The sequence below is a fragment of the Ovis aries genome, chromosome 18 (genome assembly GCF_016772045.2).
Source record: "Ovis aries strain OAR_USU_Benz2616 breed Rambouillet chromosome 18, ARS-UI_Ramb_v3.0, whole genome shotgun sequence".
NCBI lineage: Eukaryota > Metazoa > Chordata > Mammalia > Artiodactyla > Bovidae > Ovis > Ovis aries.
Window position 1 is genome coordinate 25,655,873 of NC_056071.1, and position 72,089 is coordinate 25,727,961.

A 72,089-nucleotide genomic window follows, 5' to 3' on the forward strand; every position below is an offset into this window, starting at 1 on the left:
AAGCAGAGACATTACTTTGCCAACAAAGGTCCATCTAGTCAAGGCTATGGTTTTTCCAGTGGTCATGTACTGATGTGAGAGTTGGACTGTGAAGAAAGCTGAGCACTGAAGAATTGATGCCTTTGAACTGTGGTGTTGGAGAAGACTCTTGAGAGTCCCATGGATGGCAAAGAGATCCAACCAGTCCATCCTAAAGATCAGTCCTGGGTTTTCATTGGAAGGACTGATGCTGAAGCTGAAACTCCAATACTTTGGCCACCTGATGAGAAGAGTTGACTCATTGGAAAAGACTCTGATGCTGGGAGGGATTGGGGGCAGGAGGAGAAGGGGATGACAGAGGATGAGATGGCTGGATGGCGTCACCAACTCAATGGACGAGAGTTTGAGTGAACTCTGAGAGTTTGTGATGGACAGGGAGGCCTGGCGTGCTGGGATTCATGGGGTCTCAAAGAGTCGGACACAACTGAGCAACTGAACTGAATCTTTAGTGATGTTGATGTCTTTTCATATGATTATTTTTAAAGGGTGTGAATTAAACTTATCTCTTGAAGCTGGGTTCTTGAAAGCCTTCGTAATTTTGAATTCTTTTTCAATGACCACTCTTAGGACATTGCTGGAGGGTAGGTGTTTTTTACTTACAGCCCCTGTATCGTGAATATTAAATACCCAGCTGCACAGCTTTTCATGGTGTTGTTACAGAAAATGGCCACAAGGTAGCAGCACTTCTCCATGCTACAATCTTCCCCCCGCCCCACTTTTTTTTTTAATTCTGTAATTCCTCCTGAGAAATCTGTATGTAGGTCAGGAAGCAACAATTAGAAATGGACATGGAACAACAGACTGGTTCCAAATAGGAAAAGGTGTACATCAAGACTGTATACTGTCACCCTGCTTATTTAACTTATATGCAGAGTACATCTTGAGAAATGCTGGGCTGGATGAAGCACAAGCTGGAATCAAGATTGCTGGGAGAAATATCAATAACCTCAGATATGCAAGTGACACAACCCTTATGGCAGAAAGTGAAAAAGAACTAAAGAGCCTCTTGATGAAACTGAAAGAGGAGAGTGAAAAAGTTGGCTTAAAGCTCAACATTCAGAAAGCGAAGATCATGGCATGTAGTCCCATCACTTCGTGACAAATAGATGGGGAAACGGTGGCTGACTTTATTTTCCTGGGCTCCAAAATCACTGCAGGTGGTGACTGCAGCCATGAAATTAAAAGACATTTACTCCTTGGAAGAAGAGTTATGACCAACCTAGACCGCATATTAAAAAGCAGAGACAGTACTTTGCCAACAAATGTCTGTCTAGTCAAGGCTATGGTTTTTCCAGTAGTCATGTATGGATGTGAGAGTTGGACCTAATAAAGAAAGCTGAGCACAGAAGAATTGATGCTTTTGAACTGTGGTGTTGGAGAAGATCTTTGAGAGTCCCTTGGACTGCAAGGAGATCCAACCACTCCATCCTAAAGGAAATCAGTCCTGAATATTCACTGGAAGGACTGATGTTGAAGCTGAAACTCCAATACTTTGGCCACCTAATGTGAAGAACTGACTTATTTGAAAAGACCCCGATGCTGGGAAAGATTGAAGGCAGGAGGAGAAGGGGACACAGAGGATGTGATGGTTGGATGGCATCACCGACCCAATGGATATGAGTTTGAGTAAACTCTGGGAGTTGGTGATGGACAGGGAAGCCTGGTGTGCTGCAGTCCATGGGGTTGCAAAGAGTCGGGCAGGACCGACTTGCTTGTAACTTTATACCACAGTTGGTTTCTGATGGTTTTGTTTCAGGTGTCCAGGAACTTGATTCAGTTATACATAGATGTTTATCTGTTTTCTTTCAGGTCTTTTTCTGCATATAGGTGATTACAATGTGTTCAATAACCTTCCTTCTGCTTCTCAGTATTTAGTTTTGGATCACCTGCTGCTGCTAAGTCACTTCAGTCGTGTCCGACTCCTGGCGACCCCATGGACTGTAGCCCACCAGGCTCCTCCGTCCATGGGATTTTTCCAGGCAAGAGTACTGGAATCGAGTGCCATTGCCTTCTCTGTTTGGATCACCTATTTGATATGTATTAATGCATATATGTTAACTCCAAACTCTTGATTTCTCCTGCTTGTATCTGGAGGTTGGGGCCTCTACAGAAGGGAAGAAATACTCCAGGTCCATTTTGGAGGTACATTGCCTGTCACAAGCTACCAGCTCCCTCAGCCCCAGCACATTCCATCCTTGGAACACAAGCCAATCTGGCTCCAGGGATGTGACACCAGCCCAGGTCACTATTGCCTGGAGGGAACAGAGGTAGTACTTTTCCCCCTATTTTTTCTGTTTTTAATCTATGATTTGAACTAGAGTATAAAGGTGAATTAAAATCTTGTTTTGTTTTGTTTTTCTTTTCAATGTGCTGCAACTAGTTCATCTCCACATAGATGTAAACATATTTTCAGGGGGTTCTTTTCCATAGAGGTGATTACATAGTGTTGTGTAAGCTTCCTTGTGTTACACACTGGGTCCTGGTGTCTTACTTTAGAAATAGTTACGTGCATATGTTAGTCTGAAGCAGCTCATTTCTCCCTGCCCCACATCTTACTTTCCTGGTGACTGGAAGTTTCCCTTCTAAGTCTTGAGGCTGTGTGTCTTTTTGAAAGGCCTTCATTTGTATCCATTTTCAGATCACACCTGAACTGACATCATGTGACACTGGCATCTCCCTGCCTCCCTCACTTCTCTTGGAGTGACCACGTCCCCTTCCTTCCCTACGGCTGGACTGTGCATCATGTCCTGCTTCCTGTGGTTGAGGCCGCTGCGTTGTGTGCGTGTACCCCACCCCCGTCTCCATTCAGGTTGCTCCTGTAATTAGCCCACTTCCCTGTTTTGGCTGTTAGCTTTGACTATGAAGACCTTTGTCGGCAAAGTGATGTCTCTGCTTTTGAAAACACTGTCTAGGTTGGTCATAGCTCTCCTCACAAGGAGCAAGTGTAGTCTGCCAGGCTCCTCTGTCCATGGAATTCTCCAGGCAAGAATACTGGAGTGGGTAGCCATTCCGTTCTCCAGGAGATCTTCCCAACCCAGAGATCAAACCCGGGTCTATATTTATATATTTCATGTATGAACATATAGGTGCTTATTTCATATATGAAAGTAGAATCTTCTGTATTTCATATATGAACATACATACGTGCATATTTCATGTATGAAAATAATTTTCTGTATCTCACATACGAAAATATAGGTGTGTATTTCAGTATGAAAACTGATTTTTCTATATTTCATATGGAAAATATAGGAGCATATGCCACATATGAAAGTGGAGTTTTCTATATTTTATGGATGAAAATATAGGTATTTGCATTTATAAAGTTAACTCATTTGCTATTGTTCTTTAAGCAAAAGAATAAAAAATTTACTATAATTTATAATGATACTAAGTCTTACGACTTGGGCTTGGTAAATTGTGAGTTTCACCTGGATTTCTAGGGCAATAGTTCTCAAACTTCAGTTTGCTTCAGTGCTTCAGAAGCACCTGGAGGGCTTATGAATTCAGATTGTCAGATGGTAGGCAATTCCAGAGCTTAATACCAGTCCAGGGACCAGAATGAAAATCATTGTGCCTTTTGCATAATCCTTTTAAAGACTTAAAATAACTCTTCTAAATCAATTATACTGCCTTACATCTTAATACATATGAAAGTCTTAATTTGAAACTAGAGGATTGCTAAGTGACTTCTATTTATATGGCATTGTGAACTGAAATCAATATGTAGGCATCAAAAATAACATTAAATAAAGTGTTTGTTAGAGAACACTGAAAAAAGAAACTATGAAAAAACCGTTTTTATTCTTTAGTTAGATTAATTGGCTCGACTTTAATTAGTTCCTTGTGAAACAAATTCTAAAAGACTAAAGCTACTTATATAATTACTTAAAATGTCATCAAAATTAACTTCTTGATGGATGGAATCTTCTATTTTTAAAAATACCTCAGTTTTATTTTCCTATTTTTAAAATTATTTTATGTGTTTGTAGCTGGCCATCAACTATATTTTTAAACTGAAGTACAGTTGATTTATATCCCTATATTTGTTTTGGGTGTACAACATAGTGATTCGATACTTTAATGGAATGTACTCTAGGTGAGGTTACTGCTGTGCTCTCCTTCCCGTCAACTCTCTCCTCCGAAGAGAGCAGAGATGCCCCTCGTCTTCCAGCCCAGCTCTCCGGTGTTTCTCAACACCTCAGCGGGACAGAGCCTGCCAGAACCGAGGTAGTGTGTTCACCTCTGGCATGAACTTTCAAACCAGCAAAACAATCACACAGAACCAAAGGGAAAAGAGGAGGACTTCTCTAAGTCAAGTGTGGGGAGAGGAGACAGACCTTACACTTCTTTCTACCATCCCGGGAGTTTACAGGAACCCACTTGTTTCCAGCTTAGGGCCCCAACCAGCAGAGACCTGGTGTCCTAACCAAGGGTCATGCAACCCTTGGTGCAGGGTCTAGGAAGGTGGTGTCAATTTGAAGAGTGTGGAAGTGTGTCCCCAGGTGCAGGCTCTGGGGATTGTGTGGCTCTCACCCCATCCTAGTGGGTCAGGATCCTGTGTACACAGAGACCACATGTCTGCTCTTTACCTGCAGTGTGTCCTGTCTCCTCAGAGATTCTCAGCATCTGAACTGAGGGTGTTGTCCTGATTAACCTGTGGTCCTTTATCTTCTCTTCACCTTGTTGCATTCACATGAGGTCAGGCACCTTTGAGTGGGTTGCTGCTCTGTGTTTCGCTGAGTGAAAACCTCTGGAGGTATCATATTAATATCATAGCATATCACATGCTAATTCATAGGGTCACAACTGTCTGGTTTCCCCCTAGACCAAGCTCAGGTAATTTAGTTTGTTATTGAATTGTTATTTTATATTGGAGTAGAGTTGATTTCCAATGTTTATTTTTAGGTGTACATGAACTCGATTCAGTTATACATGGCTGTACATACATTCTTTTTCTGTTTTTTTTTCTCACATAGGCTATTACAGTTTGTTCAGGAGAGTTCCCTGTTCTAGTCAGTGGGTCCTTTTTCATTATCAACTTGATATATATATTCATGTGTATATTTTCACCCTAATTCTTAATTTATCCTTCCTTTCTAACTTTCTTTGGATAATCAGAATTTGGTTTTCTCAGGCTGTTTCTGTTTTGTGCATTAGTTCACTGGTATGGATTTATAGATCCCACCTGTATGTGATATCTCTTAAGATATTAGTCTTTTTGTCTTTGACTTACCTCACATAGAATTATAATTTCTTGGTTCATCCATGCTGCTGCCAGTATGATTATTTCGTTCTGTTTTGTGGCTGAGTAGTATTTTAGTGTACAAATGTATGATGTCTTCATATGTGTCAGTGGTAATTTCGGTGGGTTTTATGTTTGGGCTATTGTAAATAGTGCTGCCCTGAATATCAAGGTGCATGTGTCATTTTGAAGGATTCTTCTTTGGATCAAAGCCCAGGAATGGGATTGCAGGGTCATATGATACCTCTATGTTTAATGTTTCAAGGAACCTCCATGCTGTTTTCTATCATGGCTTCAGCAGTTACAGCCCCACCAAGACTGGAGGAAGATTCCATTTTCTGTACATTCTCTATAGTATTTATTCTTTGCAGGTATTTTTGATGATGGCCACTGGGACTAGTGTAAGGTGATAGCTTACACTGAAGTTTTGATTGGCATTGATTTAATAATTATTGATGTGGAGTATCTTCCCATGTGCTTTTATTATTTTACACCTTGTGAATACAATTTACCTCTTGAAAGTGGCTTCTTGAAACTTGGCCCTGTTTGGAATTCTTTTGGAATGATTTCCCCCGGACATTTCTTGAAGGCAGATGTCATTTAAAGCCCTGTTGGACTTGTGACTATTAAGGGCCCTTCAGCACCTGTGTTACGGCTTCCCTGCTGGCTCAGTCCACCTGCAATGCAGGAGACTTGCAGGAGACACGGGTTTGATCCCTGGGTAAGGAAGATCCCCTGGTGCAGGAAATGGCAACCCACTGCAATATTCTTGCCTGGGAAATCCCATGGACAGAGGAGCCTCTCGGGCTACAGTCCCTGGGGTCACACAGAGTCAGACACGACTGAGTGACTAAACAACAGTAGCACCTGTTTTAATGTGTATATATTGATCTGAACCAGCTAATTACTTCCTGCCCCTCCACCTTTCTTTTTTGGTAACCATAAGTTTCTTTTCTAAGTCTGAATCTGTTTCTCTTTTGTAAAGAAGTTCATTTGCATCCTTTTTTTTTTTGGTCCTTTTTTTATTGTGAGAAAATATACAGAAGATGAAATTTAATGTTTTAAAATATACAGTTCAGTAGTATTACAGATATTCACCTTGTGTACCACCATCACCACCATTCATGTCCAGAACTCTGCCTTCTCAAACCGAAACTCTCAACCCATTAGACAATAGCGTCCCATTCCCTCCTTCCTCATCCTTGGCAGTAACCATTCTACTTTCTGTCTCTGTGACTCTGACTACTCTTGATATCTCATTTACATGGAATCCTACAGCATTTGTCCTGTGCCCCAGGATTATTTCATGTAGCTTAGTGTCTTCAAGATTCACTTATGTTGTAGCATGTTTCAGAATCTTTTTTAAAGGCTGAATAATGTTCCATTGTACATATAGATCTAGAGCTTTGTAGTTTTCCCTCACAGAGATCTTGTACTTATTTTGTTACATTTATACCTAAATATTTGTTTCTTCTTCTTTCTTGGTGCTAATGTAAATGGTATTGGGGTTTTAATGTTATTTTTTTTCTTCTTTTTGTTTCTGGGTTTTAAATTCTAACTGTTGATTACTGATCTATAAGAAAGCTATTAGCCAGCCATTGCACCCTTAATTTGATGCTGCACTTCCCCTCCCTAACCATCCTTGACTCAAGGCAGCACCAACTCCCATAACCAGGAGCATCACTGCCTCCCCAAGAAGCCCCAGGCTCCCACACACCTGCAGGGGAGTAGATGGCACTCTGGGTCTGAAGCATTCTATCTTGTGCCAGGTCCATGCTGGAATGTGCAGAAACAGGTGAACTCCCACCCAGTAATGAGAGAGGGAAGTTTAGGGGTCCTCACCTAACATGCTCAGGTACTCAGTTGTGTCCGATTCTTTGCGACCCCATGGACTGTAGCCCACAGACTCCTCTGTCTATGGGATTTTCCAGGCAAGAATACTGGAGTGGGTTGCCATTTCCTTCTGCATCCATTTTTAAATTACACCTAGGAGTGATATCATATGATACTTGTCTGTACCTGTCTTCCTTCCTTCACTTGGAATGACCACCTTGACTTTCTTTTCTGTGGCTGGACTTGGAATTGTTTCCTATTTCTTTATGGCTGAGAAATATTGCATTGCGTATATGTACCCCATGATGTATCCATTGATCTGTAATTTAATCAGTTAGCTTGCTACCCAGATGTGGCTATTGTACCTTGTGGAGCTGAGATTCCTAGGGTTCCCGTATCTTTTTTTTTTTTTTTAGTTTTTTAAATTTTAAAATCTTTAATTCTTACATGCGTTCCCAAACATGAACCCTCCTCCCACCTCCCTCCTGTATCTTTTAAATGTTTTATTTTCTCCAGATTTATGCCCAGATGTGGGATTGCTGGGTCCTGAAGTACTTCTATGTTATTTTTAAAATAAAACTCCATGTGTTCTCCCTACTGGATGAACCTATGTGCATTGCAACGGTGCAGGAGGGTTCCCTTGTCTCTGCATCCTCTCTAGGATTTATTCTTTTTAAAATGATTTCATTTATTCATGTATCTTTGTTGCACTGAGTCTTGGCTGCTGAGCGTAGGCTTTCTCTTTCTGCAGCAGGTGGGGTCTACTCTCTAGTTTCACTGTGCAGCTTCTCCTTATGGTAGCTTCTGGTTGCAGAATGTGGGCTGTAGAGTGCCAGGCTTCGGCAGTTGCATCACGAGGGATCAATAGTTGTGGTTCAAAGGCTCTAGAGCACAGGCTCAACAGTTTTGGCCCATTGGCTTGTTTCACGTGTGTGGAATCTTCCCAGACCAGGAATCGAGCCCGCATCTCCTGCATTTGCAGGCTGATTTTTAACCACTATGCTGCTAAGTCACTTCAGTCATGTCCGACTCTGTGTGACCCCATAGACGGCAGCCCACCAGGCTCCCTTGTCCCTGGGATTCTCCAGGCAAGAACACTGGAGTGGGTTGCCATTTCCTTCTCCAATGCATGAAAGTGAAAAGTGAAAGTGGTTTCTCAGTCATGTCTGACTCTTAGTGACCCCATGGACTGCAGCCCACCAGGATCCTCTGGCCATGGGATTCTTCAGGCAAGAGTACTGAAGTGGGTTGCCAGTGCCTTCTCCTCCTATAGCTGAAACCCACACAAACATCAAAGACCTCACACATGAAAATGTCTGCCAAATAGCTCAAAGATTTCATGTGATAAGATTTAGACCATTAAGAGTTATGAGTTCCCACATCTTTGACCACTATACCACCAGGGAAATCCTAGCATTTATTCTTTAAGATGTTTTGAAATGGCCATTCTGACCAATGTGAGTGCTTAGCTCATTGGACTTTTGATTTGCATCTTTCTGATACTTAGTGATGCTGAGCATCTTTTCATGTGCCTGACTGCAATCTGTAGGCCTTCCTTGGAGAAGTATCCATTTCAGTCTTGGTTCACTTTGTTCTTGGGTTGTATTTATTTTTTTATATTGAGTTGCATGAGCTGCCTGTATATTTTGGAGATGAATTCCCTGTGGGTATCTTCTCTGCAAATCCTTCTCCCTCTTCTGAAGTTTGTGCTTGTCTCACGGTTAGGGTTTCCTTTGGTAGACAAATGGTTTTCAGGTTAATGAGGTGCTATTTTCTGATTTGTGGTTAATTTTTCATTATTCTGAGAGGTAGATCCACAGCAAACTTGGCTGCATTTTATGTCAAATCATGTCCTGTTTATGTTTTTCTCAAGAATTTCATAGTATCCATCATTACTTTTAGATATATAATACTATTTGGAGTTTATTTTGTGTATGGGGTTAGGAAGTTTTCTAATTTCATTCTCATTTTCATGTCTGAAGGAACCCTCACTGTGTCCTCCATAGTGGCTGTTACCAATTTCCATCCCAAGCTTCAGTGGAGAAGGGTTCCCTTGTCTGCACATCCTCTCCAGCACTTACTGTTTGTAGAATGCTTGGTAATGGCCATTCTGACCAGTGTGATGTGATGCCTTGCTGTAGTTTAGATTTGCATTTCTCTAATGTTTAGTGATGTTGACATCATTTCATGTGTGTGTTTTTTTTTTTAAGGGTGTAAGTTAAGCTTACATCTTGAAATTGGCTTCTTTAATGCCTGCTTTGCTTTGAGTTCTTTGTTCATGATTACCCCTAGGACACTTCTTGAGAGCATGTGTTTTATTTATTTATTTTTTTTACAGCCCCTACCTAGATCCTTGTGAATATGAAATGTCCAGTAGCATATGCAGGTCAGGAAGCAACAGTTAGAACTGGACATGGAACAACAGACTGGTTCCAAATAGGAAAAAGAGTACATCAAGGCTGTATATTGTCACCCTGCTTATTTAACTTCTATGCAGAGTACATCATGAGAAATGCTGGACTGGAAGGAAGCACAAGCTGGAATCAAGATTGCAGGGAGAAATATCAATAGCCTCAGATATGCAGATGACACCACCCTTATGGCAGAAAGTGAAGAGGAACTAAAAAGCCTCTTGATGAAAGTGAAAGAGGAGAGTGAAAAAGTTGGCTTAAAGCTCAACATTCAGAAAGCGAAGATCATGGCATCTGGTTCCATCACTTCATGGGAAATAGATGGGAAACAGTGGAAACAGTGTCAGACTTTATTTTGGGGAGTTCCAAAATCACTGCAGATGATGACGGCAGCCATGAAATTAAAAGACGCTTACTCCTTGGAAGAAAAGTTATGACCAACCTAGACAGCATATTGAAAAGCAGAGAGATTACTTTGCCAACAAAGGTCCATCTAATCAAGGCTATGGTTTTTCCAGTGGTCATGTATGGATGTGAGAGTTGGACTGTGAAGAAAGCTGAGCGCCAAAGAATTGATGATTTTCCTCTTTGGGAGGAATGATGCTAAAGCTGAAACTCCAGTACTTTGGCCACCTGATGCGAAGAGTTGACTCATTGGAAAAGACTCTGATGCTGGGAGGGATTGGGGGCAGGAGGAGAAGGGGACGACAGAGGATGAGATGGCTGGATGGCATCACGGACTCGATGGACGTGAGTTTGAGTGAACTCCGGGAAATGGTGATGGACAGGGAGGCCTGGCGTGCTGCAATTCATGGGGTCGCAAACAGTCGGAGACGACTGCGCGACTGAACTGAAACTAAACTGAGCACAGCTGTTCATGGTGTTATTACCGAAGATGGCCACAAGGGGCAGCACTGTTTCATGTCCAACTCTGGTTCTTCAGGCAAACTGAGCCTTTGGGAAAGTTGGCTTCTTGGGCTGAGAATTAGAGTGGAACTCGCCTGAGCAAACACTCAATGCCTTGTGTCTCACTACTACTTCTTCCCCTTAAGGCTTAACCCCTCCCTTTCAGACTCTTCCCAACCTGGGGCACTGCTCCCTGCTGAAATGCTTAGGAGGCTGCACTATCAGAAAAGAGGCTTCAGCTAGAGACCCCAGCACCAGGGGACCTGGAGGCCAGGTGACTTTTCAAAAGTTCTCACGGTCAGAGGCTCAGGCTACCATTCTTTCAATGTACTAGGGTCTATAGTCCAAGCTAGGGAAAACTAGATAGTACAGGTTTAAGAGGGGCTCAAAATTAAGAATACCTGGCTCTACTGTCTCAAATCCTCTCCAGTCCAGTCATGGGACCCAAGCCTGCTCAGGGTCCAGGTATGGCAAATAGCGCATGTCAGGGAGATCAGAGGGAATAAAATAGGCATCACTCTTTTCTGTTCTTTAACCTCATGCTGATACAATGTAGCCCTATATTTGATTTGCAGTTTTGTTCTTATTGTCAGTATGCAGGCTCCTTATTCTGTTATGCCGGTACTTTTGCTGGGAAGGTCCCATAGATGGAGGAGCCTGGTAGGCTGCAGTCCACGGGATCGCTAGGAGTCGGACATAACTTCACTTTCACTTTCACGTGTTGGAGAAGGAAATGGCAACCCACTCCAGTGTTCTTGCCCGGAGAAGCCCAGGAACGGGAGAGCCGGGTGGGCTGCCATCTATGGGGTCGCACAGAGTCGGACACGACTGAAGCGACTTAGCAACAGCAGGCTCCTTATTCTGTTATGCCATATACATATAGCATATCAGTTCTTTTTTCAATCATTTGCCAGAGAAGTTATTAAACAAGGTCCAGTAAACTCCTTGTGCTGAACATTATGTCCTTCTGAAGTATCTATTCTGACTCTATGGGACCCCAAGGACTGAAGCTCACTGGGATCCTCTTTCCATGAATTCTCCGGGCAAGAACAGGCCTCTAGGTAGACACTCAGCTCATTGTGTCTATGAGGCCTCTAAGCAGAGGCTCAGCTCGTGTGTGACTATGAGGCCTTGAGTCAGACTTTTAGCTTCTTGTGTCTGTGACACCTCCAGGTAGACGCTCAGCTCGTGTCTCTCTAGAGGCCTTAAAGCTGATGCTCAGCTTGTGTGCATCTGAGGCCTCTAGGCAGACTCTCAGCTCATGTGTGACTAAGTGGCCTCAGAGCAAATGCTTACTTCGTGTTTGACTATAAGGCTTCTAGGCAGATGCTCAGCTCATGTCTGGCCTCAAGGCTCTCGTTCAGCTTGTGTGTGTCCACGAGGCATCTAGTCAGAAGCTCAGCTCGTTGTGTCTATGAGACCTCTAGGCAGATACTCAGCTCGTATATATCTAGAGGCCTCAAGCCTCTTGCTCAGATCGTTTGTGTGTATGAGGCCTCTAAGCAGATCCTCACCTTGAGTTGGACTATAAGGCTTGTATGAAGACACTCAGTTCGTGTCTATCTTGAGGGCTCAAGACTGATGCTCCTCTCGTGTGTGTCTATGAGGCCTCTAGGTGGACACTCAGCTCCTGTCTATCTAGAAGCCTCAAGGGTCTTGCTCAACTTGTGTGAGACTGTGGACATCTAGAAAGACTCTCAGCTCTTGTCTACATCTTGTCCTGTGGCCGTTTGGGTTCTTTTTATCTCTTTTTTTTTCTTTCCTTAAAGGGTATGAGGAAAATTCACCTCTGAAATTGGTTTCTTGAAAGTCAGTTGTTTGGAATTCATTTCTGCAATACCTGTGGTAGGACCTTTCCTGAGGGCAGCTGTCCTTCACTGCCCCACAGGCCTTTTGAATTGGAGGTGCCAGGCAGCCCCGGTGGGCAAGTTGTAGTTACAGGAAATGGCCACAAGGCAGCAGCATCTCTTCATGCCCAATTCTGGTTCCACCTGCAACCAGAGCCTTAGGGAAAGTCGGCTTCCTGGGCTGTGAATTAGGGTGGAATGGATACACCCAAGGGCTTGTATCTCAGGACTCCTTCCCCCATGAAGCTTCACCCCTCCCTCCCCTCTAGCCTCATGCCTACCTGGGGCACCACTCCCTGATGAGATGCCTAGGAGGCTGCATTCCCAGGAAGGAGTCTTGAGCTGGGGACCCCAGTACCAGGAGACCTGGGGTCTGGGTGATTTTCCATGTTCCTCCAGGTCAGCGGGTCCCTATTAAGATTTGTGGTCACTAGGGATTCTGGCCCCAGCCAGGGCAAACCAGACAGTGCAGGTTTAAGAGGGTTATCATGATGGGCACCCTGCTCAGCAGTCTTGACCCCACCCCAATCCAGCCCTAGAACTCAAGCCTACTCAGGTTCCAGGATTCGGATAGAATCCTAAGTCAAGCCAGTCAGAGGGAACAAACAAGGCATTACTTTTCTTTCCTTTAATTTCATGCCAATGCTATGTTGATATCTAATTGGTTTGCACTTTTATCCTTGTCCACAGGGTACAATGGACTGATTCAGCTATGACATATACAAATAGGCGTTAGTATTTTTTGTTGATTCTTTTGACATCGAGGTTATTGAACAAGGTCACTGTGTAAAGTTCACTGTGCTGAATATCAGATCCCTATGGGACATTTATTAGAGGTACAGTGAGTAACTGAACTGAACTTCCTTGTACATATGCAAGGAGCAAAGAAAGGCAATAATCCTTGTGGATTATCTGTTACAGCTACAGATTTCATTGTATATGTTAGAGATAAATATTTCTCTGTAGATGTGTCTGGAACAAAGGAAGGAAGTATGGAAGGCAAAAGATAATCCTTATGGATTAGTTAATAGGCATACATGTCTGTGGGTACGTTAGAGATATCAGAGAAGGAAAAGGCAACCCACTCCAGTATTCTTGCCTGGGAAATGTCATGGGCAGAGGAGCCTGGCGGGCTACAGTCCATGGGATTTGCAAAGTGTTGGACATGACTTAGAGGCCAAAAAACAATGAGAGAGATACACATTTATGTAGAAGGAAGGAGATAATCCTTGTGGATTACTATTACAGATACAGATTTCTGTGTATAGGGTAGTAACAACCTCCTGATTCATCCCTGGCACTTTGCTTTTTTTTGGAATTCGTTGTGTTTGAATCTCAGAGTTTCTTTTTATGTTGTAAGTTACTTTCTCTGTATCTCGCTCTTTTCTTTTTTCAGTTTTGCCCTCAAGGTGATAGGTTGTTGATGAGCCTTGAAAGACGGTTGGATTCTTGGCCTCTGGAGGAGAGGAATTCAATCTGGGGCCAGTGACGAGGCTTGATTACTCAGAGCTTTTGTGTAGCAGAGTCTTATTAAAGTATGAAAAGGGACAGAGAAAGGTTCTGATATAGACATCAGAAGGGGGATGGAGAGTGCCCCGATCCCTAGTCTTAGCAAGGGGATTATATACTTTTTAATTGGCTATTACAATAAATCAAAAGACTGTTTCAAGGTTGTAAAGATCTAACTAGACTCACCCCCATTATATACATTTGGCTTCCCTTGTGGCTCAGCTGGTAAAGAATTTGCCTGCAATGAGGGAGACCTGCGTTTGATCCCTAGGTTGGGATCTCCAGGGAAGATCCCCTGGAGAAGGGAAAGGCTACCTACTCCAGTATTCTGGCCTGGAGAATTCTATGGACTATATAGTCCATGGGGTTGCAAAGAGTTGGACATGACTGAGCGACTTTCACTTTCTTTAAGATAACAGGATTAGTCAGAGCAAGGAGAAATATATTCTCAAGCAGGATACGGAATGTAGGAAAAAGTTTGTCCTTTCCTCCTCCTTGAGAACCCCAGATCCCTTTCTCCTCCTCGGGGACCCTGGACTTATCAACCTGCCTGGGAATTGACTTTCTCAAAGGAACATCATCTGCTGTTTTCTTCTGTTGCTGACTTCACTTACTATACTTTCCTCCAAGGTCCATCCTGGTGGAGACCATTGGCATAATTTCATTATTTCAGTGGCAATATTTCAAGTCTGAGTAATAGCCGCTTCTATATATGTACCACATTTCTTTGAACTGTCAGTGGGCCTTTTCTTAGGTCTGTGTCTTGGCAGTTGGAGGTACCACGGCAGTGAAGGTTGGGGTTCATGTGTCATTTTGAATGACAGTTTTTTGTAATGTAGGCCCAGGTGTGTGTATTAGAATCCTAGGTTTAGCTCTCGACTTTTTTTGGTTCTGGACTGTGCAGGCTGTCCCTTCAAGGGATTGTTGCCAATGTCTGTTCCCAGGGACCATGATGTTGTGGGGGGAGCGGTGTTTCATCATTTCCCAGGACTCTCCTCCATGTACTATTTGCAGACAGTTAAGATGGCCATTCTGGCAGGATTTCATTTCTTGTTTTCTTTTTGATCAGCATCACTTTTCAGGATGCTGAGCATCTTCTCCTGTGGTGGTCTTGGTTCTTTTTATCTCTTTTTTTTCTTTCCTTAAAGGATGTGAGAAAATTGACCTTTGAAATTGGCTTCTTGAAAGTCAGTTGTGTTTGGAGTTCATTTCTGCGGTACCTGCCACAGGTCTTTTCTGAGGGTAGCTGTCATTAACTGCCCCACAGGCTTTTTGAATTTCTGACTAATCCTGTCAGTTGTTGTTACAGAAAATGTCCACAAGGCGGCAGCACCTCTTCATACCCAACTCTGTTTCTACCTGCCCCCAGAGCCTGCCTGGTCTGTGAATTGGAGTGGAATGTGAATGAGGACGGAGAAGGCAATGGCACCCCACGCCAGTACTCTTGCCTGGAAAATCCCATGGATGGAGGAGCCTGGAAGGCTGCAGTCCATGGGGTCGCTGAGGGTCAGACACGACTGAGCGACTTCACTTTCACTTTTCACTTTCATGCATTGGAGAAGGAAATGGCAACCCACTCCAGTGTTCTTGCCTGGAGAATCCCAGGGACGGTGGAGCCTGGTGGGCTGCCGTCTATGGGGTCGCACAGAGTCGGACATGACTGAAGCGACTTAGCAGCAGCAGCAGTGAATAAGGAAACACCCAAGGGCTTGTGTCTCACTACTATTTCCCCCGTGAAGCTTCACCCTTCCCTCCCTTCTAGCCTCATGCCTACCTGGGGCACTGCTCCCTGATGAGGTGCCTAGGAGGCTGCACTCTCAGGAAGGTGCCTTCAGCTGGGGACCCCAGTAACAAGAGACCTGGGGTCTGGGTGATTTTCCATGTTCCTCCAAGTCAAAGGGTCGGGCCATTAAGATTGGGGTTCACTAGGGATTCTGGCTCCAGCCAGGGAAAACCAGACAGTACAGGTTTAAGAGGGCTCCTACAAGGACACCCTGCTCTGCTGTCTCAACACCACCCCAGTCCAGCCCACCAGGTTCCAGGATATGGATAGGATCCTAAATTAAGCAGTCGACGGGAATACACTAGGCATTACTATTCTTCCCTTGAATTTCATGGCAATTCTATGTTGAAATCTAGTCAATCTGCAGTTCTGTCCTTGTCCACAGGATACAGTTGGCTGATTCAGCTGTGACATACGCATACAGGCTTTAATACTCTTTATTGATTCTTTTGCCATTGAGGTTATTGAACAAGGTCAAGTAAAGTTCTCTGCTGAACCTCAGATCCCTATGGGACATTTATTAGAGGTACAATTTCTTTGTACATGTGCAAGGAACAAGAGAAGGAGATAATCCTAGTGGATTATCTATTACAGCTACAGATTTCACTGTATATGTTCAAGACAAATATTTTTCTATATATGTGCATGGAAGGAAGGTGGAAGATACTCCTTGTGTACTAGCTAATACTGATACATATTTCGGTGTGTATGTTCAGATCCTGGAGAAGGAAATGGCAGCTCAGTCCAGTACACTTTGCTGGGAAATGTGATGGGCAGAAGAGCCTGCCAGGCTACAGTCCATGGGGTTCACAGTGTTGTACACAACTTAGCAACCAAACAACGTTAGAGATATATATTTCAGTGCATCTGGAGAAGGAAGGAAGGAGATAATCCTTGTGGATTATCTATTACAGATTTCTGTGTATAGGTAACAACCTCCTAATTCATCCCTGGCACTTTTTTTTTTTTTTAATTCTTTGTATCTCAGTCACTTTTTCTGTTGTAAATTACTTCTTCTGTATCTTTCTTTTTCAATTTCACCCTCAAGGGACATCACCTACTATTTTCTTCCTCTATTGCTTACTTCACTTAGCGTATTTTCCTCCAAGGTCCATCTTCGTTCGGACCATTGGCATAATTTCATTATTTCCATGGCGATATTTAAAGTCTGAGTAATAGCACCTTGAATATATGTACCGTATTTCTTTCAGATTTAATCTGTCAGTTGACCTTTTCTTTGTTCTGTGTCTTGGCAGTTGGAGGTACCACTGCAGTGAAAGTTGGGGTACATATTGTCATTTTGAATGATGGTTTTACATAATATAGGTGCAGGTGTGGGTATCAGAGTCCTAGTTCTCTTGATGTTTTTTTGTTATGACCTGTGCAGGCTGTCCCTTCAAGCAACTGTTGCCAATGTCTGTTTGCAGGGAACACGAGGGAGAATTCCGTCATTCCTGGCTCTCTCCTCCATGTACTGTTGGCAGACAGTTAGGATGGTTGTTCGGTTAGACGGGATTTGATTTCTTATTGTCATTTTGATCAGCATCTGTCCTGTAATAATTTGGGACACTAGCATCTTGTCCTTGGCCATTTGGGTTCTCTTTTCCTATTTTCCTTTTTTTACCTTAAAAGGTGTGAGGAAAATTGACCTTTGAAATTGGCTTCTTGAAAGTTGGTTGTGTTTGGAATTCATTTCTGTAATGTGTGTGGCAGGACCTTTCCTGAGGGCAGCTGTGACAGGATATGACCTTTAGGGGATACTTCATCTTGTATGGGTCTAGGAGGCCTCTAGGCAGATGCTCAGCTCCTGTGTGTCTTTGAGGCCTCTAACAGATGCTACGCTTGTGGATATGTAAACGCCTCTAGGCTGATGCTCAGGTCGTGTGCAACTAGGAGGCCTCTAGACAGATGCTAAGCTTGTGGATCTGTAAACGCCTCTAGGCTGATGCTCAGGTCGTGTGCAACTAGGAGGCCTCTAGACAGATGCTCAGCTCATTTGTGTCTATGAGGCCTCCAAGCAGATGCTCAGCTTCTCTGTGTCTATGGGGCTGCTAGGCAGTTGCTCAGCTCACATGTTTGAGGCCTCTAGTCAGACACTCATCTCCTGTGTGTCGGGCAGCTAGGCAGTCGCTCAGCTTGCATGTATCTATGAGGCTGCTAGGCAGTAGCTCCATGATAGCTCAGTTGGTAAAGAATCCACTTGCAATGAGGGAGACCTAGGTTGGAAAGATCCCTTGGAGAAGGGAAAGACTACCCACTCCAGTGTTCTGGCCTAGAGAAGTCCGTGGACTGTATATAGTTCATGGGGTTGCAAAGAGTTGGACACGACTGAGCGACTTACACTTTCACTTTACACTTTCAGGCAGATGCTCAGCTCCTGTGTGTCTCTGAGGCCTCTAACAGATGTTAAGCTTGTGTATATCTAAACACCTCTAGGCAGATGCTCAGCTCATGTGTGTATGTTGGGCCTCTGGAGAGATGCTCGGCTTGTGTGGAGATGAGGCCTCTAGGCAGATGCTCAGCTCGTGGGTGACTATGAAGCCAGACTGTTTAATTCTGAGCCATTCAGGGACTTTGTTCTTCTGATCTTAACATATCTAATTTTCCTACTTTTACCAGCTGTATAACGCCAAACACAGAAGACACAGATTTCAGCATTGATGCATCCAGTCCCAGACTGGGTAAATCAATTTACCCTATAAAGCAAATAAACTAACTAGGCTACCCACCCCTACAAGAGCAACCTCCCAAATGAATCCATTGCAACTAGACCAGTTCCCAAATCAGTAAATAAATTTACCCTGTGAAGTGAAAGTTGCTCCAAACTCTTCATGGAATTCTCCAGGCCAGAATACTGGAGTGGGTAGCCTTTCCCTTCTGCAGGGGATCTTTCCAACCCAGGTATCAAACCCAGGTCTCCCACATTGCAGGATGACTCTTTACCAGCTGAGCCACAAGGGAAGCCCATTTACCCTACAATTGAGCTAATTGCAACTAGGGTGGGCATGCCCCATGAGGACTAGTTCCCAATTAACTGGTTAAGAGTAGAGTCCAACAACACCTCCTCTCTGCAAATAGGTACCAACAAAATTTGCGTATCCCATTAAGGAAAAGCCCAGATTGAGGGAAAAATATATTCCCGTGTGCACACCAGAGTGACTTACCCTCCAAAATTGAGCCTATCGGCTCTTATCACAAAAGGACACACAAAACATTGTACTGGCTGAACCAGCTATCAAATTGCATATACTTACCCTACAAATGAAATTGAGTCCCTGGACTCTAGAAGTTTTTCGGTTCCTTGTCTCAACTGCCAAGTGTTGGGGTTAGCCAGTGGCACTTCAGGACAACAAATGGTCCCAGTAGCTGCTAGGGTCTTGCCCCAATATTCCCTGATCGGGTCTGGCTAGCCACAAGCAGCAAGGCTCCTGGCTGGCTAAGGCAAATTGTTCCTGAGTCCAAGCTCGTTCTGTTCACCGCATGATATAGGCCAATGAATCCCAGAGACGTGTTGAGGCAAGGAAGGGATTTTAATTGGGAAGCCAGCAGATGGAAAGGATAGCAGGCTAGTGCCTCAAATTAAATGCCGGGTTGTTTTTATAGATCAGCGAGAAAGAGCAATGAGTAAAGTCAAAAGGCAGAAGGGAAGGGAGATGCAGTGAGGAAGTGCAGTGAGAAGGCCTTCAGTCTGAAAAGGGAATGAAAAGCCTTCAGAAGGGGTGCTACTCTCTTCTACCTCCAGGAGGGCAGGGACAAAGTATCTCTCCCTGAGCGGAACAAAGACACTGGAGTTTATAGTCAAGCAGGAGGATAGGGGCCTCCAGACAAGCCACTGAGTACGATTATAATAATTAAAGAATGAAAAGCAAGTCAAGTTTTCAACATGGAGTCAGAATTGGCTTTCTCCCTGCAACAAAATGAAGGAACCCATTTTCATGTTCCCTGGGAACAGACATGGGCAACAACTCCTTGAAGGGACAGCCTCCACAGGCAAGAAGAAAAAATTTCAAGACAGCTAAACCTAGAATTCTAATACCCACACCTGGGCCTATATTACAAAAAACCATGTTTCAAAATGAAAAATGCACTCCAGCGTTCACTGCAGCGGTACCTCCAATCGCCCAAGATAAGGGCCAATGACAGATAAAATCTTAAATGTAGTACATATATAATATATATTAAAATGGAGTTGAAAAACCAACACTGAAATTATGAAATTAGGCCAATGGTCCCCACAGGGATAGACCTTGGTGGAGTGTATTCTAAGAGAAATTAGCTACAAGGGAAGAAAATAGCAGATGTCTTGGGAGGAGAAATTGAAAAAAAGACAGAGGAAGTCATTTACAACATAGACACTCTGAGATGCAAACACAAACCCAGAATTCCAAAGAGGGGGGAATAAAAAGGGAAAGAGCCAGGGGTGGATTAGGAGGTCAGTACTAATGTATCCATGGAAATCTCTGTAATAGATAACCACAAGGATTATCTCCTCCTCCCATCCTTCCTCCATTCTTCCCTCCTTTCACACAGGCACTGAAACTGTATATCCAACATATATCCAGAAATCTGCTACTGTATGAGCTAATCCACAAGGCTTATCTCTGGCCTTCCTTCCTTGCATATGTGCAAACAATCTGTATCTCTAATAGTCCACAGGGACCTGATGATCAGAATAGAGAACTTTACTGGACCTTGTTCAATAAACTCCATGGAAAAAAACAACTACACATATGCTGAATATATCTGTCATAACTGAATCAGTTCATTGTACACTGAGGACAAGCACAAAACTGCAAATCGACTAGACTTCAGCATAGCATCGGCATGAGACTAAGAAAAAGGAAAGGAAAACAAGAGTAATGCCTACTTTATTCCCTCTGAGCTCCAAGACTTGGGCTCTTATCCCATCCCTGAACCATTAGGAAACTTGAGTCCCAGGGCTGGCCTGTGGTGGGATCTAGATGGTCCAGCAGGGTGCCCTTCATAGAGATGCCTCTTAAACCTGTACTGTCTGTTTTTTTCTGGCTAGGACTAGAATCCCTAGTGTACCCAAGCAATGGTGGCCTGACCCTCTAGCCTCGAGGATACAGGGTAAAGTCACTGAGTATCCAGAGTCTGGGCATTGGGGATGCCAGCTGAAGCATCCTTCCTGAGGGTGCAGCTTCCTAGGCACCTCCCCAGGGAGTGGTGCCCCAGGTAGGCATGAGTCTTCAGGGGAGGGGTAAAGCTTTATGGGTAAGAAGTAGTGAGGCATAAGCCCTTGGGTGTTCGCTCAGTCATATTCCACTCTAACTCATGGCCCAGGAAGCCTACTCTCCTAAGGTTCTGGTTGCAGGTGGAACTGGAGTTGGGCATGAAGAAGTGCTGCCACCTGTGGACATTTCCTTTAACTACAACGTGACTCTGGTTCTATCTGCACTTTCAATTCACAAGGCCTCTGGTGCCCTTAGCAACAGCTGCCCTCAAGAAAGGTCTGTCAGCAGGTTTTGCAGAAATAAATTCCAAAAACAGCCAACTTTCAACAAGCCAGTGGCAACAGGTAAATTCTCCTCATACCCTTTAAGGAAAAAAAATCCAATCAGCCAGAAGACAAGATGCTCAGCAACTGTAATTATGACAAGAGGAATGGAAATCAAATCGCATCTGACAGAATGACCATCCTGACTGTCGGCCAGCGGTAAATGGTGGAGAGAGCAGGGAGATGATGGAAACCCCCAACAAGTGCCGTGGGAATGGACATTGGCAACAGCCTCTAGAAAAAGATAGCCTCTGCAGGCCAGAACTAAAAATTTCAAGAGAGCTAAGCCTAGGAATTTAAAATCCACACTTGGGCCTCTGTTACGAGAAACCATCACTGAGAATGATTCATGTACCCCAACGTTCACTGCAGTGGGACCTCCAGATGCCAAGAGACAGACATGAGAAGAGGTTCATCCACAGATGAAATCTTAAAGAAATGTGGTATATTAATGGGCTATTACTCAGACCTGAAAAACCGCCACTGAAATTATGAAATCATGCCAATGATCCCCACAGGATGCACTTTGGAGCATCATACACTAAGCGAAGCCAGCAATGGATGAAGAAAGTGACAGATGATGTCCCTCCAAGGCAAAATAATGACGAGGTACAGGGGAAGTAATGTACAACACAGTAAGAGAGTCTGACATTATAACACAAAGGATTCCTCCCAGCCAAAATTAAATAACAGGAAACTACCAGGGATGAATCAGGAAGTTGCTACTAACCATACACAGAAATCTGTACCTATAATAGATAAACCACAAAGATTATCTCCTTCCTTCCTTCATGTATGCACTAAAATCTGTATCTCTAGCATGCTTGTTGTTGTTTGGTCGCTAGTCATGTCTGACACTTTGTGACCCCATGGACTGTAGCCCACCAGGCTCCCCTGCCCATGGGATTTCCCAGGAAAGACTACTGGAGTGGGGTACTATTTCCTTCTCCACTATCTCTAACATACCCACAGAAATATGCATCTCTATTAGCTAATCCACAAGGATTCTCCTCTGCCTGCCTGCCTGTTTCATCTCCCTCATGCACGTATATAGTACCCAGGAAGCCGACTCCCCTAAGGTTCTGGTTGCAGGTGGAACCAGAGTTGGGCATGAAGAAGTGCTGTCCTGGAGAAAATGGAATCTTTCTATGCTGCTGGAGAGAAACCACATCCTAAAAATAAGGCTAAAATTAAAATTGGATTTAATTATGACAGTATGTGGTTACATGGAGTATGAACCAAGAGACTAAATGTGGCAGACAATATGTGAAAACAAATTTGATATCTAGGATGTGAGAGTAAGGTTTCTTGTCAGATCCGCAGCTTGTATGCACATACTTCATGTATCTTTTCAAATTATAGCTTTGTCTGGATGTATGGCTAGAAGTGGGATTGCTGCATCATATGGTAACTCTATTTTTAGTTTTTTTGAGGAACCGCCATACTGTTCTCTACAGTGACTGCACCAATTTACATTCCCACCAACAGTGTAGGAGGGTTCCCTTTTCTCCACACCCTCTGCAACACTTGTTATTTGGAGATTTTTAAATGATTGCCTTTCTGACCATTTTGAGGTGGTACCTCATTGAAGTTTTTATTTGAAGTTCTCAAATAATTAACAATGAGGAGCATTATAGGATGATTCTTTAATTTTCAGATGTAAAATAGGTTTGACATCTCAGTTTGACAGTTTTCTTACAGATAAGGATTAAATAGTTATTTCCTTTCTAGTCTAATGATAGGGACACGCATTATCATGTTACTTAAGGCGATGGGCTCAGTTTTGCGTCTCTGAACAGTTTTAAAGATGTGCACTGCTCCTTTCAAAGGGAAGGCTTAGTTTTGGTGGGGCCAAGTTCCACCATCCAATAAAAGCTGTTCCTTGAGAAAATATAGTCACTGCCAAGGGGGCACATGGTGAGACCACCATGTCTACTGACCCTTCCCACATCTCAGGCCTCAGTGTGACTATTCCATTCGAGGTTTAACAGTTTGCCCTGGTGATACAGCTTGACCTCTTTCTGTATGACTAGGTAAGTTGTTAATGACTTTTTATGATTCTACTGGGGCTTTAGTGGTAAAGAACTGCCTGCCAATGCAGGAGACATAAAGATGCTGGTTCAGTCCCTGGGTCAGGAAGATCCCTTGGAGGAGGGCATGGCAACCCTCTCCAGTATTCTTGCCTGGAGAATCCCATGGACAGAGGAGACTGGTGGGCTATGGTTCATAGGGTCACAAAGAGTTGGACATGATTGAAGCGACTTAGCACTCAGACACTCTCACCCTCAGGAAAGGTCCTGCAGTGAATACTGCAGAAATAAATTGCAAACACAACCAACTTTCAAGAAGCCAATGGCACAAGGTCAATTTTCCTCATTCCCTTAAGAATAAAAAACCCCACACTGCCACAGGACAATATGCTCTGCATCTCTAATATTACAGGAGAAATGCCAATCAAAATGACAACAAGAAATCAAATCCAACCTGTCAGAATGGCCATCCTCACAAGTCTGCAACAATACATGTGGGAGAGAGCTGGGTAGTGATGGAACCTACCCAACACAATCATTGGGAGTGGAGATTGCCAACAGCCCTAGAAAATACAGCCTCCACATGCTAGAAAAAGATCTTCAGAAAAACTAAGCCTAGAATCTGACATACCCTCATATGGGCTTATATACAAAATACCACCATTCAAAAAGACACATGCACCCCAACATTCACTGCAGCCCTACTTAAAATAGCAAAACACAGACCTAGGAAAATGTCCACTGACAGATTAAAGCTTAAAGAAGATGCAGTACATGGATAAAATGGACTATGGACTATGAAAAACTGCCACTGAAATTATGAAACTATGCCCCAGGTTGCCACAGGGATGAACCTTGAAGAATCTTACACTAACCAAGTCAGCCAGTCAAGAAAAGACAATAGTATACTGTCCCCCTTCTATGCAAAATGAAAAAAGAGATGCAAAGGAACTAATTTACAATGCAAAAAGAGACTCTGAGCACTCAAACAGAAAGTGACCCCTCCCCTCAAAAAGTGAAGGGCCAGGGATGAATTAGAAATAGGGGACAAACATATACACAGGAATATGTGTCTTTAATAGATAATCCACAAGCAGTATCTCCTACCTTCCCTCTTCCGTTCCTTCCTTCCACATATACAAAGAAATCTGTATCTCTAACATATATAGAAATCTGTATCTGTAATAGAAAATCCACAAGGATTATTTCCTTCCTTCCTCATACGCACATAAACCAGTATCTTCAATAGATAATCCATAAGGAGTATCTCCTTCCTTGTTCCTCCCTCCCACATAAACACAAAATCTGCATCTCTAACATATACACAGAAATCTATATCTGTTAATAGACAATTTGCAAGGATTATCTCCTTCTTCATTCTTTCCACATTTACACAGAAATCTGTATATCTAACATACTCCACAAACACCGGATGTTCAACACAGGGAACTTTGTTTGAAATTCTGCAATAACATCTAGGGGAAAACAATCCAAAAAAGAACAGATATGCTGTATATATTCATATGTCATAACAGAATCAGGCAGTTGTATACTGATGACAAGCAGAAAATGACAAATCAACTATATTCCCATATAGCATTGGCATTAGATTAAAGAAAAGGAAAGGAAGTCAAAGCCTAGTTAAATTCCTTCCACCTCCCTGACGGGCTGCTACCTCATCCCTGGAGTCTGAGCAGCCTTGGAACCCATGACTGCCTTGAAGTGTCAAACAGGTGGGCAGGGTGTCCTTAATTGAGTACTGTCTGGTTTGCTCTGACTGGGACCAGAGTCCCTAGTAAAACAAAAGGATGGTCGACCATGTGGCCTCAAAACCTGGAAAAGTAATCCAGATTCCAGGTCTATTGGTGCTGGGGTCCCCAATTCAAGCCTCCTTCCTGAGAGTTCAGTCTCCTAGGCACCTCCCTCAGCAGGGAGCGGTGCCCCAGGTAAGCATGAGTCTGGAGGGGAGGGGTGAAGTTTCAGGGGGAAGTAGTAGTAAGACACAGGCCCTTGGGTGTTTGCTCAGGCACATTCCACTCTTAATTTACTGTCCAGGAAGCCTTCTTTCCCTGACTCTGCTTGCACATGGAACCAGAGTTGGGCATGAAGAAGTACTGCCGCCTTGTGGACATTTTCTATAACTACAACTTGGCCACAGGTGCTTACTGGCATGTCCAATTCACAAGGTGCAAGGGGCTGTTAATGATAGCTGCCGTCAGAAAAGGCCCTACGGTAGATATTGCAGACATAAATTCCAAACACAACCGACTTTCAAGAAGCCAATTGTGACAGGTAAATTTTCCTTACACCCTTTAAGGAAAAGAAAGGAAAACACACCAAATGGTCATGGGACAAGATATTCAACATCCCTATTTATTACAGGAGGAATACCAATTAAAATGCCAAGCAATCAAATTCCATCTCAGAGAATGGTATTCTAACTGTATGCAAACAATAAATGGGGGATAGAGCTGAGAGATGATGGAATCCTATTTCACACTCCATGGGAATGAACAGATATTGGCAACAGGCTCTAGAAAGGACAGCTTCTATAGGCAACAATGAAAAATTTCAAGAGCACTAAGCCTAGGGTTTTAATACCCACACCTGTTGTCCCATGACCATTTGGTGTGTTTTCCTTTCTTTTCCTTAAAGGGTGTAAGGAAAATTTACCTGTCACAATTGGCTTCTTGAAAGTCGGTTGTGTTTGGAATTTACGTCTGCAATATCTACCGTAGGGCCTTTTCTGATGGCAGCTATCATTAACAGCCCCTTGCACCTTGTCCTGGCCTATATTATGAAAATCCATCATTCAAATGACACATGCGCCCCAACATTCACCGCAGGGCTACTTCCAACAGCCAAGACACAGACCAAAGAAATGTTCCATCAACAGATTAAATCTTGAAGAAATATTGTACGTATATACAATGGGCTATTACTCAGACTCAAAAAAAACCCCATGAAATTATGCCAATGGTTCCTGTGAGGAAGAACCTAGGAGGATCATAAACTACACAGAATCAGCAACAGAGGAAGAAAATAGCAGATGATGTCCTTCTAGGTAAAATTTTAAAAAGAGAGATCCACAGGGAGTATTTTACAATATAAAAAGAGACTCTGAGATTCAAACACAAAGAATTAAAAAAATAGGAAAGGGCCAGGGATGAATCAGGAGGTCGGTACTAACATATAGACAGAAATCTGTAGTTGTAATAGATAATCTGGAAAAATTATCTCCTTCCTTCCTTCTACATAAGCACTAAAGTCTGTATCTCTAACATACCCACAGAAATACGTATCTGTATTAGGTAATCTACAAGGTTTATGTCCAGCCTCTCTCCTTCCTACCATACACATATATGCAGGAATATATGCATATCTCTAACATATACAGAGACATCTGTAGCTATAATGGATAATCCACAAGGACTCTTTCCTTCCTTGGTTCCTTGCACATGTATAAAACAATCTGTGTCTCCAATAGATATTCCACAGGGAACTGATGTTCAGCACGGAGAACTTTACTCAACCTTGTTCAATAACCTCTATGGCAAAAGAATCTAAAAAAGGACAATTATGCTCTATGTATATGTCATAACTAAATCAGTCCATTGTACACTGAGGACAAGCACAAAAGGCAAATCAGCTATACTTCAAAATAGCATCGGCATTTTGAAGAGTAAAGAAAAGAACAAGAATGAAAAGTAAAGCCGTTTACACCCACTGACCTTCATAATTTGGGATAGTATCCGATCCCTGGAATGTGGGTAGTGTTGAGTCCCATGGCTGGAATGGGGCCAGCAGAGTGCCCTTCATGAGACACCTCTTAAACCTGTTTTGCCTGGTTTTCCCTGGCTGTGACCAGAATCCAGAGTGCACCCAAAAGATGGTGGCTTGACAATCAGGCCTGGGGACCAAGTGAAGTCATCAAGTATTCAGGTCCCCTGGAGCTGGCGTCCCCAGCTGAAGCCTCCTTCCTGAGTGTGCAGCCTCCTAGGCCCCTCCGCAGGGAGCGGTGCCCCAGGTTGGGATGAGTCTGGAGGGTAGGGGTGGAGCTTTGAAGGAAGAAATAGTGAGACTTAAACCCTTGGTTGCTCAGGCACATTCCACTCTAATTCAGAGCCCAGGAAGCCAACTTTCCCCAAGGCTCTGGTTGCAAGTCGAATCACAGTTGAGCATGAATAAGTGCTGCCTCCTTGTGGACAGTACCTGTAACTACATGTTGACCATGCTTGCTTCCTAGCACCTCCAACTCACAAGACTTGTGGGGCCTCAGGAAAAGTTCTGCGGCCAGTATTGTAGAAATAAATTCCAAACACAACCTACTGTAAGGCAGCCAATTGGAACAGATAAAAATTTTTCTCACGCCCTTCAAAAAACAAAAGTAAAATAAAAGACCCCAAATGGCCCAGGACAAGACACTCAATCATCCTATGATTAATATAGGAATCCTAATCAAAACGACAACAAGTAATCAAATATCCTCTGACAGAATAGCCACCCTGACTGTATGCAAACAGTAAATGGGGGAGAAAGCCAGGAAATAATGGAACCTCCTACATGCTCCATGGGAATGGATATTGGCAATAGCCCCTAGAAAGGTCAGCCTCCACAGACGACAATGAAAAATTTCAAGAGAGCGAAGTCTAGGGTTTTAATACCCACACTTGAGCCTATATTACAAAAAAAACCCCACCATTAAAATGACACATGTACCCCAACGTTCACTGCAATGCTACTTCCAATAGGCAAGACAGACCAAAGAAACGTTCCATTGAAAAATTAAATCTTAAAGAAATGTGGTACATATATACCTTAGGATTTTACTCAGACATGAAAACTTCCATGAAATTATGTCACTGGTCCAAACAAGGATGGATGTTAGAGGATCATATATGTAGTGCAGTCAGCAACATAGAAAAAACATAACAGATGATGGCCCTTCTCCACAAAAAGAAGACATACAGGGGAAGTAATTCACCACACAGAAAACCCTAACTTTCAAACACAAAGCTTTTGGAGAAAAAAAAAAACAACCGAAAGGAATGAGCCAGATATGGATTAGGAGGTCAGTATTAATGTATAGACAGAAATCAGTATCTGTAATACATAATTCACAAGAGTTCTCTCTTTCCTTCCTCCCTTCCACATATGCACTGAAATCTGTATCTCTAACATACCTTCAGAAATCTTTACTAGGTAATTCACAAGGATTATCTCCTGTCTTCCTCCTCCTTTCTTTTCTTTCTTCTTTCCTTCCATGCACATATACAAAGAAATCTTTATCTCTAACATACACATAGAAATCTGTAGCTGTAATAGATAATCCAAAAAGACTATCTCTTTCCTTCATTTCTTGCACATGTACAAAATATCTGTATCTCTAATAGATACTCCACAAGGATTTGATTTTCAGCACTGAGAAATTTACTCCACCTTGTTTAATAACCTCTATGGTTTTAAGTACAAAGATGCTACATGTATATGTCATAACTGAATCAGTCCATTGTACACTGAGGATGAGCACAAAACTGCAAGTCAACTATACTTCCATATACCACCAGCTTGCGATTAAAGGAAAGAAAAGTAATACCTAGTTTATTCCCTCCAACCTCCCTGGCTTGGGATGCTATCTGATCTGTGGAACCTGAGTAGGCTTGAGTCCCAGAGCTGGAGTAGGGTGGGGCTGACACAGCCAGGCAGGGTGCCCTGCATTGAGACCTCTCTTAAACCTTTACTGTTGAGTTTTCTCTGGCTGGGACCAGAATCCCTAGTGCACCCCAACGATGGTGGCCCGACCTCTGGCCTCAAGGACCAGGGTAAAGTCACCAAGTATCCAGGGCTGGCACTGGGATCCTAGCTGAGGGCTCCTTCCTGAGGGTGCAGCCTCCTAGGCACCTCAGCAGGGAGCGGTGCCCCAGGTAGACATGAGTCTGGAGGGGAAGGGTAAAGCTTTGGGGGGAAGAAGTAGTGATATTTAAGCCCTTAGGTGTTTGCTCAGGCACATTCCACTCTAATTCACAGCCCAGGAAGCCAACTATACCTAAGGCTCTGGTTGCTTCGACCAGAGTTGTGGTCATTTCCTGTAACTGCAACCTGACCACCGGTGCTTACTGGAATCTCCACTCCAATTTACAAGGCCTACTGTTGCTATGTCGCATCAGTCGTGTCCAACTCTGTGCAACCCCATAGACAGCAGCCTACCAGGCTCCCCTGTCCCCAGGATTTTCCAGGCAAGAACACTGGAGTGGGTTGCCATTTCCTTCTCCAATGCATGAAAGTGAAAAGTGAAAGTGAAGTCGCTCAGTTGTGTCCAACTCTTAGCACCCCCATGGACTGCAGCCTACCAGGCTCCTCTGTCCATGGGATTTTCCAGGCGAGAGTACTGGAGTGGGTCGCCTGGGGGGCTGTTAATGACAGCTGCCCTCAAGAAACGTCCTGCAGTGAATTTGGCAGATATAAATTCCAGAAACAGCCAACTTTCAAGAAGCCAGTTGCAACAGGTAAATTTTCCCCACACCCTTTAAGGGGAAAAAAACAAAACTTAAAAGGCCACAGGACAAGATGCTCAGCATCCCTAATTATTACAGGAGGAATGCCAGTCAAAATGACAACAAGAAATCATATTCCATCTGACAGAATGGCTATCCTGTCTGCAAACAGTTAAAGGGGGGAGAAAGCAGGGAGATGATGGAATACCCCTACAGGCTCTAAGGGAATAGACATTGGAAACATCCCCTTGAAGGGACAGCCTCCACAGGCCAGAACAAAAAACTTCAAGAGAGCTAAACCTAAGATTTTAATACCCACACCTGGCCTATATTATGCAAAAACATCATTCAAAATGACACACATATGTACCTCAACCTTCACTGCAGTGCTACTTCCAATACTCAAGATACAGATCCAAGAAGAAGTCCATTGACAGGTTAAATCTTCAAGAAATATGGTACGTATATACAATGGGGTATTACTCAGACATAAAAAACCACCCCTGAAATTATAAAATGATGCCAATTTTCCCCACAAGGATGGACCTTCAAGGATCATACACTAAGTGAAGTCAACAACAGTGAGTAGCAGATGATGTCCTTTCTATGAAAAATAGAGATACAGGGGAAGCAAATTACAGCATGAAAAGAGACTCTGAGATTCAAACACAAAGGCATATCTGATTTAGATAATCCACAAGGATTAACTCCTTCCTCCTTTCCTCTGCCTTCCTTTCATGCACATAGTCACAGAAATAGTTTTCTCCAATATACAAAGAAATCTGTAGCTGTAATAGATACTCTACAAGTTCAGCACAGAGAATTTTATTCAACCTTGTTCAATAGTATATGTCAAAAGAATAAAAAGAGTATAAATATGCCGTATGTATATTTCATAACTTAATGAGTTGGCTGTACACTGAGAAGCGCAAAACTGCAAGTTGGCTATATTTAAAAAGAGCATTGGCATGACATTAAAGAAAAGAAAGGGAAAGAAAAGTAATGGCTATTTTATTCCTTCCAGCCTCCCTGACTTGGGCTGCTCTCCCATTCCTGGAGCCTGAGCAGGCTTGGGTCTCATATCTGGACTGCACTGGGGTCCAGGCAGCCGGGTCATGACAACCAAAATTTTAATAGAGACAGGTAACCATATGAGTTTCACCTCATGCGGTACAACAACCAAGATAGGGAAGCAAGGTAATTATAGAAGCACATGAATGGAAACAGGATGGGGCACATGTACACAGTGCAATATTTCCGACCATGCTAAGTGAGAAACAATGCCAAGTCCAGCTTCAGCAAAGAAAGTAGAGAGAATCATCCCAAGTGAAGTAAGGGAGACAAGGACAGACAAGTACCTTATTGTTAGGCAGGTAGAATAGGAGACAGGAGTCCAGAATGGCGGTGGCTAAAAGACAAGGACGGGAAAAGCCCACGAAAATAGAAGGAAGGAAGGCCCGAGGACCGGAGTGAGGACCTCAGGGGGGACAAACAGCACTCCTGGCCAGCCCAGTTTACATAGGGCAGGCCCAGGGGGAGGAAAAAACATAGAAAAAGAGGAGCCAAAGGGCCAGGGCTCTCTCTTTTTGCGTTTTTGGGTCGGCATGGCCCCACGCCTCGAGGATGTATTTTCCTGTTATTTTCTAAAGAAAAGTGAGCGGTAACACAGAGCTGTAACACTGATCTGTCCAAGAGCTGTAACATGGTCTGTCTCAGAGCTGTCTCACGTTGAGGGCTTTAACATCCATTGCTTCAAATTTTTGTTGAGACAAGACAGAACTGAGGAGATTACACTCCCCTGACACTATGATATCACTTCTAGGTATAAACTAAAGTTGGATACAAATGAGCCTATTGCCCAAGATGACTTAGAAAGGAAACTTTTGGTCACCAAGATACAAAGGTGTGGGGCATGGAGTATCACACTACTGTTGATAAAATAAGTGACCAGGACCCACTGTGTAACACAAGGAAACTTACTGCATGCTCTGTAATAACCTATAAAGAAAAAACCCCAACAAATCATATATACATCTGTGTAGAAATGAAACAAGTTGTAATAGAAGGAAAAGGAAAACACAAAACACCCAGAAGACTGTAATTCACTGTATACTCCAGTTCAAATGATGGGACAAAAACAGAACAAAAAAGACATTCTGACTCTGTTCCCCTCAGGACATCCTGAGCTGGGCTGGTGTCGCATCCCTGGAGCCTGACCGGTTTGGTTCCCAAGGCTGGAGTGTCCTGGGGCTGAGGAAGCTGGGAGCATGTAGCTGGCAGTGTGCCTCCTAAAAGGACCTGGTTGGGGACTATCTGGAGAGCCCCCAACATCCAGGTACACTTGGGATAAATTAAGAGACTAGAATTAACATATACACATTAATATACATCGAGTAGTTGATAAAAAGTACCTATTGAATAGCACAGAGAAGTTTATTGAACACACTGTAATCAACCATATGCATAAAAGAACGCTAGACTGAATAGATAAATGTCTATGTATAATTGAATAGAGTTCTTGTACACGTGAAACATACACAATATCTGAAATCCACTCTATTCCAATAGGAGACAACAAGGAAATAGGGGGAAAATAAGTGTGGCATGATGTAGTGCTGCCACCGTGTGGCCATTTTCTGTAAGAACACTATGGAGAGTTCTGCTGCTGGGCATTCAGTATTCACAAGGATCCAAGAGGGTAATAAAAAACAGCTGCCCTAAGGAAAGGTCCTAGGGGTTATCATCGAAAAAGAATCCAAAACAAGGCAGGCATTAAAGAAGCCAATTTTAAGACGTAAATTTAACTCACACCCTTTTAAAAAAAATCTTAGCAAAATGATGTCAACATTGCTAAACATTAGAGAAAAGCAAATCTAAACTACACCAAGGTATCACATCACACCAGTCAGAATGACCACTGTCAAAATCTGTACAAACAATAGTGCTGGAGAGGGTGTGGAGATAAAAGGGACACTCCACCCATGCTTGGGATGGAAATTGGTAAGTCTTTATGAGGGACTCTGAGAGGCTTCCTTCAACCATGAGGAGAATAAAATCAGAAAACTCCTTCTTAACACTATACACAAAATAAACCCCAAATAGTATAAGTACCTAAATGCAAAGACAGATGCTATGAAATTATTGAGAAAAAATATAAACAGGACATGATTTAAAATACAGGCAGCAAATTCTTTGTGGATCCACCTCTTAAAATAACGGAAAATAAACCACAAAGCAGAAAATGGGACCAAATTAACTACAAAACATTTGTGTACCAAAGGAAACCCTAAACGAAGGAGAAGAACAACCCTCAAACTAGGAAGAAATATTTGCAAAGAAAGATACCCCCAAGGGACAATAATAGCTGCCCTCCGGAAACGGCCTATGGCTGGCACTAGAGAAATAAATCCCAAACACAGCTGACTTTCAGGAAGCCAATGCCCAAAGCTAAATTGCCCTCATATCCTTTAAGGAAAAAAAAGAAAAAGAAAAAACAAACTCAAACCTCCCCCACCAAACAAGATGCTCAGCATTCCTAATTGCTGCAGAAATGCCAATCGAAAAGATGATGGGAAATCAAATCCCACCACTCACAATGGCCAATGTCACACATCCGCAACAATAAATATGGGATGGAATCTGAGGGAGAAAAAATCACCCTAAACTCTCGGTGGGAATATACATTGGCAGCGGCCAGTATCATGCCAGTCTCCGAATGCCAGAAACAAAACGATCAAGTCCTGCTGAGCCGAGAATCCAACATCCCCCCACCTTGGCCTGTATCCTGAGAAAGCCATCGATCAAAAGGCACAAGCACCACAACAGACCTCCAGCATGACTTCCAGTAGCCGAGACGCACAACCACCAAAATCTCCAACAAGAAGTTAAAGCTTAAACAAGAAGTGTAGATATATACAGCAGACTATTTCTCACTCATTAAAAATCACCACTGAAATTAGGGAATTAGGACACTGGGAGCCACAGGGATAGACCTTGAAGGATCATACACTAAGGGGAATCAGGCAGAGGAAGACCATGGTATATGAGGTACATTCCAGGCAAAATAAAAATAGACATGCAAGTCAACAAATTTACAACCCAAAAAGAGACTCTGAGGATTCAAAGTCAAACATCAGTCAGTTCAGTTGCTCAGTTGTGTCCGACTCTTTGCAACCCCATGAATCACAGCACGCCAGGCCTCCCTGTCCATCACCAACTCCCGGAGTTTACCCAAACTCATGTCCATCGAGTTGGTGATGCCATCCAACCATCTCATCCTCTGTCATCCCCTTTTCCTCCTGCCCCCAATCCCTCCCAGCATTAGGGTCTTTTCCAATGAGTCAACTTTTTGCATGAAGTGGCCAAATTATTGAAGTTTCAGCTTCAACATCAGTCCTTGCAATGAACACCAGGACTGATCTCCTTTAGGATGGACTGGTTGGATCTCCTTGCAGTCCAAGGGACTCTCAAGAGTCTTCTCCAACACCACAGTTCAGAAGCATCAATTCTTCAGCACTCAGCTTTCTTCACAGTCCAACTCTCACATCCATATATGACCACTGGAAAAATCACAGCCTTGACTAGATGGACCTTTGTTGGAAAAGTAGTGTCTCTGCTTTTTAATATGCTATCTAGGTTGGTCATAACTTTCCTTCCAAGGAGTAAGCATCTTTTAATTTCATGGCTGCAGTCACCATCTGCAGTGATTTTGGAGCCCCCCAAAATAAAGTCTGACACTGTTTTCACTGTTTCTCCATCTATTTCCCATGAAGTGATGGGACCAGATGCCATGATCTTCGTTTTCTGAATGTTGAGCTTTAAGCCAGCTTTTTCACTCTCCTCCTCCACTTTCATCAAGAGGCTTTTTAGTTCCTCTTCACTTTCTGCCATAAGGATGGTATCATCTGCATATCTGAGGTTATTGATATTTTTCCCGGCAACCTTGATTCCCACTTGCGCTTCCGTCCAGCCCAGCATTTCTCATGATGTACTCTGCATATAAGTTAAATAGGCAGGGTGACAGTATACAGACTTGACCTATTCCTTTTCCTATTTGGAACCAGTCTGTTGTTCCATGTCCAGTTCTAACTGTTGCTTCTTGATCTGCATACAGGTTTCTCAAGAGACCCATCAGGTGGTCTGGTATTCCCATCTCTTTCAGAATTTTCCACAGTTTATTGTGATTCACACAGTCAAAGGCTTTGGCATAGTCAATAAAGCAGAAATAGATGTTTTTCTGGAACTCTCTTGCTTTTTCCATGATCCAGTGGATGCTGGCAATTTGATCTCTGGTTCCTCAGCCTTTTCTAAAACCAGCTTGAACATCTGGAAGTTCATGGTTCATGTATTGCTGAAGCCTGGCTTGGAGAATTTTGAGCATTATTTTACTAGCTTGTGCTGCTAGAGATGAGTGCAATTGTGCGGTAGTTTGAGCCTTCTTTTGGCATTGCCTTTCTTTGAGATTAGAAGGAAAACTGACCTTTTCCAGTCTGTGGCCACTGTGAGTTTTCCAAATCTGCTGGCATATTGAGTGCAGCACTTTCACAGCAATCATCTTTCAGGATTTGAAATAGCTCAACTGGAATTCCATCACCTCCACTAGCTTTGTTCGTAGTGATGCTTTCTATGGCCCTCTTGACTTCACATTCCAGGATATCTGGCTCTAGGTGAGTGATCACACCATTGTGATTATCTGGGTTGTGAAGATCTTTTTGTACAGTTCTTCTGTCTATTCTTGCCACCTCTTCTTAATATCTTCTGCTTCTGTTAGGTCCATACCATTTCTGTCCTTTATCGAGCCCAACTGAAGGGTTGTGAATGAAATAGGAGGTCTGTACCTACACAAACAGGAAAAGTATATCTGCAGAAGATAATCCACAAGGATGATCCTCTTCCTTCCTTCTTCCTTCCACATATAGACAGAAATATGTATTTCAAACCTATACACAGAAATCTCTTTCTTGAAGAGATATAACACAAAACTTAACTATCTTCCTTCTTTGTAGCCACAGAAAAGTGTATCTGAGATGGATAATTTCAAAGGCCCCTATGCTCAGCCCTCTGCTCATTATTCTATGGCAAAAATCCAAACAACCATAGACATACCCCATAGATATGTGACACCTGAACCCCGTGATGTCCACTGACAGTGGTCACAACGTGGCAAATCGACAATGCTGTGCTGTAGCATCGACAAGATGTTAAAGAAAGGTAAGTAAATCAGCGCCTTTTCTATGATCTCCAACCTCCCTGACACAGGATGCTATCCCATTGCTGGAGGCTGAGCAGGCTTGGGTCCCACTTTGGCTCTGGAGGTGGTCGACACAGCCTGGCCCGGTGGCCTGTGTTGAACCCTACTGAAATATCTACTATCTCCTACATTCTGGCTGGGGTCAGGGTTGTGAGTGGCATCAAGGCCTCAAGCAATTGCAGGCAGGGCTCAGCAAGCCTAGTCCTTGCATGATGCTGGGATTCCCAGCTCAAGGCTCATTCCTGACAGTGCAGCCTCCTAGCACCCAAGCACCCTCAGCAGTGTGCTGTGGACCCTGAAGGGATTAGCCTGGACCAGGTGTTTGTGTGATCCTTTAGAGGGAAAAAGTCCTGAGACTCAAGCCCTTTCATGTTTGCTCAGACACATTCCACTCTATTTCTCTTCCCAGGAAACCAACTTTCTCTAAGGCTTTGGTTACTCCAGGAACCAAAAGGAGGCCTGAATAGTGCTGTCATCTTTTGGACAATTTCAGTAAGTACTATTTTATCTCCAGAGTTCACTGGCACCTCAGTTCACAAGGACTGCTGCTGCTAAATCACTTCAGTCGTGTCTGACTCTGTGCAACCCCATAGATGTCAGCCCACCAGGCTCCGCCGTCCCTGGGATTCTCCAGGCAAGAACACTGGAGTGGGTGGCCATTTCCTTCTCCAATGCATGAAAGTGAAAAGTGAAAGTGAAGTCGCTCAGTCATGTCCAACTCTTAGCGACCCCATGGACTGCAGCCTACCAGGCTCCTCCATCCATGGGATTTTCCAGGCAAGAGTACTGGAGTGGGGTGCCATTGCCTTCTCCGTCACAAGGACTGGAGTTATGTTAATGACAGATGCCCTGAGAAAGTGTTCTGGGACAATACTGGAAAAATAGTTTCCAAACACACCCAACTTTCAGGAACCCAATTGTCAGATGCAAGTTGTCCTGACACCCATTAAGGAAAAAAAAAAACAAAACAAAACCAAACCTCCACAGCAGAACAAGGCGCTAAGGATCCCTAATTGCTGAAGGAATGTCAGTCAAAACGACAGCGGTAAATCAAGTGTCACAATCACGATCACCACAAATCTACAAGCAATAAATTTGGGAGAGAGCCTGGAGGAAAAGGAAGGCCCCTAAAGGTCTCTGTGGATAAATACGATGGCAACAGCCTGGAAAATGGACGGTCTCAAACGCCTGGAAAGAACTCTCCAGAGACGTTAAGTGTAGGATCTGACATTCCCACGCCTGGGCCTAGATCCTGAGAGAACCCCTGATCAAAAGGCACAGGCACCCCGAGGAGCGCCGCAGCGCCGCTCCCAGTAGCCGAGACACACGGCCACCAGGATCCCCAGTGAGAAGTCAGAGCTCAAGCATGATGCGGTGCGTGTATCTGGTAGGCCATTTCTCATGGAAATTGGGGAATTAGGACACTGGGAGCCACAGGGATGGACCTTGAAGGATCCTACACAAAGGAAAGTCAGGCAGGCAGAAGAAAACTATGGTACATGAGGTATGTTCCAAATATAAACGTACAAAGCAACATACTTACAATTCAAAAAGAGACTCAGAATCCAAAGTCAAAGTGTTCAAGAAGAAAATAAATAAATAAATGAAGGGCCTTGAATGAATTAGAAGTTCCGTACCTACACAGACAAGAAATGCGTGTCTGTAACAGATAATCCATGAGGATTATTTTCGTCCTTCCTTCATTCTACATATACACAGAAATCTTTATCTCTAACCTATACACAGAAATCTCTAAGATATACCTCAAAAATTAACTATCTTCCTTCTTTGTATACACAAAAAAGTGTATCTGGGATACATAATCCACGAGGACCTGATGCTCAGCACTCTGCTTGACATTCCATGGCAAAAATCAAAAAAGAATAGAGATACAACATGATGATTAAATACCTAATCGGGAGCTGTATACTGACAAAAATCACAACACTTCAAATTGACTATACTGCAAGGTAGCATCTGGAAAATGTTAAAGAAAAAGAAAGAATAAAAAAAAAAAAGAAAGAAAGAATAGCAGTTCCTACTCTATGACCCCCCAACCTCCCTGACTTGGGATGCTATCCCATCCCTGGAGGCTGAGCAGGCTTGGGTCCCACTGCTGAATCAGGGTGGGTTCGATACAGCCTGGCAGGGAATCCTTCACTGAACCCTTTTGAAAGGTCTACTGTGTGCCCTGTCTGGCTAGGACAAAAGTCCACATGGCATCTAGGTCCTGAGGAATTTCAAGGCAAAATTCAGCTAGCCTCAACTTCCCCTCGGAGAAGGCAATGGCACCCCACTCCAGTACTCTTGCCTCGAAAATCCCATGGATGGAGGAGCCTGGTAGGCTGCAGTCCATGGGGTTGCAAAGAGTCGGACACGACTGAGCGACTTCACTTTCACTTTTCACTTTCATGCATTGGAGAAGGAATTGGCCACCCACTCCAGTGTTCTTGCCTGGAGAATCCCAGGGATGGGGGAGCCTGGTGGGCTGCCGTCTATGGGGTCGCACAGAGTCGGACACAACTGAAGCGACTTAGCAGCAGCAGCAACCTCCCCTGGTGCTGGGGATCCCAGTCCAAGCCTCCTTCCTGAGAGTGCAGCCTCCTAGCACCTAAGCACCCTCAGCAGTATACTGCGGACCCTGAAGGGATTAGTCTGGACACAGTGTTTGTGAGGCTTTAGGGGGAAAAAGTAGTGAGCCTCGCCCTTTCCTGTTTGCTCAGGCACATTCCACTCCATCTCACAGCCCTGGAAGCCAACTTGCCCTAAGGCTCTGGTTGCCCCCAGGAACCAAGGTGGGTCTGAAAAAGTGCTGCCATTTTGTGAACATTTCCTGGAACTACAACTTGATCACTCTTGCTTACAGGCATCACAGTTCCCAAGGCCTGGGGTTCTGCGAATGACAGCCACCCTCAGGAAATGTCCTGCGACCGGCACCAGAGAAAGAAATTCCAAACACAGCCAACTTTCAGGAAGCTGAACCAAAGCTAAATTGTCCTCACACCCTTTAAGGAAAAAAAAAGACAATACAAACCCAAACCTCCCCGACCATACAAGATGCTCAACATTCCTAATTGCTGCAGAAATGCCAATTGAAAAGATGATGGGAAATTAAATCCTACCACTCCCAATGGCCAACAATTAATATGGGATGGAGTCTGGGGGACAAAGAATCACCCTAAGCTCTCAGTGGGAATAGACAGCAGCAGCAGCCAGTATCATGGCCAGTCTCCAAATGCCTGAAAAAAAAAAAAAATCAAGTTCTGCTAAGCTGAGGATGTGACATTCCCCCACTTTGGCCTGTATCCTGAGAAAACCATTGATCAAAAGGCACAAGCACCACAACAAACCTCCAGCACGACTTCCAGTAGCCGAGACGCAAACCACAAAATCTCCAACAAGAAGTTAAACAAGAAGTGTAGATATATACAGGAGACTATTCCTCACTCATTAAAAATCACCACTGAAATTCGGAAATTAGGACACTGGGAGCCACAGGGATGGAACTAGAAGGATCATACACTAAGGGGAGTCAGTCAGGCAGAGAAAGCCTATGGTATATGAGGTACATTCCAAGCAAAACAAATACAAACATACGAGGCAACATATTTACAATCCAAAAAGACTCTGAGAATCCAAAGTCAAAAAAAGTCTTCGAGAAAAGTAAGTAAAGGGCCTTGAATGAATTAGAAGTTCCGTACCTACACAGACAAGAAATGTTGTAATAGATAATCCGTGAGGATTATCCTCATCCTTCCTTCATTCTACATGTACACAGGAATCTGTATCTCCAACCTATACACAGAAATCTCTAAGAGACATACCTCAAAAATTAAGTGTCTTCCTTCTTTGTATACACAAAACGTGTATCTGGGATACATAATCCATGAGGACCTGATGCTCAGCATTCTGCTTGACATTCTGTGGCCAAAATAAAAAAAGAATAGAGATACCACATGATGATTAAATATCTGATCAGTGAGCTGTATACTGACAAAAATCACAACACTTCAAATTGACTATATTGCAAGATGGGAAAATGTTAAAGAAAATGAAAGAGTTTCAGTTCCTACTCTATGATCCCCAGCCTCCCTGACTTGGGATGCTGTCCCATCCCTGGAGGCTGAGCAGGCTTCTGTCCGACTCCTGGACTGGTGTGTGGCAGAGCCTGGAATGTGGAATGACAACTGCCCTGAGGAAATGTCCAGGACAGATTACTGGAGAAAAAGTTGAAACACAGCTGACTTTCAGGAAACCAACTGCCAAAGGTAAATTGTGTTCATACCCTTTAAGCCAAAACAAACAAACAAACAAACAAAAACCTCAAACAAAACAAATGCAAATCTCCACCACAGGACATGATGCTAATATTCCCTAAATGCTGGAGGAATGTCAATCAAAATGACAATGGGAAATCAAATTTCACCACTCACAATGGCCATCATCACAAGTCTACAAAAAATAAATTAGGGAGAGAGCCTGGAGGAAAAAGAATCATCCTAAGCTGTTGGTGGAAGATACAATGGCATCAGCCAGTATAATGCACAGTCTTTGAATGACTGGAAAAAAACTATCAAGGGGTACTAAGCCTAGGATTTGAGAAAAGCTTATATCCTGAGAAAACCATGTGGCTATGTTAAACACTGCACTGCAATTTGAAAACATATACTTAATGTATAGCTACAAACACAATAGAAAAGCAAGAAGAAAAAACAACATGAAGAAAAGCAAAATGAAAATAGGATATTTCTTACAACAGAAGATCTGATTGAGAAGTTTCCTTGCATGAGATTATTTTTAAAACAAAACTAGATTTACTGCTTTAATCTATATTTCAAAAAGAACTAATTAGTCAAATGAGGCCAATTAATCTACCAACAGGATAACAAATATGGACAAGAAGGCAGGTGAAAACATTTTACCAGACACATTTTATGACATTGTGATAATACCATTAAAAAATACCGAAAAATTTTAATGATTTTCTTTAAAGAATGAATCAAAAGGAGTTTATTACTCTGAAGATGTAATTTCCATATTTTATATGTGCCAATATTTTCCTGCATGAAATATGGAAAATTTCATATTTCATGCAGGAAAATTTCATACTTCGTGCAGGAAAATCTATGCCCATAATTTCCTCTGTGGAATATGGCAAACTTCATATTCCATATAGGAAAATCTCTGCCCATAATTTCCTGTATGAAATATGGAAAATTCTGATTGAAATTATACTATTTTCAGGAAAATGAATCTACATATTCTCATACTAAGGCACGGTTGCCAGAAACACACAGAAAACGGCCATTAAAAATCACACTTGTGTAGAATCTAAAATACAAGACAAATGAACCTACCTCTGAAATAGAGATGGAGAAGGAAATGGAAACCCACTCCAGTACTCTTGCCTGGAAAATACCATGGATGGAGGAGCCTGGTAGGCTACAGTCTATGGGGTCACAAAGAGTCAGACACGACTAAGCAACTAACACACATACACACATGAAACAGAGAGAGACTCACAAACCCAGGAGCTAATGGTTGCCAGACTGGGGTAGAGGTTAAGAGATAAAACCACTATCTGAAATGTAATAAAATAATAGGATATAGTATGCAGCAGAGAGAAATATAGCCATGATTTTGTAATATCATTAAATGGAGAATATTCCATTAAAATACTGAATCGCTATGTTGTATCCCATACTTCAGTGGAAAAAGAAACAGTGGATTGATAACTCTAAACACAAAACATAATCAAGAATGAAGGTTACCAAAATAAAAATGGGAAATTTTAGAAACAGAAATTCCCATCAAGAAATTAATTTGGATGAGATTACTAAAAATGTCCATTGGTTCATCCACGAGAATGAACAACATGGAGAATCTTGAAAAAATGAAACACAGTAGTGCCTTAGGAAACAGCTGTCACATGCCTGGGCATAGAGTCAGGGAGAAGCAACATTTTCAAAGACAAGGGTACCCATGCCATCCCTGCCAGACCGGTTTCCATAGCAAGGACACTGCTGCAACCTAAGTGTGGAAGGACACAGAGATGAATAAAGAAAATGGGTTATACACACACAATGGTTTATTAATTGGAAGAATGAAACAATGTCATGTTCAGGCACAGGGAAGAAGGTAGAGATGATCATAGCAAGTGAAGTGAGAGAGACAGGGAGTGACAGATATGAAACAGATGATCTCAGCAAGCATCCTAGTGGTGGTCATCGGAAAAGGACTCAAAACAGGGCCGAGTTACCAGAAGCCAACCTTGAGAGGTTAGCTGGACTCACCCTTGAAAGCAAATCACCTGAAAAGAGGCCAAAGTCACCAAATATTAGAGATACAAATTGAAACCCCATGAAGGTATCACCTCACAGAAGGCTGAATGGCATTGTCGGAAACTCAACAATCAATGCTGATGAAGGTGTGGAGAAAAGGGAATGTTCCTCCCCTGATGCCGAGAATAAAAACTGGTAACAGACACTGTGAAGGGAGAGCAACAATTAAAATGATCAATCTAGCTTCTGTGATTTTTAGTAGTCTCATTTAAATTAATTTCTTGATTGGATTTCTGTTAAGAATTTTCCACTGTCATTTTGCTACTTTTTTCTTCTTGATTTTCTTTCATGTTTGTAGCTATCCATTTCTTTATTAAAATAAAGAAAATGAGAATGAGGTTAGAATACTTTTCTAACACAACACAGGAGATTAACTTCAAATAATAGAGATCTAAAGTTCAGGAGAGATTCTGTGAGAGTCTTAAGGAAAACATAGGCAGGACATGTGATGATAAAAACTGTAAGGTCTTTTTTAATCCCTCTCACAGAGCAATGAAAAAGACACTGAAAATAGGAAAACATGACCTACTTCAATTTAAAAGCAGGTGCCAGGCAAAGGAAACCTTAAGGAAAGACAAAAGCAATCCAGAATGGGAAGAAATATGGGCAAACCCAGATACCCACAAGGAATTCATCTCTGCAACCAACAAACAGCTCATAATTTTGCAATATTTAAATAGAGTTTAGGACTTGCCAGGTGGTATTAATGGTAAAGAACCCACCTGCCAATGCAGGAGGTGTAAGAGATGTGGTTTTGATCCCTTGGTCGGGACGATCCCATGGAGGAGGGCATGGCAACCCACCCTAGTATTCTTGCCTGGAGAATCCCAGGGACAGAAGGGCCTGGTGGGCTATAGTCTGTAGCGTCACAAAGAGTCGGATAAGACTGAACGACTAAAAGACACTATATGTATACACACGTTTCCAGGCACACACACATGCACAAATGAATATTGTTCATTTGAGCAATAAAATAACTGAATATTCAAAATAATTGAATATTCAATAAAATATTGACTCATTATGTTGTATCAAAAAACAAATAGAGTTATGTTAATTGACTGTATTTCAATTTAAAAAATACTTGACGGATAGCTACAAACATGAAAGAAAATCAAGAAGAAAAACGTAGCAAAATGACAGTGGAAAAATCTTAACAGAAATCCAATCAAGAAATTAATTTAAATGAGACTACTAAAAATCACAGAAGCTAGAGTGATCATTTTAATTGTTGCTTCCGAAAGAACTAATTATTCAAAGCAATCCAATTAATTTACCAACAAGATAAAGATGGCCCAGAAGGCAAGGATAAACCCACATTTTACCAAGCCCACATTGTGATAATTAGAACCATTATAAGATATAAAATTTTTTTGACTATTTTCTTTAGAGAATGATTCAAAAGAAGTTCATTCTAAAAATGTATTTCCCATATTTTCATATGTGCCCAGATTTTCCTGTAGGAAATATGGAAAACTCCACTCATGTTTTCCTTAATGAGGCATGCAACTTTCATGTTTTCTGAGGGAAAATCTGTGACCATATTTTCTTGTATGAAATACTGGCAACTTCTATATATCCTTCAGGAAAATCTGTGTCCATATTTCCTGTATGGAATATGGAAAATTCCGATTGAAATAAAATCGCTATTTTGAGGAATATGAAACTACATATTCTAAGCCATATACTAAGCCAAGTTTCTCAGAAAGACATAGGCAACTACCATATGAAATAATATTTATGTTGAATCTAAATTATGACACAGATGCACTTATCTATGAAACAGAAAGAGACTCACAAATATAGAAACTAATGGATGCCTGTGGGGATTTGTCTGCGAGAGTTGCCAGACTGGGGTAGAGATTAAGAGAGAAAAGCGCAATAACAATGTAAGTAAACTAATAGCATATAGTATGCAGCAGAGGGAAATATAGCCATGACATTGCAATATCTTTAAATGGAGTATATTCCATTACAATACTGAATCACTATGCTGTAACCCAAAGCAAATATAGTAGTATCAATCAACTGTAGTTCAATTTGAAAAGAAATAAGGGATGGATAGCTTCAAACACAAAACATATTCAAGAAGAAACATTAGCAAAATTCAAATAGGAAAGTTTTAAAAATAAAGATCCCACCTAGAAATTAATCTGGAGATTATTAAAAATATCCATGGTTCATCCACTAGAAATAAACAACATGGAGGTTCCTCGAAACTAAAAATAGAAGTGCATTCAGAAACAGCAGTCATGTGCCTGGGCATACAGTCAGGGAGAAGCGACGTTTTCAGAGACAAGGGTACCCATGCCATCCAGGCCAGACTGGTTTCCATAGCAAAGACACTGCGGCAACCTAAGTGTGGAAGGACACAGAAATGAATAAAGAAAATGGGATATACACACACAATGCCATATGACTCAGCCAATAAAGATCAATGAAACAACGGCATCTTCAGGCACAGGGAAGAAGGTAGAGACGATCATAGCAAGTGAAGTGAGAGAGACAGGGAGTGACAGATACAACACAGATGATCTCAGCAAGCATCCTAGTGGTGGTCATCAGAAAAGGACTCAAAACAGGGCCGAGTTACCAGAAGCCAATCTTGAGAGGTGAGCTGGACTCTACCCTTGAAAGCAAATCACCTGAAAAGAGGTCAAAGTCGCTAAATATTAGAGATACAAATTGAAACCCCATGAAGGTATCACCTCACAGAAGGCTGAATGGCATTGTCGGAAACTCAACAATCAATCAATGCTGATGAAGGTGTGGAGAAAAGGGAATGTTCCTCCCCTGATGCCGGGAATATAAACTGGTAACAGACACTGTGAAGGGAGAGCGAGGCTTATTAAAATAAAGAAAATGAGAATGAGGTTAGAATACTTTTCTAACACAACACATGAGATTAACTTCAAATAAAAGAGATCTAAAGTTCAGGAGAGATTCTGTGAGAGTCTTAAGGAAAACATAGGCAGGACACGTGATGATAAAAATTGCAAGGTCTTTTTTAATCCATCTCACAGAGCAAAGAAAAAGAAGCCAAAAATAGGAAAACATGACCTACTTCAATTTAAAAGCAGGTGCCCAGCAAAAGCAATCCAGAATGGAAAGAAATATGTGCAAACCAAGATACCCACAAGGAATTCATCTCTAAAACCAGTAAACAGCTCAGAATTTTGTAATATTTACATAGAGTTTAGGGCTTCCCAGGTAGTGTTAGTGGTAAAGAACCCACCTGCCAATGCAGGAGATGTAAGAGACGTGGGTTCAATCCCTGAGTCAGGACAATCCCATGGAGGAGGGCATTGCAATCCACTCCAGTATTCTTGCCTGGAGGATCCCATGGACAGAGGAGCCTGGTGGGCTACAGACCATAGCATCACAAAGAGTCAGACATGACTGAAGACTAAACAATAGCATATGTATACACATGTTTCCAGGCACGCACACATGTGCAAATGGAGTTTATTCCATAAAAATATTGAATCATTATGTTGTAACTGCAAACAAATAGTTACGTTAATTGACTGATTTAAATTAAAAAAATACTTGATGGATAGCTACAAACACAAAAGAAAATTAAGAAGAAAAAAGCTGCAAAATGAAAGTGGGAAATTCTTAACAATAGAAGATCCAATCAAGAAATTAATTTGAATGAGATTACTAAAAATGACAGAAGCTAGATTGACCCTTTTAATTGTTGCTTCAGAAAGAACTAATTACTCAAAGCAATCTAATTAATTTACCAATGAAACAAATATGGCCAGAAGGCCAGGATAAACTCACATTTTACCAAGCCCACATTTTGATAATTAGTACCATTATAAGATATAAATTTTTTACTATTTTCTTTAGAGAATGATTGAAAAGGAGTCCATTCTAAAAATATATTTCCTATATTTTTATATGTGCCCAGATTTTCCTGTATGAAATATGGAAAACTCCAAATTCCATGCAGAAAAATGTGTGCCCAGATTTTCTTGTAGGAAATATGGAAAACTCCAAATTCCATGCAGGAATATCTCCATCCACGTTTTCCTGTATGAAACATGGCAACTTTAATATTTCCTGTAGGAAAATCTGCAACCATATTTCCCGTATGAATATGGAAAATTCTTATTGAAATAGTGCTATTTTGAGGAAAATGAAACTACGTATTCTCATACTAAGCCAAATTTCTTGGAAAGACACAGGCAACTACCATATGAAATAATATTTATGTTGAATCTAAATTATGACACAGATGCACTTATCTACGAAACAGAAAGAGACTCACAAATATAGAAACTAATGGATGCCTGTGGGAATTTGTCTATGGGAGTTGCCAGACTGGGATAGAGGTTAAAAGATAAAAACACTATAAATAATGTAAGTAAACTAATAGCATATAGTATGCAGCAGAGGAAAATATAGCCATGACATTGCAATATATTTAAATGGAGTATATTCCATTAAAATACTGAATCACTATATTGTAACCCAAAGCAAATATAGTAGTATCAATAAACTGTAGTTCAACTTGAAAAGAAATAATGGATGGATAGCTTCAAACACAAAACATATTCAAGAAGAAACATTAGCAAAATTCAAATGGGAAAGTTTTAAAAATAAAGATCTCACCTAGAAATTAATCTGGAGATTATTAAAAATGTCCATGGTTCATCCACTAGAAAAAAACAATATGGAGGTTTCTTAAAACTAAAAATAGAAGTGCATTCAGAAACAGCAGTCACGTGCCTGGGCATACAGTCAGGGAGAAGCGACATTTTCAGAGACAAGGGTACCATGCCATCCAGGCCGGACTGGTTTCCATAGCAAAGACACTGCTGCAACCTAAGTGTGGAAGGACACAGAGATGAACAAAGAAAATGGGATATACACACACAATCCTATATGACTCAGCCAATAAAGATCAATGAAACAATGGCATCTTCAGGCACAGGGAAGAAGGTAGAGACGATCATAGCAGCTGAAGAAAGACAGTGAGCAACAAATGTAATATGATATCACTTCTAGGTGGAATCTAACAATGGATACGTGTGAGCTCCTTGAGCAAAGATATACAGTTCACAGACTTAGAAAAAAGAACTTACTGTTAGCAGAGAAGAAACGTATTGGGCCCATAGAAAAGAGCTACTTGAACTAACATATGCACACTACTATTTAGAAAATAAATCACAAGGACCCACTGGGTAACAAAAGGAATGATGTTCCACTGTCTGTGATAACCTATACAGGAATAGAATCCAAAATGCAACATGTACACACCTATGCATGAGTGAATCAAGTTGCTATGAATTAAAAAAAAACACCCACTGAATTGTAATTCACCTATATGCTCAAGTTCAAATAACTGGATAAACAGAATAAATATATAAACATACGAAGATGGTGTTCCCCTCATCCCATGGTTACCTTGGCTGGTATCACATTTCTGGAGACTGGGCAGGCGTGGGGGCCCACGGCTGGATTGCTGTGGGGCTCAGGGTCCTGGGAGGATGTGGCAGCCCAGTGACCCCGCGATGTTCCTGGAGTGCCCCTTGCCCTCTGCAGGAGTTCTCAGTCTCTAGATAGAGGTGAAGTAAATTAAGAGATTTGAATTAACATAGACACACATATGTATCAAATAGATGATCGGGAAAATACCTACTGAATAGCCGATGGAAGTTTACTGAATACTGTAATCACCTAGGCTAAACCTAGGATCTCACCTTCTCACACTTGGGCCTATATGCTGAGCAAACCATCAGTCAAAAGGCACATGAACCCTGTCAAACACTGCAGGACTACTTCCAATAGCCGAGACACACAACCAGCAAAATCTCCACCGAGATTAAAGCTTAAGCAAGATGTCATACATATATATGGTAGACTATTTCTCACTCCTAAAAAACTGCCACTGAAATTAGGGAATTATGACACTGGTAGCCACAGGGATGGGCCTGGAAGGATCACGCACCAAGGGAAGTCAGTCAGGCAAAGGAAGATGATGGTATATGAGATATCTTCCAGGAAAAATAAAAAGACATAGAAGGCAACAAATTTACAACCCAAAGAGGGACTCTGAGAATTCAAAGTCAAACAAAGGGTTCCAGAAACAAAAAAAAATTGAAGGGTTTGGAATGAATTAGGAGGTAGGTACATACACAGACAAGAAATCTGTATCTATAATAGATAATCCACAAGGATTACCCTCTTTCTTCCTATTTTCCTTCCTTCCACATATACACAGGTCCATATCTCTAACCTATACAAAGAAACTGTTATCTCTAAGAGAGAATTCACAAAAATGATCTACTACTTTCCTTTTTTGTGTCACAGAAGTGTACCTGAGATAGATATTCCACAAGGACCTGATGCTCAGCACTTTGCTTGAACTTCTATGACAAAGGTAAAAAAACAAAACAAAACAGAGAGACCCCACAGATATGTAATACTGAGTCAGGCAGCTGTACACTGACAACAGTCACAACCCTGCAAATCAACTATTCTGCAACGAAGCATCGGCAAGAGGTTGAAGCACAGGAAAGAAACGGAGTGCCTGCTCTCTCATCTGCCTCCCTGACTTGGGATGCAATCCCATCCCTGGAGGCTGAGCAGGCTGGGGTCCCACTCCCAGACTGGGGTGAGGTTGACACAGCCTGGCATGGTGCCCTTTGTTGAACCATTTTTAAAGGCCCACTGTCTGCTACGTTCTGGCTGGGACCAGAGTCCTACATGGCATGAAGGCCTCTAGGAATTTGAAGGCAAGATTCAGCTAACCTCGGCCTTTCCTGGCACTGGGGTTCCCAGCTCAAGCCTCCTTCCTGAGAGGGCAGCCTTCTAGGCACCTAAGCACCCTCAGCAGTATGCTCTGGACCTGGAAGGCATTAGTCTGTACATTAGCTTGTGTGAGGCCTTCAGGGGCTGAAGTAGTGAGTCTCAAGCCCTTTCCTGCTTGCTCAGTCACATTCCACTCCATTTCACAGCCCAGGAAGCCAGCTGGCCCTAAGGATCTGGTTGCCCCAGGTACCAATGTTGGGCAGGCAAAAATGCTGCCTTCTTGTGGACATTTTCTGTAACTACAACTTGATCAGGGGCACACATAGGCACCTCAATTCACAAGGGTTGTGGTTCTGTTCATGATAGCTGCCCTCTGGAAATGCCATGGGGCAGGTATTCGAAAAATATATCCCCAAACCAGCCAACTTTCAGGAAGCCAACTGCCAAAGGTAAATTGTCCTCACACCCTCTAAATAAAAAAACAAACAAAACCAAACCTCCACTGCAAGACAAGATGCTCAGCATCCCTAATGGCTGCAGGAATGCCAATCAAAACGACAATGGGAAATCAGATCCCACCAATCACAATGGCCATTGTCAAAATTTGACAAACTATAAATACGGGAGACAGCATGGAAGGAAAAGAATCCCCTAAGCTGTAGGTGGAAATATACACTGACTACAACCAGTATATGGACAGTCTGAATGTTCACAAAAAAGCTATTAAGAGGGCTAAGGTGGCAAAAGTGATGCTATCAAGAAGGGTGTGTGTGTGATGCTTTAGGAGGAAAAAGCAGTGAGACACAAGCCCTTCAGTGGTCGTTAAGGCACATTTCTCTGTTTTTCACAGCACAGGAAGCTGACTTCCCGAAGCCTCTGCTTGCCCCAAGAACCAGAGGAGGGCATCAAAAAGTGCTGCCGCCTTGTGGACATTTCCTGTAACTACAACTGATCGCCCGTGCTTACTGGCACCTCTAATTCACAAGCGCTGGGCTGCTGCTCTTGACGGCTGCCCTCAGGAAATGTCCTGTGGCGGGTACTGTAAGATTAAGACCCAAACACAAAACAACTTTCAGGAAGCCAGCTGCCACAGGTCTATTTTCCTCACACCCTTAAAGGGTAAAAAAACCCAACAAACCCCATACCTCCACCTAGGACAGGATGCTCAGCATCCCTAATCATTACAGGAGGAAAGCCAATCAAACTGACAAAGGGAAGTCAAATCCCGCCAGTCAGAATGGCCATCCTCAAGTGTACAAACAATAAATGCAGGAGTGAGTGTGGAGTAAGGAGAAAACTACACTGTCAGTGGGAACGTACACTGGCAACAACCACAATAAAGGACAATGTTGGCATGCCTGAATAAAAGCTATCAAGAGACTAAGCCTAGGACCTGACATTATCACAGCTGCGCTTATAGAAATATAGAAAAATTCTACTTTCATATATGAAATATACAACTATTTTCAGCTATGATATATAGAAAATTCTATTTTCATAAATGAAATTTTCACCTACCTTTTCATTTATGAAATATATAAAATTTTGTTTTGCATATGAAATATGCACCTATATTTTCACCTATGATATAGGAAATTCTCTATTCACATATGAAATATGGACCTATATGTATGTCTGTGAAATATAGAAAATTCTTTTCATATACTAAATATACACATATATTTTACTATGCAAAATGTGAAAAATGCTTTCATATATGGAAAATGCATCTATATTTTCATCTGTGAAATACAAAAAATTCTATTTCTATGTATGACATACACCCATATTTTCATATGAGAAATATGGAAAATTCTATGTTCATATATGAAACATGTACCCATAGTGTCATATATGAAGTATAAAAAATCTTATTTTCATATAAAATATGCACCCAAAGCTTCATATATGAAATATCAAAAATTCTGTTTTCATATATGAAATATGTACCCATGCTTTCATACATGACATGAAGTTCTATTTCTATCCTTGAAATATGCACTGATGACTTATACATGAAATACAGAAAATTCTATTTTCATAAATGTTTTCATATATAAAATTTTGAAAATTCCATTTTCACCCTTGAAATACGCACCCATATTTTTATACATGAAAAGTCATGCATACTTTGGTATAAGAAATACAGAAAATTCTATTTTCATACATGAAATATGTACATGTTTTTCATATATGAAATATAGAAAATTGAATTTTCATTCATTAAATTTTCACCTATGTGTTCATATAGGATATATTGTTGTTTAGTTGCTTAGTCATGTCTGACCCTTTGCAACCCTATGGACTGGGTTTCCCTGTACTTCCCCATCTCTTGGAGCTTGCTCAAACTCGTGTCCATTAAGTTGGTGATGCCATCCAACCATCTCATTCTCTATATGAATAGTAGATGCCATCCAACCCCCAGTCTCACCCTCAGATATGAAATATTCGCCTGACTTGGGCTTCCATCCCATTCCCAGAGCCTCAGCAGGTTGTCTTCATGGCTGGACTGTGGTGATGTTGAATCGACCAGGCTGGTAGGTCTTCATTAAGGCCCCTCAAAAATCTGTACTTCCTGGTTTGATATGGCAGGGACCACAGCCCCTAGGGCACACAATCGATGGTGTCCTGACACTTTGGCCTCAGTGACCTTGGAGAAGTCACCTAGCTTCCACATCTTCTGGTGCTGGGGTCCCCAGGTCAAGCCTTCTTCCTGAGAGTGCAGCCTCCTAGGCATCTCATCAGGGTGCTGTGGTCAGGTTGGGATTAGTCTGCAGGAAAGGGGTGAAGCTTTAGGGGGAAGAAGTATTGAGACTAAGTTTGGATGTTTGTTCAGGCACATTCCACTCTAATTCACAGCCTAGGAAGCCAACTACTTCCAACTACTGCCGCCTTGTGGACATTTTCTGTAGCTACAACTTGACCACCTGCGCTTACCATTACCTCGGATTCACCAGACCTTGGGGGCTGTTAATGACAGCTGCTTTCAGGAAAGGTCCTGGGGTGAGTATTGCAGAAAAATTACAAACCCGACTGACTTTCAAAAAGTCAACTACAAAAATAGAAAAAAACTTACTGCCATGCCGGGGTCCAGCCCCGGTGGATCCAGGGAATTCGAAGGGTGGATGGCGTTGGCGTGGAAAGACTTGTTTATTGATTGATATAAGATTAGATTAAGAAACTATAGTGTAGTAGGAAGATTAAGTGGAGGAAGAGGGCTGAATAGCTTGGTTTACGCGGAAGACCAATAAAATTCCAGACAAGGAATTTGCACCATCTACGTTGGGCCACCGGCGCCCGCTTGAATATCTAAGGGTGCCTCGCCTTAAGCTCCCTTTCGCGCAGGTCTTAACAGCCAGGGCAAGTAAGTAGACCTGGCGAGCCTCCGCGCCCCACGTGGAGATTCAGCCTGAAATTAAAGTAAAGAGCAGAGAGAGGGAAAGGGAGAGAAGAAGAGAGAGAGAGAAAGACACGGGGGAGCCAGATTCCCAAGAAACCAGGCTGAGAGACTAGTTCGAGAAACTGGTCCCGTCCTTTATTGTTCAGAAGGCCTTTTATACTTTTGATAAAATATGGAGATCAATGGGTAACACAAAATTATGTAGCGTTCCCAACCCAGATTCTTTCCGTATATCATTTTGTATACAAAAGATCTCAGGTGATTTACATTATCTTCTGGCCAAGAGGCTTGTTAACACTTTTTGGCTCTCTTCCTTAATGAATGTTATTTTTGTTTCCCCTGAAGTGTTTTTCTTTAATCTACGTCTCCTTAAAGCATTAAAGTTACATCTCTATAGAACAAAGGCGCAGTGAGTTATAACAAAGAAGGTACTTAACTCAAAGATCTAATGTTGCTAATACCAGGTCTACTACTTGTTTTTCTATATACCAACTATATCTAAAAATAAAGGATATGAAAATTTAGCAGCGAGCATTGACTCAACAAATGAAACTTTTAATCAGTCCTATTCTAAAGATTTTGACACCTTGGAAGCTCCTACATTCCTAGGATGTTTTAAGCTTCCTGTGCCTCCTGTGGTCAGGAGGCCTCAAACAATCACATGCGCAGCTGTACGAGTCCTGCAGGCAGGCTAGAAAGCCATCAGAGGGGTTTTTGGATTGAAACACTCTTTCAAATGCAGAAGACTAAAGCCCTGAATTGACTTTTTCCAGAAAATGTCAGAAGAGTGGAAAAGCAGAGCACAAAAACCGGCAGATTTTTGTTGGGGTACATGCTTAGGAATTTCCAGAGGGGTCCCTGAAGTCTGAGCACGCCTTGTGTATGTCAGCTTCCTTCCTCATGACCTTGTCACGGGTGGGATTCCTCACATTGGCTCCCGGCACTGCCACAAGACAAGATGCTGAGCATCCCTAATTATTACAGGAAAAATGACAACCAAAATGACAATGAGAAACCAAACCTCACCAGATTGGCCACCCTCACAAGTCTGCAAACAATAAATGTGAGCTAAGGCTACCATCTGACATTCCCACACCTGGGCCTGTGTCCCAAGAAAACCGTCTTTCAAGAAGCCATGTGCTCCCCAATGTTCACTTCAGCACTAGTTAAAGCAGCTGAACACAGACCCAGCAAAATGTCCACCTTCAGATTAAAGTTTAAAAAGAATGATGTGGTATATACCGAAAATGAGCTATCACTCAGCCATGAAAAACTGCTACTGAAATCATGAAATTATGCCACTGGTAGCCACAGGGATAGATCTTGGAGGATCATACACTAAGTGAAGTCAGCCAGACAAAGGAAGACTATGATGTCCCTTCTAGGCAAAATAAAAAGAGATACAAAGGAATTCAACATAAAAAGAGACTCTGAGAATTCAACACAAACAAAGAATTCCAATAAATAAACAAGTAAATAAATAAAACCAAAGGGCCAGGGATGAATTAGGAAGTCAATTAACATAAACACAGAAATGTGTATCTGTAGTAGATAACCCACAAGGATTATCCCCTTCCACAAAAATCTATATCTTCCTTCCACAGACATCTGTATCTCTACCATATCCACAGAACTCTGTATATGTAACAGATACTCCACAAGGACATGGTATTCAGCACAGGGAACTTGGCTCCACCTTCTGCAATAACTTCTACAGCAGATGCATCCAAAAAGAATGCACATGCTTTACATACATGTCATAGCTCAATCAGGTGGCTGGATACTGACAACAGGCCCAGCACTGCACACAGTGACTATACTCCAGCGTACCACAGGCATGAAATTTAAAAAAAGAATAAAAAAATAAAAGCCTTGTCTAGTGTATTCCTGCTGACTCTCCTGACCCAGGCTGCTATCCCATTGCTGCAGCCTGAGCAGGCTTTGGTCCAAAGGCTGCACTGGGGTGGGGTTGAAACCACCAGACAGGGTGCCCTTAATTGAGCCCCCTCTTACACTTACACCTTCTGGTTTGCTCTGACAGGGACATAGTCCCTAGTGCACCCAAAGGATGTTGTGATGACCGTCTGGCCTCAAGGACCTTGGAAATGCCATCTAGATTTCAGTTCTCCTGGGGCTGGGGTTTCACAGCTTAAGCCTCCTTCTTGAGACTGCAGCCTCCTAGCACCTCAGCAGGGATGTCCCCGGCTGGGATGAGTCTGGAGAAAAGGGTTGAAGTTTTAGGGGAAACAAGTAGTGAGACACAAGCCCTTGGGAGTTTGCTCAGGCACATTCCACTCCAGTCCACAGCCTAGGAAGCCAACTTTTTCTTAGATTCTAGTTGTCCCAAGAACCAGAGTTGGGAATGAAAATCTGTTGCCACTGTGTGGACATTTTCTGTAACTACAACTTGACCACCTGTGCTTACCCGCCAGGCTACTCTGAACATGGGATTTCCCAGACAAGAATACTGGAGTGGGTTGCCATTCCTTTCTTCAGGGAATCTTCCCAACCCAGGGACTGAACCCAGGTCTTCTACATTGCAGGCAGATTCTTTACCATCTGAGTCACCAGGGAAGCCTGAACTGTGCTTACTGATACCTCCAATTCACAAAACCTTGGGGGCTATCAGTGACAGTTGCCCTCAGGAAAGGTCCTAGGGAGAATATTCCAGAAATAAATTAGAAGCACAACCCATTATCAAAAAGTTAAGTCCAATAGGTATAGTTTCCTCACAACGATAAAGAGGAAAAACAACAAAAAACCATACCTTCATAGGACAAGATGCTCAGCATCCCTAATTATTACAGGTGGAATGCCAATCAAAATGCCAATGAGAAATCAAATCCCATCAGTCAGAATGATCACTCTAACAAAAATTGAATATTATGTATTAATATAACTGAACCGAGTTCCTGTACACCTGAAACACATACAAATCACTAGTACAGCTCAGCATAAACAACAATAAAAAATCTCAATAAAAAGTTGCCAAAAGATCTAAATGCACATTTCTCCAGAGAGGTCATAGATGGCCATAAAGCACATAAAAAGTTGCTCAGCATCAATAGTTCTTAGAGAAAAACAAATCAAATGTTCAGCAAGGTGTCACCCAACACTGATCAGAATGGCCATATTCAAAAACCTACAGCAATAAATTCTGCAGAGGATGTGAAGAGAAGGAAACTCTCGTACACTGTTGGTAGGAATATAATATGGTACATCCACTAGGGAATACATTATGGAAGGTCTTAAAAAATTAAACATAGAAGTACCAAGCGATGCAACAATTTCATATCTAGGATTAGATGCAGAGAAAACCAAAATTTAAAAACACACTTGCACCCCAAAGACCATGACAGCACTAGGTACAATAGCCAAGACAAGGAAGCAACTTAGGTAGACTAGGACAGATGAAAGGATACAGGAAATGGGGCACATATACCCAGAGCAGTACTACTCAGACATATATGAGGATGAAACATGCAGTTACAGGGAAGAAACCAGAGATGATCACACTAAGCGAAGTGAGTGAGACAGGGGAAGAGAGACATCATAGAATATCCCTTCTGGCGGAGTCTAAAAATGGATACAAATGAACTTCATTACAAAAGTGAAACAGATTCACAGACTTAGGAAAGAAAGTTATGGTTGCCAAAGGGAAAGGAGGGGCAGGGAGTAATTAGCTGGTTCAGATCAATATATACACCTTAAAGCAGGTACTGCTGCTGTTGTTTAGCACTCAGCTGTGTCCACCTCTTTTGTGACCCCATGGTCTGCAGCCCATCAGGCCACTCTGTCCATGGGATTTCCCAGAATACTGGAGTGGGTTGCCATTTCCTTCCCCAGGGGATCTTCCCGACCCAGGGACTGAACCAACGTCTCTTGCAAGTCTCCTGCGTTGCAGGCGCATTCTTTACCACTGAGCCAGCAGGAAGCCATAAAACAGGTGCTGAAGGGCTCTTAATAGTCACACGTCAGACAGGGCTGTAGATGGAACCTCTCAAGAAATGTCCTGGGGTAAGCTAGGAGAAAAGAATTCCAGACAGGGCCAAGTTTCAAGAAGTCAGTTTCAAGAGGTAAACTGTACTCATAAGGTAGAAAATAATAAAAGCACATGGAAAGATACTCCACATCAGTAATTATTAAGTCAATGCCAATCAAACTACAATGAGGTATCACCTCACACTGGTCACAATGTCCATCATTGAAAAGGTCTACAAAGAATAAATACTGCAGAGGATGTGCAGAAAAGGGAAGCCTCCTACAGTCTCTGTGGGAATGTAAACAGTGAAGCCACTACGGAAAACAGCCCAGAGGTTCCCTGAAAAACTAAACAGAGAGGTATCATATGATCCTGCAGTCCCTTCCCAGGCTTAGACCTGGAGAAATTCATTTGAAATGACACGTGCACTCCAGTTTTCAAGGTAGCACCATTTACAACAGCCAAGACATGGAATCCACCAAAATGTCCAGTGACAGAAAAATGAAGACTACGTGGTACAGCTATAAACTGGAACACTACTCAGTCAAAAAACAGAAAAAATAAAGATTTTGGCAGCAGCATAGATGTACCAAGAAATTATCATACTAAGTAAGGTAAGTCAGGCAAAAAGACAAATATCCTAAGACATCACGGACAGGTGGGATCTATAAATTCACACCAATGAACTAATGAACAAAGCAGAAGCAGACTCAGACTGAGAAAACAAAATTATGATTATCAAAACTAAGAAGGCAGGGATAAATTACGAGTTTGGTGTGAAAATATACACACTAATATATATCAAGTTGATAATGAAAAAGGACCTATAGAATAGAACAGGGAACTCTACTGAAAAAAAATGGTAATATCCTATGAGGCCAAACTGATAAAAGGATAGATATATGTCTAACATATGCACCTAAGACAAACAAACACCGGAAATCAACTCTGCTCCAATATAAAATAACAAATTACAAATTGAATTACTTGAACTCTATCTAGGGGACACCAGACAGCGGTGTCTGTGATAAGCTATGTGCTATGCTATGATATTGATATGACACCACCAAAGGTTTTCACTCAGCAGAACACAGAGCAGCAACCCGCCCAAAGATGCCTGACCTCATGTGAATGCCAAGGTTAAAGAGCAGAAAACAGAGCACAGATTAATCAGGAAACACCCTCAACTCAGACACTGAGAATCTCAGAGGAGACAGGACACACTGAAGGTAAAGAGCAGTTATGTGGTCTCTGTGGACACAGGATCCTGACCCATGTTGAAGGGGTGAGACCCACACAATCCCCAGACCCTGCACCTGGGCCCACGACCCTTGGTTAGGACACCGTGTCTCTGCTGGTTGGGTCCCAGAGGTGGAAACCAATGGGTTCCTGTAACTGCTGGGATGGTAGAAATAAGTGCAGGCTTGGTCTCCTCTCCCCACACTTGTCCCAGAGAAGTCCTCCTTTTTTTTTTTTTTTTACCACCCCCCCCCCCAACCTTTGGTTCTGCTGTGATGTTAACTGTTAAGCCCATTACAGTTGTCATGATAACGTTGAACACACTACCTTGGTTCTGGCAGGCTCAGTCCTTTCTTGTTCCACTGAGGTGTTGAGAAAACATGCCAGACGCAGGGCTGGGAGACAAGGGGCAGGTCTGCTCTCTGCTGAGGAGAGTTGACTGGAAGGAGATCACGGCAGCAACCTCACCTGCTGTCCATTGACTTTTTGCCTGATCCCTGTGCCCTGCAATCAATTCATCAGGTGAACCAGTTTCCCTCCTCAACCTGAATGTGCTGGAATATTGGAATGATTACCAGGTGGCCCACCTGAGGGGTTCCCAGGAGCCCCAGGGAGATGAACCCCAGGGAGTCTGGCAGGGGACAGACTAGGAGCCCAACCGCAGTACTGACCCCCAGGAGGGCCAGGGAAGCCCACTCAGAGGAGAGCACGGTTCCCAGAGAAGCCCACCCCAGCCCCCGAGCCCAGACACCTGAGTGCTGATGCTCAGACACAGGCACGGAGTTTCCCAGACAGAGGCCAGGCCAGGCCTGCACCCGGGTCCCCATGTCCCAATGCAGAGAGTGCAAGGTCAGGGCTAAATGTCACTGCAGAAAGCACACGGTCTCGTCTAAACATAATCAGTGTAGACCCGACTTGGAGAGGTCTAAATCTACCATGTAGACAGAACTTGGTCAGGTTCAGATGAGTTTAGGGCTGGTCTCCCAGGAGACACAGGTCACACACATGCAGGGTCTCTCATTGTTGGACGGGGGCTCACCCTCGTGTGGGGGCTAGGATGTATATTTCTTGAAGAAGAAATCATCACTGGGCCCCACACTTTACCCACATCAGGAAACTGAAAGGATCTGCCTCATTAAACATTTCAACAGTCAAAACAACAATGTTACCAATTTCTCTGGCCACATGATGGTCAGGATCCAGGGGAGATGAGTGCAGCCTGCTGTCCTGTAAAGATAGACCCTAATAGGCCTGGTTCCTGCATCCCAAGTTTCCAGCAGGAGGTGATCAAACTGGAAACCTTCTGGAAAAGTTTAGTCTTTATCAGAATTAAAATATATTGTTGTAATTGCAAGCATGCTAATTATTTGAAAACCTAAAATATTCTTAAAAGTTTGGCACCTCGATTTTGGAGTTTCCATTTGTTTCTTTGGTTCAGAATTTCTAGGTAGAAGCAAGCCATTGTTTCAAATTACTTTCTTCTAATTCTGTTATCTGTTGCTAGATGAATGAAAGGTCACACTTGAAAAAAAAAAATTCCTGCAAACAATTAGTGACTCAAAGAGCACATCAGCTATTGGTACTTTTTCTTCTAACATTTTCATTTTTCTCTATGAAGAAAACAGACAAAATAGGCCCGTGATCATGAATAAAACAGAAAAAATGGGCCCCATGATTTTTTGTTTCCCTGTTCAAACTGAACTAGAATGAAATTGATATTTTTCTCACCAAGTAACAGTTTTTGAGGTCTGAAATGTCATACCAGGGAAACAGGACATGGAGAAAAGGGAGGGCTCCTATGCTGCTGGAGGGAAATCACATCTGAAAAGTAAAACTAAAATTCAAATTGGATTTAATTATGACAGTATGTGGTTGTATGGAGCATGAACCAAGAGTCTAAAAATAGTAGACAATATGTGAAAACAAATTTCATATCTCAGCCATGAGAGTAGGGTTTCTTGTCAGATCTGCAGCTGCTATGCACAAATTCTTTTAGAATACTGCATGTGTCTTTTCAAATTATTGCTTTGTCTGGATGTATGGCTAGAAGTGGGATTGCTGGATCACGTGCTAACTCTTTTTAGTTTTTTGAGGAACCGCCATACTGTTCTCTACAGTGACTGCACCAATTTACATTCCCAGCAACAGAGTAGGAGGGTTCCCTTTTCTCCACACCCTCTGCAACACTTGTTATTTGGAGATTTTTAAATGATGGCCTTTCTGACCAGTTTGAGGTAGTATCTCATTGAAGTTTTGATATGCATTTCTCTAACAATTAACAATGAGGAGCATTATAGGATGATTATTTTCAGATGTATAAAGTAAATTAGGCTTAACATCTCAACTTCACAATTTTTTCACAGATAAGTGTTACAACCTCACCAGAGCCAGGACAGGCTCAGAGAGGCGCACTAGGCCAACAATAATCCCTGAGTCATGCTTCTGGGGCTTCCGGGGATGGTAACTCTGGCCAATAAGAGAGATGGTAACTGTGGCCAATTAGAGAGATGATGACTGGCCAATCAGTAAATACCAGGAAAGCCCTGCAGCCAATCAACCCTTGCCAACTCCCTGTCTTTGTTCTAAACTTATAAATACTGCTGTAAATCTGGGCTTGGGGCTCTCATCAAGACTCCACTGCGCTGGATGAGACGGGAGCCCTGGCTCGAGCTGGCAATAAAACCCCTTTATGCTTTTGCATTGCTGTGGACGTCTTATTCTCTCAGTTTTGGGGACTCGGACTCTGGGCATAACAATAAGGATTTATTAAATATTTAGTTATTTCCTTTCGTCTAACTATAGGGACATAAATATCATGTTACTCAAGGCGATGCGCTCTGTTTTGCATCTTTGAGCAGTTTTAAAGATATGCACTGCTCCCTTCAAAGGGAAGGCTTGTGGTGGGACCAAGGTCCACTACCCAATAAATGCTGTTCCTTGAGCCAATACAGTCATCGCCAAGGGGGCACATGGTGAGACCACCATGTCAATGGATACTTCCCACATCTCAGGCCTCAGTGTGACCATTCCATTTGAAGTTTAACAGTTTGCCCTGGTGATACAGCTCGACCTCTTTCTATATGACTAGGTGAATTGTTAATGACTTTTTACGATTCTACTGGGGCTTCCTAGGTGGCAAAAGTGGTAAAGAACTGCCTGCCAATGCAGGAGACATAAAGGTGCTGGTTCGATCCCTAGGTCAGGAAGATCCCCTGGAGGAGGGCATGATAACCCACTCCAGTATTCTTGCCTGTGAATCCCATGGACAGAGGAGACTGGTGGGCTATGGTCCATAGGGTCGCAAAAAGTCAGACACAACTGAAGTGACTTAGCATCCACTCATGCATACCCTCAGAAATGGTCCTGCGGTGGATATTGCAGAAATAAATTTCAAACACAATCGACTGTCAGGAAGAAAACTGGAAAAGGTACATTTTCCTCACATCCTTTAAGAAAAAAAAAAAAAGGACAATATGCTCATCATCCCTAATTCTTACAGGAGAAATACCAATCAAAATGACAACAAGAAATCAAATCCTACCTATCAGAATGGCATCCTCCAAGCCTGCAACAGTGGGAGAGAGTCAGGTAGTGATGGAATCTACCCTACACAGTGGGAATGGAAATTACCAGCAGCCCTAGAAGTACAGAGTCCACATGCTAGAAAAAGATCTTAAAAAAAAAACACAAAAAACTAAGCGTAAATTCTGACATACCCACACCTGGGCTTATATCTGAAAAACCATCATTCAAAAAACCATCATGCAATATTCACTGAAGCTCTATTTACAATAACAAAACACAGACCCAGGAAATTGCCCACTGACAGATTAAAGCTTAAAGAAGATGCAGTACATGTATACAATGGACTATTACTCAGCCCTGAAAAACTGCCACTGAAATTATGAAACTATGCCCCTGGTTGCCACAGGGATGGATGATGAAGAAGGTCTAACAATAACCAAGTCAGCCAGTCAAGGGAAGACAATAGTACACTATCTCTCTTCTATGCAAGATGATAAAAGAGACACAAAGCAACTCACAACACAAAAGGAGACTCAGAATTCACACACAGTGTTCCCCGCCCCTCCACAAAAGAGTGAAGGGCCAGGGATGAATAAGAAATTCGTGACTAACATATACACAGATATATTTATCTGTAATAGATAATCCACAGAGAGTATCTCCTGCCTTCATTCCTTTCTTCCAGACATACAAAGAAATCTGTATCTCTAACATATACACAGAAATCTGTATCTGTAATAGAAAATCCACAAGGATTACCTCCTTCCTTCCTCATATACACATAAATCAGTATCTTCAATAGATAATCCACAAGGAATATCTTCTTCCTTGCTTCTCCCTCCCACATAAACACAAAATCTGCATCTCTAACATATACACAGAAATCTATATCTGTTAATAGACAGTTTGCAAGGATTATCTCCTTCCTTCATTCCATCCACATTTACACAGAAATCTGTATATCTAACAGATACTCCACAAATACCTGATGTTCAGCACAGGGAAATTTGCTTGAAATTCTGCAATAACATCTAGGGTAAAACAACCCAAAAAAAGAACAGATATGCTTTATATAATCATACGTCATAACAGAATCAGGTGGTTGTATACTGACGACAAGCAAAAAATGACAAATCAACTATATTCCCATATAGCATTGGCATTAGATTAAAGAAAAGGAAAGAAAGTCAAAGCCTAGTTAATTTCCTCCCATCTGCCGGACTTGGGCTGCTATCCCATCCCTGGAGTCTGAGCCGCCTTCGAACCCATGACTGCCCTGTAGTGGGGTCAAACAGCTGAGCAGGGTGTCCTTAATTGAGTACTGTCTGGTTTGCTCCGGCTGGGACCAGAGTCCCTAGTTCAACCAAAGGATGGCTGCCTGACCATCTGGCCTCAAACCCTGGAAAACTGACCTAGACTCCAAGTCTCTTGGTGCTGGGGATCCCAATTCAAGCCTCCTTCCTGAGAGTGCAGCCTCCTAGGCACCTCACCAGGTGCCCTGGCCCAGGATTGGATGGGTCTGGAAGGGAGGTGTGCAGCTTTAGGGGGAAGTAGTAGTGAGACACAAGGCCTTGGGGATTTGCTCAGGCATATTCCACTCTAATTCACAGCACAGGAAGCTGACTTTCCTTAAGGATTAGACTGCCCAAGGAACCAGAATGGGGCATGAAAAAGTGCTGTCGCCTTGTGGACATCTCCTATAACTACAAATTGAGCACTGGCGCTTACTAGCACCTCCAGTTTACAAGGCTTGTGGGGCTGTTAATGACAGCTGTCCACTAGAAAGGTCCTGGGGCGGGGTATTGCAGAAATAAATTCCAAACACAACTGACTTTCAAGAAGCCAACTGTAACAGGTAAATTTTCCTCACACCCTTTAATGAAAAGAAAAAACAAAAACAACAAATGGCCACAGGACAAGAAGCTCTACATCCCTAAATATTACAGAAGGAATGCCAATCAAAATGACAAGAAGAAATCACATCCTACCCGTCAGAACGGCCATCCTCACAAGTCTACAAATGTTACATGTGGGAGAGAGACGGGAGAAGAGGGAACTCCCTTAAATGGTCGGTAGGAATGAACATTGACAACAGCCATAGAAAGGACAGCCTCTGTAGGCCAGAAAATAAAATTTCAAGAGAGTGCAGCCATGGCATACCCATACCTGGGCCTATATCCTGAGAAAGTGAAATCGCTCAGTCGTGACCGACTCTTAGTGACCCCATGGACTGCAGCCTACCAGGCTCCTCCGTCCATGGGATTTTCCAGGCAAGAGTACTGAGAAAACCATCATTCAAAATTTCACATGTACCCCAGTGCTCACTGCAGCACTACTTACAATAGTCAAGATACAGAACCAGCAAGACATCTTTTGAAAGGTTAAAGGTTAGAGAAGATGTGGAACATATATACAATGGGCTCTTATTCAGCCATGAAAAATGGCTGCTGAAATTATTAAATTATGCAGCTATCATAATTTGGATGACTATAGGCTAAGTGAAGTCAACCAGACAGAGAAAGAAAATACCATATAATGCCACTTTTAGGAAAAATAAGAAAAAGAGATACAAAGGAACATATGTACAACACAGTAAGTGACTCAGAATTCAAGCACAATCAGAAGGTTCCAAGGAAAAGTGACAGTAAAATAATGAATTAGGAGGCCAGTGCTTCAAAACATATACACAGAAATCTGTATCTGTAATAGCTAATCCAGAAGGATTATCTCTTTCCTTCCTTCCAAATATACACAGAAATTTGTATCTCTAACATATACAGAGGAATCTCTATCTGTAATAGATAATTCAAAATAATTACCTTCTTTCCACATATGCACAGTAACCTTTGTCTCTAACATATCCAGAGAAATCAATATCTGTATTAGGTAATCCACAAGAATTATCTCCTGCCTGCCTTCCATCCTTCCTTCCATGCACATGTACACAAAAATACTTATCTCTAACATATACATAAAAATCTGTTGCTGAATAGATAATCCACAAGGATTATCTCCTTCATTCCTTGCACATGAACAAAAAAAGCTTTAATTTAATGTTCCACAAGCACCTGATGTTCAGCAGAGGACCTTAATCGACCTTGTTCAATAACCTCTATGGTGAAGGGATTTTTAAAAAATACAGATATGCTGTATATATACGTCATAACTGAATCAGTCCATTGTACACTTAGGACAAACACAAAACTGCAAATCGAATATACTTCAGCATAGCATCAGCATGAGTTTAAAGGAAAGAAAAGTAATGCCTGGTTTATCCCTTTGACCACCGTGACTTGGGCTGCTATCCCATCACTGGAATCTGAGTAGGCTTGAGTCCCAGGGCTGGACTGGGGTGGGGTCAAGACAGCCTGGCAGAGTGCCCTTCGTAGAGACTCCTCTTAAACCTATACTGTCTGGTTTGAACTGACTGGGACCAGAATCCCTAGTGCACCCCAAAGATGGTGGCCCAACCCTCTGGCCTTAAGGACCAGGGTAAAGTCACCAAGTACCCAGGGCCCTGGTGCTGGGTCCCCAGCTGAAGCCTCCTTCCTGAGAGAGCAGCCTCCTAGGCACCCACTAGGAAGCCGTTCCCCAGGTACTGATGAGTCTGGAGAGGAGGGGTGAAGCTTTAGGAGGAAGTAGTAGTGAGATCCAGGCCCTTGAGTGTTTGCCCAGGCACATTCCACTCTAATTCACCCAACAGGAAACGTACTTACTTTCCCTAAGGCTCTGGTTGCAGATGGAACCAGAGTTGGGCATGAAGAAGTACTGCCGCCTTGTGGACATTTTCTATAACTACAACTTGACCGCAGGTGCTTACTGGCATCTCCAATTCACGAGGCGGAACGGGCTGTTAACGATAGCTGCCGTCAGAAAACGTCCTACGGCAGGTATTGCAGACATAAATTCCAAACACAACCGACTTTCAAGAAGCCAATTTCAAGCGTCAATTTTCCTCACACTCTTTAAGGAAAAAAGAAAGAAAAACTACTGAATGATCATGGGACAAGATGTTCAGCATACTATTTATTACAGAAGGAATACCAATCAAAATGACAACAAGAAATCAAATTGCATCTGAGAGAATGGTTATCCTGAATATATGCAAACAGTAAATGAGGGAAAGAGCTGGGAGATGATGGAATCCTCCTACATGCTCCATAGGAATGGACATTGGCAACAGCCCCTAGAAAGGACAGCCTCCACAGGCAACAATGAAAAATTTCAAAAGAACTAAGCCTAGGATTTCAATACCCACACCTGGGCCTGTGTTATGAAAAACCATCATTCAAATGAAACTTGCACCCCAACGTTCACTTCAGTGCTACTTCCAACAGGCAAGTCACAGACCAAAGAAACATTCCACTGAAAGACTAAATCTTAAAGAAATATGGTACATATATACAATGGACTATTACTCAGACTTGAAAAACTGCCATGAAATTATGCCAATGGTTCCCACAAGGAGAAACCTTGGAGGATCATAAATTAAGCTAAGTCAGCAACGGAGAAAGAAAATAGCAGATGATGCCCCTTCTAGGCAAAATTTTAAAAAGAGAGATACATAGGAAGTAATTTACAACATAAAAAGAGACTCTGAGATTCAAATACAAAGAATTAAAAAAAAAAAAAACCAAAACGAAAGGTCCAGGGATGAATTAAGAGGTCAGTACTAGTGTATACACAGAAATCTGTAGTTGTAACAGATAACCTGGAAAGATTATCTCCTTCCTTCTCCCCTTTCACATCAGTTCAATTGCTCAGTCATGTCTGACTCTTTGCGACTCCATGGACTGCAGCACGCCATGCCTTCCTGTCGATCATCAACTCCTGGAGCTTGCTTAAACTCATGTCCATTGAGTTGGTGATGCCATCCAACCATCTCATCTTCTGTCATCCCCTTCTCCTCCCGCCTTCAATCTTTCCCAGCATCAGGATCTTTAATAGTCAGTTCTTTGCATCAGGTGGTCAAATTATTGGAGCTTCAGCTTCAGCATCAGTCCTTCCAATGAACATTCAGGATTGATTTCCTTTAGGATTGACTGGTTGGATCTCCTTGCAGTCCAAGGGACTCTCAAGAGTCTTCTCCAACACCACAGTTCAAAAGCATCAATTCTTTGGTGCTCAGCTTTCTTTATGGTCCAACTGTCACATCCATATATGACTCCTGGAAAAACCATAGCTTTGACTAGATGGACCTTTGTCAGCAAAGTATTGTCTCTGCTTTTTAATATGCTGCCCAGGTTTGTTATAGTTTTTCTTCCAAGGAGCAACAGTCTTTTAATTTCATGGGTGTAGTCACCATCTGTAGTGATTTTGGGGCCTAAGAAAATAAGTCTGTCACTGTTTCCATTGTTTCCCCACTCATTTGCCATGAAGTGATGGGACTAGATGCCACGATCTTTGTTTTTTTGAATGTTGAGTTTTAGCCAGCTTTTTCACTCTCCTTCCACATAGGCACTAAATTTTGTATCCTTAACATACCCACACAAATGTGTATGTGTATGGGTTTTGTACAAGGTTTATCTCTTGACTTCTTTCCTTCCTACCATACACGTATATGCAGAAACACTTATCTCTAACACATATATCTAAATCTGTATATGTAATAGATAAACCAACAATAGTATCTCCTTCCTTTGTTACTTACAATGTACAAAAAAATCTGTATCTCTAATAGATATTCCAGAGGAAACTGATGTTCAACACAGAGAACTTTACTCAACCTTGTTCAATAACCTCTATGGCAAGAGTAAAAAAAAAAGTGGAAATACACTGTATGTATATGTCATAACTAAATCAGTCCATCATACACTGAGGACAAGCACAAAAGGGCAAATCAGCTATACTTCAAAATAGCATCAGCATGAGAGTAAAGAAAAGAAACAAAAAGTAAAGCCTAGTTGACTCCCTCTAACTTCTCTAATTTGGGACAGTATCTGATCCCAGGAACCTGGGTGGTGTTGAGTCCCATGGCTAGACTGGGCCCTTCATTGAGATGTCTCTTAAAACTGTTTTACCTGGTTTGCCTTGGCTAGAACCAGAATCCTACTGCACCCCAACAATGGTGCCTGACCTTCTGGCCCCAAGGATACAGGGTAAAGTCAGCAAGTATCCAGGGCACCTGGTGCTCAGGTCCCCAGCTGAAGCCTCCTTCCTGAGAGGGCAGCCTTTCAGGTCCCTCAGTAGGGAGCAGTGGGATGAGTCTGGAGGGGAAGGATGGAGTTTGGGGGTAAGGAATAGTGAGACTTAAGCCTTTGGGTGTTTGCTCAGGCACAGTCCACTCTAATTCACCCAAAAGGAAGGCGACTTTCTTCAAGGCTCTGGTTGCATGGAATCACAGTTGAGCCTGAAGAAGTGCTGCCCCCTTGTGGACAATTCCTGTAACTGTATGTTGACCAGGCTTGCTTCCTGAAAGTGAAAGTCACTCAGTCCTGTCTGACTCTTTCGAACTCCTTCCGCTATAAAGTTCATGGAATTCTCCAGGGCCAAATACGGGAGTGGGTGTCCTTTCCCTTCTCCAGGGGATCATCCAAACCCAGGGATCGAACCCAGGTCTTCCGCATTGCAGACAGACGCTTGCTTCCTAGCACCTCCAGTTCATAAGACTGTGTGACTCTTAATGACGGATGCCCTTAAGAGGGCATCAAAAGACCTGCGGCCAGTATTGTAGAAAAATTCCAAACACAACCGACTGTCAGGAAACCAATTGGAACAGATAAAATTTTCCTCACACCATTTAAGGAAAAACAAAAAATAAAAGACCCCAAATGTCCCAGGACAAGATACCATCCCTAATGATTACCATAGGAATCCTAATCAAAATCACAAGTAATCAAATACCATCTGACAGAATGGCCACCTTGACTGTATGCAAATAGTAAATGGGGGAGAGAGCTGGGAGATGATGGAAACCCCTACATGCGCCATGGAATGGACATTGGCAACAGCCCCTAGAAAGGACAGCCTCCACAGGCAACCAAGAAAAATTTCAAGAGAGCTAAGTCTAAGATATTAAGACCGACACCTGAGCCTGTATTACAAAAATCCGTCATTCAAAAATCCATCCATCAAATGACACACACACCCCAACATTCACTGCAGTGCTACTTCTAATAGCCAAGACACAGACCAAAGAAACGTTCCACTGAAAGATTAAATCTTAAAGAAATATGGTATACTTATACATTAGGCTTTTACTTAGACATGAAAAACCACCATGAAATTATGAAATTATGCCATTGGTCCAGACAAGGATGGCTGTTAGAGGATCATATATTTAGTGTAGCCAGCAACATAGAAAAAAACAAAACATAGCAGATGGTGTCCCTTCTCCAAAAAATAATAAAAAAATGACATAAAGGGGAAGTAATTTACCATACAACAAGAGACACTAAGATTCAACACAAAGCTTTCAGAAAAAAAAAAATAGGAAAGGGCCAGGTGTGAATTAGTAGGTCGGTACTAATATATACACAGAAATCAGTATCTGTAATACATAATACACAAGAGTTATCTTCTTCCTTCTTTCCTTCCACATAAGCACTAAAATCTACCTCTAACATACCCACAGAAATCTTCACTAGGTAATTCATAAAGATTATCTCCTGCCTTCCTCCTACCTTTTCTTTTTGCTTTCCTTCCATGCACATATACAAATAAATCTTTATCTCTAACATACAGATAGAAATCTGTAGCTGTAATAGATAATCGAAAAGGACTATCTCCTTTTTTTTGCACATGTACAAAAAATCTGTATCTCTAATAGATACTCCACAAGGATCTGATGTTCAGCACTGAGAAATTTACTCCACCTTGTTCAATAACCTCTATGACAAAACATTTTTTAAAAAGTACAAATATGCTGTATGCAGTCCATTGGCCGCGAAGAGTCAGACACGACTGAGCAACTGAGCACAGCACGTGCATAACTGAATCAGTCCATTGTACACTGAGAACAAGCACAAAACTGCAAATCAACTATACTTCAACATGCCATCAGCTAGAGATTAAAGGAAAGAAAAGTAAGACTTAGTATATTCCCTCCAACCTCCCTAACTTGGGATGCTCTCTCATCCCTGGAACCTCAGTAGGCTTGAGTCCCAGGGCTGGACTAGGGTAGGCACCCTGCCAACACAGCCGCACAGGGTGCCCTGCGTTGAGACTCCTTTTAAACCTGTACTGTCGGGTTTTCTTTGGCTGGACCCAGAATCCCTAGTGTGCCTCAACTATGGTGGCCTGACCCTTGGCCTCAAGGACCAGGGTAAAGTCACCAAGTATCCAGGGATCTGGTGCTGGGACCCAGCTGAAGCCTCCTTCCTGAGAGTGCAGCCTCCTAGGCACCTCAGCAGGGAGCAGTGCCCCAGGTAGGCATGAGTCTGGAGGGGAGGGGTAAAGCTTTAGGGGAAAGAAGTAGTAAGACTTAAGCCCTTGGGTGTTTGTTAGGGTATTTTCCACTCGAAGTCACAGCCCAGGAAGCCAACTACTTCTAAGGTTGGTTCCACCAGAGTTGGGTATGAAGAAGTGCTGCCGCCTTGTGGTCATTTCCTATAACTGCAACTTGACCACGGGCACTTACTGGTATCTCCACTCCAATTCACAAGGTCTTCATTTAAGTTCAGTTCAGATCAGTTGCTCAGTCGTGTCCGACTCTGCGACCCCATGAATCGCAGCATGCCAGGCCTCCCTGGCCATCACCATCTCCTGGAGTTCACTCAGACTCACGTCCATCGAGTCCGTGATGCCATCCAGCCATCTCATCCTGTCGTCCCCTTCTCCTCCTGCCCCCAATCCCTCCCAGCATCAGAGTCTTTTCCAGTGAGTCAACTCTTTGCATGAGGTGGCCAAAGTACTGGAGTTTCAGCTTCAACATTAGTCCTTCCAAAGAACACCCAGGGCTGATCTCCTTCAGAATGGACTGGTTGGATCTCCTTGCAGTCCAAGGGACTCTCAAGAGTCTTCTCCAACACCACAGTTCAAAAGCATCAATTCTTCGGCCCTCAGCCTTCTTCACAGTCCAACTCTCACATCCATACATGACTACTGGAAAGACCATAGCCTTGACTAGACGGACCTTAGTCGGCAAAGTAATGCCTCTGCTTTTGAATATGCTATCTAGGTTGGTCATAACTTTTCTTCCAAGGAGCAAGCGTCTTTTAATTTCATGGATGCTGTCACCATCTGCAGTGATTTTGGAGCCCCCCCAAATTAAGTCTGACACTGTTTCCACTGTCTCCCCATCTATTTCCCATGAAGTGATGGAATCGGATGCCATGATCTTAGTTTTCTGAATGTTGAGCTTTAAGCCAACTTTTTCACTCTCCTCTTTCACTTTCATCAAGAGGCTTTTTAGTTCCTCTTCCCTTTCTGCCATAAGGGTGGTGTCATCTGCATATCTGAGGTTATTGATAGGTCTTGGGGCGCCATTAATGACAGCTGCCATCAGGAAAAGGTCCTGTGGCCAGTATTGCACAAATAAATTCCATACTCAACTTTCAAGAAACCAACTGCAACAGGTAAATTTTCCTCACACAATTTAAGCCAAAAGAAAAGAAAAAAAACCCCACAAACAGCCACAGGACAAGATGCTCAGCATTTCTAATTATAACAGGAGGAATTCCAATCAAAATGACAACAAGAAATCAAATCCCATCTGAAAACAGTTAATGGGAGAGAGAGCTGGGAGATGACAGAACCCCCCTAAACACTATGTGGGAAGGGACATTGGTAACAGGCCCTAGAAAGGACAGCCTCAACAGGCAGAAACAAAAAATTTCAAGAGAGCTAAATCTAAGATTTTAATACCCACACCTGGGCCTATATTATGAAAAACACCATTCAAAATGACACGTGCATCCCAATGTTCACTGCAGTGCTACTTCCAATACTCAAGATATAGACCCAAGAAGTTCATTGACAAGTGAAATCTTAAAGAAATGTGGTACATATATACAATGGGCTATTACTCAGACATGAAAAGACACCACTAAAATTACAAATTTATACCAATTTTTCCCACAAGGAGGGACCTTGGAGGATCATACACTAAGTGAAGTCAGCAACAGCAAAGAAAATAGCAGATGATGTCCCTTCTAAGCAAAATAAAAGAAAGAGATACAGGGGAAGTAATTTACAACACAAAAAGAGACTCTGAGATTCAAACACAAATGTACATCTGATTTAGATAATTCCCAAGGATTATCTCCTGCCTTCCTTCTTTCTTCCTTCCATGCACATATTCACAGACATATTTTTCTCCAATATACATAGAAATCTGTAGCTGTAATAGATATTCCACAATATTCAGCACCAAGAACTCAACTCGACCTTGTTCAATAAACTGTATCAAAAGATAAAGTAAAAATATGCTGTATATATATTTCATAACATAATCAGTTGGCTGGACACTGAGAAGCACAAAACTGCAAGTTGACTAAACTTCAACAGAACATCGGCATGAGATTAAAGAAAAGGGAAAGAAAAGCAATGGCTATTTTACTCCCTGACTTGGGCTGCCCTCCTATTCTGGGAGCCTGACCAGGCTGGGGTCCAGGCAGCTAGGTTATGACAAAGAAAATATTAAGAGAGATGGGTGACCCTATGATTTTCGCCCCACTAGGTACAACCACCAAGACAGGAAAGCAAGCTAATTACAGAAGCACATGAATGGAAACAAAGAATGGGGCACATGCACACAATGCAGTATTTCCAACCATGAATAAGTATAGCTGATTCATGAATAATGCCAAGTCCAGCTTCAGGAAAGAAAGTAGAGAGAATCATCCCAAGTGAAGCAAGGGAGACAAGGACAGACAAGTATCCTATGGTATCATTCTAGGTATAAACTGAAGATGGATACAAATGAGCTTACTCCCTGAGACATGGCCTCACAGACTGAGAAAGGAAACTTTCGGTCACCAAGATATAAAGATGGGGGGCATGGAGAAATGAGCTACTTCAGACTAATATATACACA

General features: G+C 42.4%; 1 long non-coding RNA gene across 1 annotated transcript; it reads left to right on the forward strand.

Annotated features, from left to right (window-relative positions):
- The first annotated feature begins 4,163 nt into the window (after positions 1–4,163).
- On the forward strand, positions 4,164–60,289 carry LOC105603128 (uncharacterized). Its single transcript, XR_003585714.3, has 3 exons — positions 4,164–35,825; positions 36,275–36,357; positions 38,732–60,289. It is a non-coding gene; the product is annotated as an uncharacterized LOC105603128 (long non-coding RNA).
- The last annotated feature ends 11,800 nt before the right edge of the window (positions 60,290–72,089 follow it).